The sequence below is a fragment of the Durio zibethinus genome, chromosome 7 (assembly GCF_047325235.1).
Source record: "Durio zibethinus cultivar Kanyao isolate XHJ-2024 chromosome 7, ASM4732523v1, whole genome shotgun sequence".
Taxonomy (NCBI): Eukaryota; Viridiplantae; Streptophyta; class Magnoliopsida; order Malvales; family Malvaceae; genus Durio; species Durio zibethinus.
Window position 1 is genome coordinate 24,084,374 of NC_143168.1, and position 72,089 is coordinate 24,156,462.

The following is a 72,089-nucleotide window of genomic DNA, read 5'->3' on the forward strand; positions in this document are numbered from 1 at the left end:
TTTGAATCCTTACTAACAAATAAGTAGAGCATATTATTTCATTGTAATTGAATTGAAGTTGTAATTTGGTTGAGATTTTATGACTTGGTTAAGTCAATTCCGTGTTCTATAGGGACTCAATTTTGGACAATGTTGCATAATCCTACTTCAAACACTAATCCTTTTACATGAGAGATGCCTTCCTATTGTTGCAACATGTATTATATCAAATAATTTACTCAAAGCAGTTGGTTTGAGACCTTCAACATGGTTCCAAACTCATCATTCATGACTCATGAGAATTCTTGAATCAATTTTCTTCATTTTTTAACAAAGAAAACAATTTTTTGGGTAAAGAAAAATGCTTCTTTTCCCCACATATTTTCGCATATAATAGTAATTAAACCAGTTTCCTTCCGCCCCCCCAGTAGCTCTTGTTAGAACAAATTTATGAATAAACCCGTGTAAAGTAGAAACTACAGGCACGTTGGAATGGAGATTAATTTCATATTAGGTACCTAATATCAGTACCAAACCTGTCTTAAGCAATTTCTGGTGACCATTTAAAACAAAGGGAGGAAATGGTCTTAGAAGTAGCAGTCTTATGTGCCTTTACTTACCACGGGAAAGATTTGTTGTGCTTAATGTCAATATTGTCACCTACCAATCTTTTATCAACTTTTCTTTATTTTTCTTTGATCAAGTAGTGCAAGAAATCTGACAATTTTCTTTTACCAATGTGCTTTGCTGATTACTTCGTTGCACACTTAAAGAACCAAGTTTCCTTCCAAAGTTCTCAAGCCTGTGTTTGATATTCAATATTTATGTTCAATTTAGAAGAGTTCCAACAGATTCATCCACAATTTTCAGACTATATTGCTTCCAGAATCTTTTCCAAACTATTCCGGTCATGCCAACTAAACCGTGGAAATGATCAAAGAAACGTTTCAGTAAAGCAAGATTAAGTAATCTTGCAAAAAAATCAATGCTTTCAATGTAATACGCATTAATATCATATCTTAAGTATCTATGAACATGTCAGAATTGACTTTTCAAACTGAAATTTTTCAGAGATAAAACAAAAGCTCCAAGCTTAACATAAATTTATTGTATTTGTGCTCCGTGAAACATACTTTTTGGACATCAATTGATCAAGATCTACGTAAAAGTAGTTGGCCTGTTGCATCAAAATAACTGCGTAGAATGACTAAAACAAAGAAGGATAAAAGAGTGGAATTATTTGAAAATAATTCTTCTTGAAAAGTCTTTACCTGCTAGTTAAGAAAAATAGTGACCAGGTCATTGGTTTCCATCTATAAATAGGTCTGTCTTTCGAGCAAAGTTTCTCACTCTTCACCGAAGAAATTTAAACAACCAACTAATTTTGGAGTAAGCATTGCTATTTTGCAGGTCTATCATAATGAAAGGAAGTAACTCTTTCCTTGTTGCTTTTGCCCTCTTGGGCTTTGCTTGCTCATTAGCCTCAGCCTTTGACCCTGATCCTCTCCAGGACTTTTGTGTGGCTCTCAAGGACACTGAGAATGGTGGTACGTAGGCTGTCAGTTTATGTTTTCAGGTTTTTTTCATGATCATGAAGCTAATAATGCCAGTTCTGAGGAACACTCAGCTTGGGAGCAATATTTTAATAAAATAACATTGCTAAAAGTTACTCTACCTTTGCATGGGATGATATATATCAACTAACATTTCTTTCGTGCAGTGTTTGTAAATGGGAAGTTCTGCAAGGACCCAAAGCTCGCAGTAGCAGATGACTTCTTCTTTTCTGGCCTCAACAAGCCAGGAAACACATCAAATCTAGTTGGATCAAATGTCACTACTGTCAATGTTGACCAAATACCAGGACTTAACACTCTTGGCATATCTTTGGCAAGACTTGACTTTGCACCTTATGGTGGTCTTAACCCTCCTCACATTCACCCCCGAGGAACTGAGATCCTAGTTGTTGTAGAGGGCACACTTTATGTTGGCTTTGTTACATCCAACCCAGATAACCGTCTCTTCACTAAAATCCTTAATCCTGGAGATGTTTTTGTTTTCCCAATTGGTTTGATTCACTTCCAGTTCAATATAGGGCAAACTAATGCTGTTGCATTCGCCGGTCTCAGCAGCCAAAATGCTGGGGTTATCACTATTGCTAATGCAGTCTTTGGCTCAAACCCACCAATCAATCCGGATGTTCTCACAAAGGCTTTCCAGTTGGACAAGAATGTGGTTACCTATCTTCAGTCCCGGTTCTGGTCAGATTAAAATGTAACTTAAGAGCCAAAATAAAACCCCAGCAGTTTGTTGTTTGTTTTGAATAATGTTTTCATACTGTTTACTCATTAAAGTCGTATTATTATTCTTAGTATCATACAATAAACAGGTTGGTTGATAATGTAGCTTCCCAGAGTCCAGTCTCCTCTCTCCTTGTGATCATTCTGTATGTGCAAATTGGAATATATAGTGCAATTTTTACTCTCTCTCCTTCTCTTGTGCGAACATTTATGCTTATATGTGTATGCAAGGTCCAAAGCAGGACATCATTCTCACTCAAATGTGCAGAAATTGTACACAACTGCTTCATTTATGCTGCTTTTATAAAACAGATCAAGTAACTTTCAAGCATTAAACCTTTTGTTCATTTGCAAGTCTCAAAACATATAGCAAAAATAATAGGTTAATTATCAAATGGTATCTAAGGTGAGCAATGAATAGTGACAAACAATGCCCAGAGAGGTGGAGATTTGGACAACTTGATTGTTTATGATTCTAATCTCACAAATCAGTTTATACAGCATATAAAGACTTGAGATGAACTTGCTGACTTTTGGGTTTAGGTCAATTTCATATTCAATACTCCAGACACTGCCTTCCCCTGCATGGTACACGCAAAATCTACAATGATAATTCAGAAGGTGGAATTCTGTTAAATAGGTTTGCATGTAAGCCATGATTTTCAACTTAATTATAAAGCCATGCCAGCATGGTAATGCAAGCTATACCAGAAATTTATATTTGAACGAGGAGCGGCACAAGAAACCTGCCCAGGGCAGTTCAATGTTTAAACAGAGTCAGCAAGGACTATTGTCTAACTTTATTTTTAGGGTTAAATATAAAAATGTTCTCTAAATTATATATTTTCTTCAGTTTTATATGTAAAAAAATAAAATTTTCAGTTTAGTGTTCTAACTTTCATTCCGTTATCCACTTTCATATCTAAGATTAACATCGATAGAAAACATGATTACGTAGTATGAATATCAAATAAGATATTACTACGTGTTAAAAGTCTAGTTAGCATTATATCATCAATTGTCACATTAGCTTTAAAAAAAGTTTTAAAAATTTCAAAAAAAATTCTAAAAGATAATTTAAAAAAATCTGAATTATTTTAAAAAATTATAAAAAATTAAAAAGCTGAAAAATTTTTAAAAATATGAAAACTTAAAAATTCAAAAAATCTAAAAATTTTAAGAAAAAAATACGAAAAATTAAAAAAAGTTTGAAAATTTCAAAAAAAAAAATGAAAACTTTCATAAGAATAAAATTTTCTTAAAATTAACAAAAATCACAAAAACTTAAAAAATTGAAAATAATAAAAATCTAAATTTTTTTGAAAAAATCTTAAAATTTTTACAAAATTGTAAATTTTTTTTCTAATGTTACAATTTTAATTTTTATATATTTTAGAATTATTTAAAATTATTTTACAATGTTTATTAAAATTTTAGGATTTTTATTTTTAATTTTACAAATTTTTTTTAAAATTTTAAGAATTTTTTTTTATAAATTTTTTGATTTAAAAAATAGATTTCTTTTATTTTCAATTTTTTATGTTTTCGTGAATTTTTTAATTTTACTGAATTTTTAAAATTTTTATTTTTAAAAAAATTTTCAGATTTTTTTATTTTTTATTAAAAATTTGGGATTATTTTGATTTTGTTAAGTTTAATAATTTTTTAATTTTTATAATTTCTAAAACTATTTCATATTTTTAATTTTTATATCTTTTAAAAAAAATTTTGAAAAACTTTTAGAACTTTTAAAATTTTTTTGAATTTTCTATTAATGTTGACGTGACAATTGATAATGTAATATTGTCTAGATTTTTTTGACACGTATCAATATTTTATTAATTGTTTATGTCAAATTAATAAATTGAGTAACGACATTGGTTCAAAGTAATAGGTAATGAAATGAAAATTTGAGTATCAATTGATAATTTTATTTTTTTAAGTATTAACTGACAAATAAATATGTAACATAGATTATTTTTATAGTTAATCCTAATTTTTAATTGTATCTTACGTGACAATCTTGGATTTATGCTAAAGTCAACAAAATGGTTTCATTTGGAACAAAAGACATAATTTAATGACAGAAATGACTACTTCCATAACAAAACTATGTGTTGATGTAAGCATATGGATCAGGAATTCGCTGAGTACACTTGGTAGTGGTTGAAGGACATGTCATCGGAAATTTAGAAGGAAAAAAGATCGAAGCAGACTTGCTAAATCTTTCTTTTGCTTCTAGAAAATCAGAGATTATAAACTTGTTCAAAGACTCCAATTAATCTATAAATAGGCATGTTCTCAGGCAAAATTTCTCATCCCTTCCAAAGCAATCAGACTTTCAAGATTTTAAGCTAGAAATTACATTATCACAATGAAAGGTGCTCATTTCCTCTTAGCAATTTCTTTCTTGGCTCTGGCTTCCACATTTGCCTATGCATCTGATCCTAGCCCTCTCCAGGATTTCTGCGTCGCCATCAATGACACCAAGGATGGTGGTATGTTCTATTTTTCTCTGTTATTCTTAAACTTACATCAAATATGTTATTCTTAAACTTACTTCAAATATGTGCCTAAAACAAAGCAACTCAGTAGGAAGCAAAATTTCTGGGCAGGAAAACTATCTAAAACAATCTATAAACTTTGCATGGAATAATGAAAATAACATATTTTTGCTCTTCATATATACAGTGTTTGTTAATGGGAAGTTCTGCAAGGATCCAAAGCTTGCCAAAGCAGAAGACTTCTTCTTTTCAGGGCTCAACATCCCAAGAAACACATCAAATCCAGTGGGATCAACTGTGACTCCAGTCAATGTTGCCCAAATACTAGGACTTAACACTCTTGACATCTCATTGGCTCGACTTGACTTTGCACCCGACGGTGGCCTAAACCCCCCTCACACTCACCCTCGTGCCACGGAAATTCTAGTCGTTGTGGAGGGCACACTTTACGTTGGCTTTGTTACATCCAACCCAGATAATCGTCTCATCACCAAAGTCCTATACCCTGGAGATGTGTTTCTTTTCCCTGTTGGCCTCATTCACTTCCAGTTCAATGTGGGGAAAACCAATGCTGTTGCCTTTGCTGCTTTTGGCAGCCAGAATCCTGGTGTCATTACAATGGCCAATGCAGTGTTTGGATCAAACCCACCCATTAATCCTGATGTTCTTGTCAAGGCCTTCCAATTGGACAAATACGTGGTGAAAAATCTTCAGTCCAAATTCTGGTGGGCTAACAATTAAGGAGGATTTATTTAATCATACTTGAATTGCTGGATAATGTTTGACCTGTTTGCCTCGCTATAGTAATGATTTATATTTTGCAAAAGAAAAAAAATAAATGCTTATGTACCCATGCTTATGTAAGCCTCTATGCTAAGTATTGGATAGTAATATTATTAATTATTATTATATTACTTTTACTAAATGATTTGTTTTTCAAATTTTTAGTATATTTATAGCTTTGCGTACGCAAAATGATTAAAAATTAAAGACTGAAATGACAAGAAAAGAAAATTAATTGTAATAAATATTCAAAACTATTGGAGGCTGTTGTCTTAATTAGTTGAAAACTTTGACTTATTTTATACAAAATATATGGCGGTGTTTTTTTTTTTTTTTTCATTCATGTAAAATAGTTATTTTCGTAATTAATGTTACTTGTCTCTCTTCTTTTATGACATCATAATAATATATTTGTATGAATTTAATGAGATCTTCTAATCATTCATGGAGTAATGCTTTTTTGAGCAACCCATGTAAGCCAACTATTGAATCTAATGACATTCGTGGATTGGTCAATCAATTTATAAATAAAATTTTTGAACCAATAAATTATTTCAATGTTAGGAGAAATTAAAAAAAAAACTAAAACAACTTTTTTTTTTAATTTTTAAGATGTTTTTTTTAAATGACAAGAAAATTGTTCATCTTTGAGTGAAAAAGATAGTGAATCTTGAATTATTGATTCGAGGCAAAAAATAAAGAAAAAAGAAGCAAAGTCATTAAAAGAAAATTTCCTTTAATGTTCTAATCACATAGTTAAACAATTCCATACTTTAAATCGAGGAAAAACAATTGTTTTGTTTTTTTTTTTGTTTTTTCTTTGAGGAAGGGAAAAAGCAATTGCTATTGTTTCTTGGTGAGTCACTTTAATCATTAACCCAAGATTTTACTATTTTATATATCACAGCAAGAAGTATTGTAAATGAATCTCTCCTTCACAATTGCAAAATCATTGTTCTGCAATTTTGAAAGTTAATTTTTTTCTTCAACCATAGAAAATGAATAAACTTATTCAATTTTAATTATTCTTTTCAATGAAGGAAGGGACAGTAAATTTTGTTCATGTTTATTTTTAGCTATATTCTTTTCCTTTCCATGGTTGAAGCACTTGTGAGACTCATTGTTTTGCCTTCATATTTTCATAACACTTTTTCCAATCCTTCATGGCTCATTTTCTCCTTTTCTATTTGATGTCCTTATAAGTGTATTTATTAACTTTTTTGTTTGTTTGAAATGGATATCAAACCTTTCTTTCATGAACACTACTTGTTCTGTGATGAATAACAAAATCATAAGGCATGTTGTGATAGATGCAATTGACGAATTGATGGCTGGGCCTTTACATCCAACATACACTGAGCAATAGCTGCCTCGAAACATTTCATATCCTTTCTAGTCCAAACACCAACTTTCTTTGTATTGTCTTAAGTTTGACGATTGGAATTTCATTGAGATAAATGTTTCATTAATTTCATTTGAGATAAATGTTTCACTCTCTCATTGCTACAAATAGTATTGCATACATCGTAGTTTCACCCTTGATCTCTTATGTGCTTCTTCAACTGATGTTCAAAACTTTAAGAGACCAAAAACTCTAAAGGTTTAGGCCAAATGATTAAGCATTTTAGCCATATGCATTACTTGACCATTTTCAATTATAGCATGGTCATGAAGGAGTATGAGTATTGCTACAATTGGTATAAAAAGTTTCTGTTAGGGCTCTCCTATGGTTGTTGTCAATGCTTTGTTAAGTCTTTTGTACATGAATTGTGCTTGATTAAGATACCAAACAAAATCTTACAACATACTTTTCCATCCTTTACACACCATGGGTACAATTTCAATGGCAATTGTAATACCTTTTACCCTAAAATTTGGCTATAATGAAAGCATTTATTGTTGTCATAAATGCAATTTTCATCTTTAAGTTCTTTATGCCAAACTCAAACTTTTCTTAAAACATGAGTGCCACAAGCATGATCTTACTTATTCCAAAACAAATTTAAAAAATTAAGTTCAAATGCAACAATTGTTCATATTTTTTTTCCAGTCATGTTGAAGGGAACATTTTTAACTGTTGAGTGGAATCTAATTTCAACATTAATTTGATTGTTGAATACCATTTACTTTTACACATAAGTATCGTAAACATTCTCTCACAACTATGAAATCATTTTGAAAAGATGATTGCAAAACATATTATTATGATATTTGAGAGAAAGAGCAAAATCCAAATCATCATGTTTATTGTTGTAATGAATGTTCATTTATTGCTTATATTGAATACACACTTGACAAGGTAAGCACACTCTTTACACTCTTTCAAGGTAATTTAACAAAATGCTATACTAAACGTTTGCATATGGAGGAAAAATTGAACTAAAAAAAATGTTACCCTTAATCCTTAGTCAATTAACATAAAATTTGACTACATACCACGTTTTGGCTTGAAGCATGACGAAACACAACAGGTTAATGTAGCATGCCAAACCCATGCTTAGATAGGTGAATCAATATAAGAAGCAATCATTAGGAATAATATCATATTATAATTTTTGGTGAATTGCATTAATTGTGTTTATTTTGCTTCATTTATAAATTGAATATTTTATTCATCAACACCCTTCAACCTTCAAACAAATGATTGGAAAAGATGAAAAGCTTCTTTGCTGTGAGGAATGCTAGTGGAAAATTTCAGTTAAACTTGCTTATATCTACAAAAGATGCAAATATTACTTGTACAAAACATATACTTTAGCTACCTTTTGAATTACTACACCCTCTCTATGCCCAGTATGCTTTCACCCTCTTGAGTAAATGCTTTCATCTAGGTAAAATGATTTAGCATTTCAGTGACTAGCATCCCTTGATCTTCTTCAATTATAAAAAAGAAAGAAAGTATAAATACTGTTACAATTGGTGTGAGAAACCTTTGCCATGAATGCATTATGGCTATTATAAATATAATGTCAAGTCTTTTTTCCATGAATCATGATTAAATAAGATACTAAGCAAAATCTTTCAACACTCTTTTCATCTTTATTCCTTGTTTAAATACAATGACTTTATGTTCAATAGTAATAGCAATGTTTGTTACCTTAAATTATACTACAATAAATCATTTATTGTTGTTGTATCATAAATGCGTTTTGCAACTTCATGTCTTTTGCACTACACTCAAATCAACCTTAAAAGACAAGTGCCATAAGCATAATCTTACTTATTTTCACAGCATATCTAAAGAAAATAGGTTCAAATGCAACAAGTGTTCATATTTTTTTTCCACAAATGTGGAATAAAGTGTTTTCTACCATTGTGTGCTATGCAATTTCAACATTCATTTTGATTGTTTAATACCATCTACTTCTATGCATAAATATCATAGACATTCTCTCAAAATTATAAATGCATTTTAAGAAGATGATAATGAAGTATATTATTGTGATATTTGCAAGGAACAAAGAAATCCAAAACATCTAGTTTATTATTGTAAAGAATGCACTTATGTTGCTCAAATTGAATGCGTACTTCACAAGGTAAGCACACTATTACTCAAAGTTTAAACACCTTTTATTGAAAAACTTTTATTATAGTAACTTCTAAAATGAGTTATCAACCACATTGAAAAAATTAAATCATTTAAATTTTCTATTTTTTAGTAGGTTGACAATTTAATTTCAATTTAATTTTTAATGATTTATCAAACATGTACCTAGGCATAAAAAGTTTTGCCCTCGATTCTCCATTGTATTGATATAAAAAGAGATTTCGAATCACATTGCAAGCATGAGCATTTCAAGCTTCTAGGCTAAGTTAGACTGAGAGATAGAGTTACTCCATTTCATCTGTCCTATGAATAAGCTAGTCCTTGGAAATTTTAGCCCAACTATAAAAACATAAGATGGTGTCATACATGCCACCTAAAAATCTCAGGTCTAGCCTATTGTCAGTTTCACTATTGATTTTATCTTCATGAATTTTGTTTTAAAAGAGTACCATGAGAGATCAACCTATCGTTCCACCCACTCTACACCCTAGCTCTACACACATATATCTTGGGAGAATTAGTTATTGGTAGTGACTGTCTTGGTTGCAAATCCCTAAGAGTGCTGCTATAGTTGTTTTCAATGCAATATCTATCTTCATTTCTCATGCGCTAATTCCTTAAGGCGTTTTCTAAGATCAAAGTCTCACTTCCACAATCTATCTTTTTCAAATGGATAAACTCGTATTCTCCTATGTAAGTAAATTTTTATTTCTTTGTCTTTTCTATGACAAATGCTATAAAATTTTAGGAGAAAAGTCTATGTATTGCTATATTAAGTGTGATATGAATTTTCATTTAAAATTTGTTAATATTTATATAAAATTAATTCCAAGCATCATAGTTATCCTTTCATTTTTAAAGATTGTTTTGTTGAAAAATGATTCAAAAAAGTATTATTGTGAAGAATGTGAAAAAAAAAAAAAGAGATGTAAGAAAAGATGTTTATTATTATAAAAAATGTCATGGACTATTTGTTGCTTACACAAAATGTGCAATTAAAGATGGTATGTTACCTTGTGGCTTGAAAATTTGTCATGCATTTAATTAATACATGTAGGTATTGATAATGCGTTGATTTGGTGCATGCAAATCTATGTTTTAGCAACTTTTTATGCATAGTTCAATTCACATACACCAAATTAATCACTTATTTGTTATGTATTTTTGTTAAACATGAATTTATTGAATAATTTGAAGCTTTTTTAAGTTGATTATTAAAAGATTTTAGTAGTGCATGTGTTTCTGATAAATTGTATAGTATTTAAGATATGAATGTTATCAGGAATAAGAAAATGTGGTAACGATAAAGGCTGAAAATGGTAGTTGGACAATTGTTCAAATTATGCAGTTGCTCTTTCATGCAACTAATAGCATAATATCAATAGTGAAAAAATTGGATATCTTTTTGCCAACTAGAAAAGGACAACAAAAACAAAGGTTAAATGTTGAAGATGACAAAAACAAAGGTTAAATGTTAAATTTAAGATTTAACTTTTGAGTGTTTTCTTAATTAAGGTTATCATTTTAAATTTGGTTTAATTTAGAATTAAATATTTTCGGATATGTTCAAATAAAGACTACGTAACGAGAGTGTTGTACATGCGCCATTAAGTCCAATATTAATTGTTAAGTTTTTTTATCAGTGAAATACTAATTTCTTCATAATTTTTAGTGAAAAAAGAAAAAACTTATACCTGAATATTTTAGAATTAAATATTTTTGGATATGTTCAAATAAAGACTATGTAACGAGAGTGTTGTACATGCGCCATTAAGTCCAATATTAATTGTTAAGTTTTTTTATCAATGAAATACTAATTTTTTCATAATTTTTAGTGAAAAAAGAAAAAACTTATACCTGAATATTAAAAAAAGCCTAAAAAAAAATCAAATTTGTTCTTCAAGCATTTCTTGAAGATTGTCTACTTTTGCAGTTGTTTTTCTTCTAAGCTCACAATTTTTGTGGTATCTTGATGATATTATTAAGAGAACAAAGGCAAGCAAAGACAAACAAAGCAAAAGTTTTGGTCAAAAAGGTTTCTCGTAATTGGTAGTCAGGGAAAAAAATTTTGGGAGAAAGAATTTGATAGGCACAAAACTCAACAAATTCGAACTATCAAGAAACTAAACAACAATCCTAGCATCTAAAGAAAACAAAGGCAATCACAAACACATAATCATCTAGACTTAAGTACAATCAACAATTACCTAGAAGCAAACAACATAAGAAGAATCAAAGCAAGACAATCACAATAACACAAAAACACAATTATACTTATAAGCATTCAAAGCAAATATATATATATATATATGCCAAGTGTGTTTTTGTTGAGGGTTGTGAGCTTAATTATTTTGGAATGAGGTTTACTTTTAGGCTTATATTAAAGAGGTGAAGGAGGACATTTTCAATTATTTTTTATTTATTTCAGCAATGGTAAATGGTGAAGATAATAGCGACATTATTTGTTTTTTGATTTAGATCTAGGTGATCCTAGAGAGTTTTTATGGAATTTAATCCAACTAAAGGAATGAAGAGACTAAGAAGAACAAAAATGTTTTTTTTTTTGGCACCAATCACCAACTGCAGAAGGTGGTGTACAACAACTGGCACAGTAGAGCCTAGTTGATTTCTAGGTTGAAGCAATTGAGGTTCATGATTTTTTTTTAAATTATAAGAACTTAGAGAATTCTATTTTAGAGAGAGAGAGAAAAGAATAAAAATTAGGTCTTAAAGAATATTTTTAGCTTGTATATTCCTTACCAAATGGTGAGTTTTGAATATATTATAGCCATTATTCAGACCACAAAATAACAACTGCAACATCCACAACAAAGCCATTATTTGAATCCTTATCAGCAAATAAGTAGAGCATATTATTTCATTGTACTTGAATTGAAATGGTTATTTGGTTGAGACTTAAGATACCATTTTTCTCATTTTATAACAACGATTCATATTGGAAAAGAAAAAAATTAAAGTTAGGAATAATTTGCTTATGTATCAATATAATAATATTGCTATGTAAGCTTTTCTGTTAAGTATTGATTATTATTTCTTTTTGTTAAAATCTTTTTTTGTGTATTCTCTTCATTTGGTGCATAATCTCTTATGACTAATTAGGATTTGATTGTTCTTAATACTTTTTAAAAAACATTGATAAATTGTAAATTTTAGTTCAAAAAGTAAAGTAAAAAATTAATATAAAATATCTCTTAGATGTTCAATAAAAGGAAATAGATATAATTTTGTAATGGCTAAAAAAAAAGAATGAAAAAAATCTAAAAAAGGGGATAATAACATTTTCCTTTTTTTTTTTGAAAAGCAAGAAAAATATTATATTCCCTGTATAAAAGGTTAATAAATCTTGAATTATGGGTTTGAGGAAAGAAAACAAAATCAATAAAGCACTATTTGCTTTCTTGATGAGTCACCATTATGGTTAACCCAAGGTTCTTTTATATATAACAACAAGAAGTATTGTATATTTATGTCTCCTTCACACATGCAAAATCATTGTTCTGCAACTATTTATAATTAGATGGATTTTTTTATACTATTCTAATAATTAATATATATACCTACATATAATTTGTCAAATTTTTTTATCCAATTCTAAATTTATTTTATTCCATTTCTAAAAGTTTTGTTGGAAAATAAGCATATATATATATTTATATATATACACACACAAAAGATAGCAAATCGTGTGTTGTTATGATTTATCATTTTATTATCTAATATATACTAAAAAAGTAAAATATATAATTCAAAAGATTAAATAAACATAAACACCCTTTTGATACATTTTAAAAATCTCATAGATTTTAAAAGTGAAAAAGTCATGATGTGTAGAAATAAAAAATTTCATATTTTTCACAATCAAAAGAGGCAAATGAATTTCAGCTAAGTTATGAACAAACCCAAAATCTCAAATAAAATCCTTTACTCATTTTATCTTAAAAAAAAAAACAAAATTAAGAAAAAAATAAAGTCAATAATAAGTAGTTGTGATTTATTTCACTTTTTTAATTAAAATTTTCATTGTTAAACCAAAATTATAATGCAATGATAATACAATAAAAATACAACTTTTAAAATTCAAAAAGAAGAAAATTACCTGTATTGTAAGAGAGATTGCAAATAACTTGAATGAAAAATAGGTGGTTAGATAATTGTTAAACAAATTCTAAATTTGGTGATTATTTCTAAGATAGAGGATTTTTTTTGTTCAATTGGATTCTTCAAATCAGGAAAAAATTGTTCTGTCTTTTGGTTTTAACAAAAGGAGAGATCCTTTTTTTTTTTTTTTCAAAAACAAATGTAAGAAACTAGAAGAAATTTGTGTGAAGAAGGTGATAAAGAGTTATTACTTAGAATTTGACAACCAATATCCATTTAAGAGATTACCTTAGAGTTTGACAACCAATATCCATTTAAGAGATTACTTGTATGAATTAATTTATCCACAAACCTTCCAATATAAAGAATGAATTTTTAAAAAAATTAAGAGCAAACTATTTATACTTAAAATCAATGATTAGATGAATGGGTTTTTTTAGAATGAAAATTGAAAGCAATAAATAGATAGTAATGAGTATGGGAGATAATTGACTACTTACATGAAGAATTTGAATAGTATTACATGAAGAATTTAAATAGTACAAATTCATCTCTTCTCAAACTGTATAAAGAAGATTCATTATCTCTTGAATAAGAAAATTGGATAAATTTTTTAAAAAATAAATGAAAGAGGAATTGGATACTATGAAGGCAATAGATCAAGAATGGAAGATGACGAGGGATAATTAAGGTTGAATAACTCGACAACTTAAAATGATATGCTAGCTCAATCATCTTAATGTTAGAGATGGCAATAGTTCGAGTCAGGGAGGGTTTTTACTTGCTCTGAACACGACCCGACCTAAAATTAATAAAATATTTTTTAAAATATAAAAAAATATAAATATAAAATTAAATAAGTAATAAAAAATTGTTATTTATATATATACCAGGTAGGGTCAGGATGAATTTACCTAAAATCCAACTTCCATCCAACCCTAAGTTTTTTTGACTAAAACTTGACCTAACTTGACTTGAAACTTGATTTTTCAAAAAAAAAAAAGACTATAGGGTCGGATAGGGTCAAAACCCAACAGGTACAGGTTGGATTGCCAACTCTTCCATATGTGGTAGTCCATATGTCACAATTTTAAGCAACAGAGGGTGAAAATATATGAATGTTGAATCATTTTTGGAGAATGAAAATTGAAAGGAATAAATAGATAATAATGAGTAGGGAAGACAATTGGTTACTTACATGAGGAATTTGAATAGTGCAAATTTATCTCCTCTCAAACTATAAAGCCTCTTTCAAAGATTCATTGTCTTTTTAATAAGGAAATAGAATAATTTTTTTTAAAAGTAAATGAAAGAAGAATACAAATATTGAGGAGGTAGTAAACTAGGAATGGAAAATGAAGCATTTTTGGTTCTAAACCCTAAGAATGAAAGACATAGAAGGGGAATAATTAAGCTTGAATGACTTCACAACTTAAAAATGAATATATGACAATTTAATGATCATACATGGCAAATGAAGGCAACTTATGTGGCAGTCCACATGTGACAATTCTAGGCAACAGGGGATGAAAGTATATGTATGTTAGATGGCAAATGAAGGCTGCATACGTGACAATCCATTTGTCACAATTCTAAACAATAGCGGATAAAAATATATGTATATTAGATGTGGTAGTCCACATATCATAGTTCTAGGCAATAGGAGTGGATATATATATATATATATATATGGTTTATTTTTAATACATTGATAATGAATTAAATAATTTCTATGTATATATAAATTAGCATGGAAATATATCTTCTGTTAGGGGAAGACTTCACTTATCTGACCACTTTTATTTTTTCAATATTTACTGACCTATGTTTTACATATAAAATATTAAAAATTGCACATTAATAAATATTGTGGCATGCAATAGTAAATAAAACAGTTTCTTTTCCCCATACTTGCCCATAGCTCTTCTTAGAACAAATTATGAATAAACCTGTGTAAAGTAGAAACTGCAGGCACATTGGAATGGAGATTAATTTCAGATTAGAGACCTAATATCAGTACCAAACTTGCCTTAAACAATTTCTGGTGAGCATTTAAAACAAAGGGAGGTAATGGTCTTAGAAGTAGCAGTCTTATGTACCTTTACTTGCCACGGGAAAGATTTGTTGTGCTTCATCTGGATTGTTGGTGGCTTAGTGTCAATATTATCACCTACCAATCTTTTAACAACTCTTGTTTATTTTTCTTTGATCAAGTAGTGCAAGAAATCTGGCAATTTTCTTTTACCAATGTGCTGTGCTGATTAGTTCAATGAACACAGAAAGCACCAAGTTTCAAAGTTCTCACTGTAAGCCTGAGTAATGATATTCAATACTTTTGTTCAATTTAGAAAAGTTATATTCCAATTCATCCCCAATTCTATTGCTTCTAGAATCTATTCTAAACTACTACGGTCATGCTAAACCAAACGGTGGAAATGATCAAAGAAACGTTTCCAGTAAAGCAAGATTAAGTAATCTTACAAAAAATCAATGCTTTCAATGTAATAAGCATTAATGTCATATCTTAAGTATCTATGAACATGTCCGATTAGACTTTTCAAACAGAGATTTTTCAGAGATAGAACAGAAGCTCCAAGCCTAACATAAATTTATTGTATTTGTCCTCCGTGAAACATGCTATTTGGACATCAATTGATCAAGTTCTACGTAAAATTTGTTGGCCCGTTGCACCAAAATAATAAAGAATAAATGAACATGTATTACCTTAATTGAATTAGAGAGAAATAGGTCACCAAGAGAAACAACAAGTCTTTCCATCATTATAAAATTAGTACTATATTGTTAAATTAGCATGGTAAGATGGAAACTCATATTCAATTTTAAGATCTTGAACTGTTAAATAACTAACAATATTCAACTTGGATGGTGAAAAGTCAGGAATATGACATATGTTTTTAGACTGAATCATGACTACTTCCAAGACCATTTTTCAGTAATTTAAACATATAATAACTGCATAGAATGAGTAAAATAAAGAAGGATAAAAGAGTGGAATTATTTGAAAATAATTCTTCTTGAAAAGTCTTTTACCTGCTAGTTAAGGAAAATAGTGACCAGGTCATTGGTTTCCATCTGTAAATAGGTCAGTCTATCATGCAAAGCGTCTCACTTTTCTCCAAAAAAAATTAAACAACGAGCTAATTTTCGAGTAAACATTGCTATTTTGCTTGTATATCATAATGAAACGAGCAAGGACTATTGTCAACTTTATTTTTAAGGTTAAATATAAAAATAGCATCTAAACTATATATTTTTTGTTAGTTTTGTATGTAAAAAAATAATATTTTTAATTTAATATTTTAATTTTCATTTTGACACCTATTTTTGTATATACAATTAACAGCGATTACATGGCATGAATGTTTAATAAAATGTTGACACATATCAAAAAGTTCAATTAGCACCACATCATCGATTGCCACATCAGCATTTAAAGAAATCTTTTAAAAATTTCACAAAAAACTTTTACGTTTTAGTGAATTTTTTTTTAATTTGAAGGAATTTTTATTTTTAGTAAAAGTTTTTCTTTTAAAAAATTTTATATTTTTTTGGATGATTTATCAAAATTTTGAGATTTTTTGAATTTCTTAAGTTTTAATAAATTTTTAATTTTTATAATTTCAAAACTATTTGATATTTTTAATTTTTCATATTTTTAAAAATATTCCAAAATTTTTTAAAAATTTTTTAAAATTTTTTTTAAATTTTCTATTAGTGTTGATGTAACAATTGATATTATAGCATTGTTTATATTTCTTTTGACAGATATCAACATTTTATTAACTGTTTATGCTAAGTTAATAAATTAAGTAACGGCATTAGATTGAAATAATAAAGTGGATAAGGGAATAAAAAATTAAATACTTATTAATAATTTAATTTCTTCAAGCACCAATTGACAAAAAATATATAATACATAGGTTAATATTATATTTAACCCTAATTTTTAGCTGTATCTTATATGACCAGGAGTTGCGCCGGCAGTTTTAGTTAGCAACTTGGATTTATGCCAAAGTCAACAAGATGGCTTCATGTTGTATTTTAGTACTACAACAGATATAATATAATGACAGAAATGACTACTTCCGCGACAAAACTGTGTGTTGATGTAAGCATAGGGATATGGAATTCGATGGGTAGACATGGGTAGTGGTTGAAGAACAATTCATCAGAAATTTAGAAGGAAAAAAAAATCGAAGCAGACTTGGTAAATCTTTCTTTTGCTTCATGAAAATGAGAAATTATAGACTTGTTCAAAGACTCCAGTTAATCTATAAATAGGCATGTTCTTAAGCAAAGTTTCTCAGCCCTTCCAAAGCAATCAAACTTACAAGATATTAAGCCAGAAATTACATTATCACAATGAAAGGTGCTCATTTCCTCCTAGCAATTTCTCTCTTGGCTCTAGCTTCCTCATTTGCCTATGCATCTGATCCTAGCCCTCTCCAGGATTTCTGCGTCGCCATCAATGACACCAAGGATGGTGGTATGTTCTATTTTTCTCTGTTATTCTTAAACTTACTTCAAATATGTGCCTAAAACAAAGCAACTCAGCAGGAAGCAAAATTCCTGGGCAACAAAACTATCTAAAACAATCTAAAAGCTTTGCATGGAATACTGAAAATAACATATTTTTGCTCTTCATATATGCAGTGTTTGTTAATGGGAAGTTCTGCAAGGATCCAAAGCTTGCCAAAGCAGAAGACTTCTTCTTTTCAGGGCTCAACATCCCCAGAAACACATCAAATCCAGTAGGATCAACTGTGACTCCAGTCAATGTTGCCCAAATACTAGGACTTAACACTCTTGGCATCTCATTGGCTCGACTTGACTTTGCACCCGATGGTGGCCTAAACCCCCCTCACACTCACCCTCGTGCCACGGAAATTCTAGTCGTTGTGGAGGGCACACTTTACGTTGGCTTTGTTACATCCAACCCAGAAAATCGCCTCATCACCAAGGTCCTATACCCTGGAGATGTGTTTGTTTTCCCTGTTGGCCTCATTCACTTCCAGTTCAACGTGGGAAAAACCAATGCTGTTGCCTTTGCTGCTTTTAGCAGCCAGAATCCTGGTGTCATTACAATTGCCAATGCAGTGTTTGGATCAAACCCACCCATTAATCCTGATGTTCTTGTCAAGGCGTTCCAATTGGACAAGAACGTGGTGAAAAATCTGCAGTCCAAATTCTGGTGGGCTAACAATTAAGGAAAGCAGTTATTTAATCCACTTGAATTGATGGATAATGACCTGTTTGCCTCATTAAAGTAACGATTTATATTTTGCAAAAAAAAATAATAATAAATGCTTATGTACCCATGCTTATGTAAGCCTCTTTGTCAAGTATTGGATATTAATATTATTAATTATTATTATATTACTTTTACTAAATGGTTGTTTTTCAAATTTTCAGTATATTTAAAGTTTTGCAAATACAAAATAATTAAAAATTAAAGATTGAAATGACAATAAAAAGAATATTAATTGTAATAAATATTTGAAGTTATTTGACGTTGTTGTCTTAAATACTAGAAAACTTTGACCTTTGTTATGCAAAATATATGGCGGTTTTTTTTTTTATTTTTCATTCAAGTCAAATAGTCATTTTCATGATTAATGTTACATGCCTCTCTTCTTTTATGACGTCATAATAATATATTTGTATGAATTTAATGATATCTACTAATTATTCATTCATGGAGTAATGCTTTTTGGATCAACTCATGTAAGCCAACTATTGAATCCAATGGCATTCCTGGATTGTTCAATCAATTTATAAAGAAAATTTTTTAATTTGAACCATTAAATTATTTCGATATTAAGAGAAAATAAAGTAAAATAACATTTTTTATTTTATTTTTAAGATTGTTTTCTTTTTTAAAGGACAAAAAGATAGTGAATCTTGTATTATTGATTTTAGGCAAAAAAAAAAAAAAAAAAAAAGGTAAAGTCATTAAAACAAAATTTCTTTTAATGTTCTCATCACATAGTTAAACAATTCCATGCTTTAAGTGGAGGGAAAACAAATGTTTTCGTTTTTTTCTTTGAAAAAGGGAAAAAGCAATTTCTATTATTTCTTGATGAGTCACTTTAATTGTTAACCCAAGATTTTAGTCTTTTATATATGACAACAAGAAGTATTGTATATGCATCTCTCCTTCACAATTGCAAAATCATTGTTATGCAACTTTGAAAGTTAATTCTTTTCTTCAACCATAGAAAATGCATAAACTTATACGATTTTCATTATTTTTTCCAATGTGGTAAGGGAAAATTAAATTTGTTCCTATTTATTTTTAACTATATTTTTTTCCTCTTCATGGTTCAAGCACTTGAGAGACTCATTGTTTTGCCTTCATATTTTCGTAACACCCTTTCCATCCCCTCATAGTTCCCACTCTACCTCTCTCTTCAACCTCCACCTAAATGTATTTTCTTTGTTTGTTTAAAATGGATATCAAAACATTCCTTTATAAACACTACTTGTTTATGATGAATACCAAAATCATGAGGTATTGTAGATATCCTAATTTGTCTAGGGTTGTAATTGGCTTTTGTTAAAAAATATAAAAAAAAGAAAGAAAAATTAGGAAAAGTTTGGGGTGGTTGAGTTGGTATGATATTATTTCTTTGGGATTATAAAATTTGGGTTAAAATCAGAGTTGAAGTTAGAATTGAAGTGAAATTAAAATCTTTTCTAGTTTAGGGTTCTCATAATTTAAACCCTATAAATATGAACTTCGATTCAACGAAAAAAAAAAAGAAAAAATGAGTAGAGATATACAAAGCAAAAAAAGGGAGAGAGAGAGTAAAAAAAAATTAGGAGTTTTTTTTTTAATAGAGTTTTTTCTTGTGTTTTGGGTTTAGATAATTAGGATTTTCTTTTGAAAATTTTGTGTTAGAGAAAGTAGTTGAGAAGAAACACAAAAAGGAGATATTCAACAAAAGGTTTTGGCAACAAAATATTTTAGGGTTTTGGAGAAATAAGAAAGAAGACAAGGTAAGTGCTATTTTTTTCTTCAATATTTGTATATTTATTTATGTTACTTAGTAAATTCTCTTTTTTTATTTAAAATAAATTTTTATAATAAATTTTCAGCCTTACCAATATATTGGAGGGCTCAAATTTGTTAAAATAATTGTTTAAATAAAATGCCTTACCAACATATTAGAAGGCAATAAGATCTTTGAAATAAGGTTTTATTAACATATTGGAAAACCTTATTAATTTATGAAAAACAAATTTTAAAAAAAAGTTTTAATAAAGTCTTATCAATATATTGGAGAGCAATTTGATTTTTTTTTTTAAGATAAGGTTTTACCAACATATTGGAGAACCTTATAATTGTTAAATAAACATTAATTTTTTGAAAAGAAATAATTGCCATAAAATCCTACCAATATATCGAAGGATAATTTCTACCAAAAAATCTTACTAACATATCGGAGGATTTTTCTAAAAATAAAGAGTTTTTTTTATCCATAAAAATTAGATTTTACAAAAATGAATCCGACAATGGAACATCTTTAAAGTGTGACAAATAGTCTCCTTGAATACTCCTTAGCTGAGGGGATGTTCTTGAATTATTACCAAAATATTTGAATAATTTAGGGATAATTTTTTATATTAAATTATTTGGTGGGATAACACGAAATTAACTGGTACCATCATTTGGATAGGGGATGTGGGGGTGCTATAATAGGGATATAATTGAGCGAATATGATCCAATACAGTATTAAGTTAAAGCTTGAGTTCGACTTAAAATTTTTAACTTAAAACTCAACTTGAGCTCGATCGAGTTCATTTTTTTTTTTTTAACTTGAGCTCGACTTGAGATAAAAATCAAGCCACTCGAACTCGCTCGATTCGGCTTGATTAACTTGTAAAAATAAGCTCGATTTTTATACTCTATAAAAATTTGATTATTTGTAATTGAGCTCGAACTTGAGTTTGAGATATTTTATTAATTAAAATAATTAAAATATAGTAAAATATAAAAGCTTAATTAGGCTCGCGAACTACTCAAGTCGAATATAAAAATGCTCAAATTCTGCCCAATCGATAAGTCGAGCTATTTGAACTTGAGCTTGACTCAATAATAATCGAGTCAAATTTTGCTTTTATTTGAGTCAAACTTAAATAACTCGCGAGTACTAATGTATCATTTCTACCCTTATTCTATAATCTTTCTCACATGTAACCGTACACCTAAACCTAATTTTGGTTTCTTAGATATGAATCAATTAGGTGGTCAATCACACCTTAATAAAAGATTGATGGCAACTTCTTCGGTTGTATCTAGCTATGGATTTACGAATTTATACGTTATGACAAACATGTTATGATAGATGCAACAGGCGAATTCTTGGTTAGGCCTTTACTTGTGATTGTTGCAAGTTTCGGTTAGATCCATCTTATGTTGAGCAATAACTACCTTGAAACACATTTTTTCCATTTCGAACACCAACTTTCTTTGTACTTAGGGTTGGCAATGGGTCGGGTTGGGATGAATTTTTGCTCACCTTAAACCTTCCCTGAAATTTTTTTATTATTTTTTATACCCGAATCTGACCCAATCCGACAGTATATAAACCATACCCGACCTGAAATTAATAAAATATTATTTTTTTAAATATAAATATATAATTATATAATTATATATAAAATAAAAAATAATTTTTAATATAATATCAGGTCGAGTTTGCCTAAAACCAAAACCTAACCCGACCCTAATTTTTTGCTAATAATACCAAACTCGAAACCCGATTTTCAAAAAAAAAAAATTGATCTTATGAGATTGGGTCGGGTTGAAACCCATCGGGCTCGAGTTGGGCTGCCAACCCTATTTGTACTATCCCAAGTTTGATGGTTACAATTTCATTTATGATAAATGTTTTGCTTTTTTGTTGTAGTTTTAACCCTGATCTTATATGTGCGTCTTTAACTAATGGTCAAAACCTCAATAGACCAAAAGTTTTAAAGGCTTAGACAAAATGATTAAGTATTTCTGCCAAATGCATTCCTTGACCCTTTTCAACTATAGCATGGTCATGAAGGAGTATGAGTATTGCTGTAATTGATATGAAAAGCCTCTATCAAGACTGTCTTATAGTTGTCGTCAATGTCTTGTTATGTTTTTTGTACATCAATCATGCTTGATTAAGATACCAAACAAAATCCTACAACACCCTTTCCATCCCTCACACCCTTTTTGGATACATGACAGCTACAATTTCAATGTCAATTGCAATGCTTTTAACTTAAAATTTGGCTACAGTGAAAACATCTACATTTTTCATATGTGCAGTTTTCATCTTCATGTTCTTTACAATAAACTCAAACCCTCCCTAAAACATGAATGCCACAAGCATGACCTTATTTATTTCCAAAGCACATATAAAAAAATTAAGTTCAAATGCAACAAGTGTTCATATTTTTTTACCAAGCATGTTGAGGGGAGCATTTTATACCATTGTGTGGAATGCAATTTCAATATTCATTTCGACTATTTAATACTTTCTACTTTTATACATAAGTATCATAAACTTTTTCTCATAGCTATTAAATCATTTCAAGAAGATGATTACAAAAAATACTATTGTGATATTTGTAAAGAAAAATGAAATCCAAATCATCATGTTTATTGTTGTAAAGAATGTTTAGTTATTACTCATATTGATGTACACTTGAAAAGGTAAGCACACTAATTACTCTTTTTTAAGGTAATTTAACTATATGATATACTAAACGTTTGCATATAGAGGGAAAATAAAAAGAAAAATTGAACTTAAAAGTGTTACGCTCAATGTTCTTAGTCACTGGACATAAAATTTAACTATGGACCGCATTTTGGCTTGGAGCATGAAGGAACAAAAATAGAGGCGAAGCCAAATGTGCAAGCAGAGGCCATATTCCCCAAAAAATTTTTCACCTCTCTTATGCTACAGTGCCTAGTCCCACCAAAGTACTACTTTGGCCCCTTTCCCTTTTGAAAATACTATTTAGCACCCTTTTTACCCAATTCCTACATTTGCCCTTGAACACAACAGGGTGATACAACATCATAAACCCATGCTTAGGTAGGTGAATCAACATGAGAAGTAATTATTATGAGTTATATCATATTATTTTTTTGGGTGAATTCTCTTAATTGTGTCTATTTTGGTTTGTCTAAATATTGAATATTTTAATCATTAATAATCCTAGACCTCCAAATAGGTACAAATGTAACAAATGTTCATATTTTTTTGCCAGAAATATGAAATGGCGCACTTTCTATTGTAGTATGCTAAGCAATTTCAACCTTCATTTTAACTATTTAATACCATCTATTTTTATATATAAATACCATAGACATTCTCTCACAATTATGAATTCATTTTAAGAAGATGATATCAAAATATATTATTGTGATATTTGAGAGAAACAAAGAAATCCAAAACATCCATTTCATTATTGTAAAGAATGCACATAAGTTGCTCATGTTGAATGCATACTTGACAAGGTAAATGCATTATTACTCAAACTGTAAACACCTTTCATTGAAAAACTTTCATTTTTGTAATTTCTAAAATGAGTTATCCACAACATTGAAAAAAATTAAGTCATTTAAATTTTCAATTTTTTTAATAGGTTGAAAAATTCAATTTCAATTTTATTTTTAATGATTATGAAACATGTACCTTGGTAAAAAAAGTTCTATCCTCAATTCTCCAGTGCATTGATATAAAATTGGACTATGGATTGCATTATGAGTAGAAAGAAACATAGCAGAGTGGTGTAGCATTTCAAGCTTCTAGGCTAATTGAGATTGAAAGACATAATTGTCATAAAGATTCTGGGACAACCAGACGTAAAGAATTTTAGAGTCGAAAAAAAAAAGGAGTCTTCACCAATCTTTTTTAGGGTATGATTGGCCACCCAAAAGTTTATCTTTTTAAGTAAACTATAAAAATGCGTTTAAAGTTTATCAAAAAAATAAATTTTGATTTACAAAAATCAGGTTTTGAATTTGGGAGTCAGTTACGTGTGGGGAAGGATTAGCACCCCTACAATGCCCATAAATTGGTACCAATTAATCATGTGCTATTTTTGATGTTGGATGAAACGGTTTTGATTTAAAATTTAATAATAATCCCCTTTTATTATTTTAAAAAAAGAAAATTAATTTATCAAAATTCTTTATTTAGGAGTATTGATGAAATCTTTAAGTTAAAGAATTATCTTAAAATTCTCTAACTTCTAGGCAAAACTTTAAAGATAATGTTTTTAATTGATATTTACCATGACAACCCTTGAAAATGAAAACAACATTTTTTGGGAAAGATAATTATTGATAACTTTCTAACATCTAGGTTGAGTACCAAGAATTGTTTCCCTCGAGATGTTATTTTTATTTTATTTTATAACTTCGTATTTTTAAAATAAAAATATTTGTGCAAAAAAAGTAAATGAGGGTATTATCAGATAGCAAGTAAAAATTAAAGATAAAGAAATGCAAACGAGTGTAAACAATAACAAATAAATACCTGTAAGCCAATAAGCGTTGTGTATGATGATGAAATGCAAATTTGAAATTAGATTCTTAAATATAATGAGACAACATTGACTCTTCAATATCTAGGTAGAGCTTAGGTGTGACTATTCATATTTAAGATCCTATTTTATTATTATATTATATTTATTCCATTATTAAAGCAAATTAAGGACTCGCATTAAAAACTTAATGAAATAAAGTTTCTTAAATACCCCATCATCTAGGCGGCATTTGAGAATAAATTATTTTAAGTGGGATTTTTGCATGTATCCTTAGAGTTTCAGAATGGTTTGAACATAGGTATGGGATGAGTTTTAAAAGTTTGGTAACTTTTGGGTGATGATTCAGGATTGCGTACCAAATTTAGGGTTTTAGGTTTTGAATTTTAGGAAATAAAGTTTTAAGTTTTGGATTTTGGATTTTAGAGTTTTGGTTTGCGTTTTAAGGCTTTGAGGGTTTGGTTTTTAGGGTTTAAAGAAAACGAAAACATCTCTAAAAATCTCCAATATCTAATTAGCTTTTCAAAGCAAGTTCGATTTTAGAATTTTTAAAAATTAATTAAATTTTTTCATATATTTCTTTTTTATGAAAAATTATTATTATTATTATTATTATTATTATTATTATTATTATTATTGTTATTATTATTATTAATTTTAATATTGTTTTATTATTTATTACTTTTTTATACTTTTTAAAATTTTTTTTATAATTTCCCAATATTTGGGTGAAATTATTATTTAAAACACAATTATATTCCCTCCAACATTTAGGTAGGAAAATTTTTTTTATAATTCTAATTTATAAGCATTTTATATATTTATTATTATTATTATTATTATTATTTATTTTATAAGGTTTATTTTTAAAATTAGAAAATTATCAAAAATTTTAGCTTTATACTCATTGTTTATTTTTGTCTTTATTATTTATTATTATAAAACAACAAAAATTTATTTTAGCAAATTTAAACATTTTGATATGCATAAATAATAATAATAATCTTTAAAATAAGAAAAATATTTAAAAATATTTTAAAAAAAAAAACATGAATCAGATTGGTTAATGGTCCAATCAATGCCAGTTCGTTCAGTTCATGGTTGACCTGGTTGAACCAGCTGAGGGGTGGTTTGACGAACGGTTTAGTTGAACCAGTTTAGAGCTAGCTAAAGGACGTGTCACCAGGTCAGGCCGTGCGGATCCCTAGTTGGGTCCGGGTTCACGCACGAATCCTTCTTGGCCTTAAACGTCATCATTTTGGGCTTTACTCTTCTATATAAAACCAAAATTTTTTTTAACTCATTTTATCCTTTATGCTAAAAAGAAAATTTAGAGCTCTAAATAGAACTCAACGGGTTATGCCAGTGTCTCACCTCCGGTCATGGTGCTGTGGTGCCGTGGTGCCGATTGTTGTCTAGTATCATCACCGGTGGTCATCGCCAATGGTTGAAAAGTGCCAAAAACTTTCAAAAATTCTCCTTAATGAACTCTTTCCATATCTAGTATTCTTTTTGGCAAGAATAGTCTTGGTCGACGTAGATCAGGGTTTAAAGCTTCAATTTTTCCTTTCTTTTTTTTTTTAAAACCATAACTGATAATGTAGCTTGGTGCTGGGTTCCTTTCTATGGGAAGGGCTATTTTTTTTTGTTTTGTTTTTTTATGGATTTTTGATTGTTTCGTGGTGGGTGCTGGGTCTTTAGGTATGGTTAAGATCGATGGTGCCTGGTGAAAGGTCTTATGGGGTGTTTGGAGATTGGGACTTTAAAAGTTGGGGCATGTGAAGGGCTAGGTCATTTGGGTGTGAGAGGTTGGGTTTTTTTTTTTTTTTTTGGGCATTGGAGAGCTTACGATTTTTGGGTGTCCCAAAGTTGGGGGTTTCTCCTTTTGGTCCAGGGATGGAGCTAGGTGTTTTAAATGGCTGGGTGTTTAGGAGATGGGTGGAGTAGGTAGTGGCTGGTGAGGGTTCTAGCAGTGCAGGGTATGACCAAGGACTGGCTTAGAAGAGTGGGTATGATGGGGGCTAGGAATGGTGGTGGCGGAAGTAGGTGGATAGGATGGTGTCGTACACGGCAGCATCCCTATCCCTGTCCCATCTTTTTCTTTTTTTCTTTTCTTTTCTTTTTTTTTAAACAATATTAAACCAATATTAATATTTTATTATTAATTTTTTTTCTATTACTATTTTTTTCTGTTATAATTATTAATAATTTTAATATAAATAAATAAAAACAACAAACGTGATTTAAAGCTTCGATAGACACAAACAAAATTCAATGTCTACAATAATTACTCCATTTCATTCATCTATGCGTAATCTAGTCCTTGAGAATTTTATGCCCACTTACAAAAACATAAAATGTAGCCATGCATGCCACTCAAAAACCTCAGGTCCAGCCTATTATTGATTTCAATGTCGACTTTATCTTCATGAATCTTGCCTTGGAAAAGTACCATGAGAGATTAACCTTCCATTCCACCCACTCCACGCCCTAGCTCTACACTTATATATCTTGGGGGAATTAATTGTAGATAGCGACTATCTTGCCTGCAAATACCCAATCTTTGAAAAGTGCTGCTATAGTTGCTATGCAATATCTACCTCAATTTCTCATGTGCTAATTCCTTAAAGTGTCCTCTAAGATCAAAGTCTCACTCCCACAATTTCACCTTTTTCAAATGGATAAACTTATATTCTCCTATGTAAGTAAATTTTTTTTTTTTTGTCTTATCTATAACAAATGTTATAAATTTTTGGGAGAAAAGTCTATGCACCATTGCATTGAGTGTGATCTAAATTTTTATTTGAAATGTGTCAATGTTCTATATAAAGTTAATTTCAGATGTCACAGTTATCCTCTTGTTCTTAATGATCTTTTGTGAATGATGATTCAAGAGAATATTATTGCAACGTATGTGAAGAAAAAAAAAGATGCCAGAGAAGATGTCTAGGATTGTAAAAAATGTCACGAACTACTTGTTGCTCACACAAAATGTGTGGTTAAAGATAATATGTTAGCTTGTGGCTTGAAAATTTATCATGCACTTAATTGGTACTTGCAGATATTGGTGATGTACTGATTTGGTGCAAATCTATGTTTTAGCAACTTTCGATGCATAGTTCGATTCACATGCACCAAATTAATCACTTATTTGTTATGTATTTTTGTTAAACATAAATTTGTTAAATGATTTACAGCCTATTTAAGCTGATTATTGAAAGATTTTAATAATGCATGTGTTTTTGGACCAATTTTATAGTACTTGAGATATGAATGTTATAAAAAAGAAGAAAGTGTAGCAGCGAAAAAGGCTAGGAATGGAAGTTGGGGATCTGTTCGAATCATGCAGCTGCTCTTTCGTGCAATCAGTAGTAGCATAATATCAAGAGCGAGAGAGCTGGATATCTTTTTGCCAACAAGAAGAGAATGACAAAAACAAACGCTAAATGCTTACGATCACAATAACAAAGGCAAATTTTCAATTTAACAATTAACTCTTGAGTGTTTTCTGAATTAAAGTTATTATTTTTAATTTGATTTAATTTAAAATTAAACATTTTTAGATATGTTCAAATAAAAACTTCTTAATGGGAGTGTTGTACATGCGCCGTTAAGTCCAACATCAACCGTTAAGTTTTTTATCAATGAAATACTAATTTCTTCATAATTTCAGCTAAAAAAGAAAAAGTAAACTATACCTAAGTATTAAAAAAAAAAACCAAACAAAATCAAATTAGTTCTTCAAGCATTTCCTCAAAATTAGTCAACTTTTGCAGTTATTTTTCTTCTAAACTCACAATTTTGGTGACATCTTGATGATATTATTAAGAGAACAAAGGCAAACAAAGCTAAAGTTTTGGTCAGAAAGATTTCTTGTAATCAGTAGTCAAGGAGAAGGATTGGGAGAAAGAATTCGACAGCTACAAAACCTAGCAAATTTTAACAATCAAGGAACTAAATAGCAATCTATAGAAAACAAATGGAGTCACAAACACATAATCATCTAGTGGCAAATACAATCAGCAATTACCCAAAAGCAAACAATATAAGAAGAATCAAAACAAGACAATCACAATAATACAATAACACAATCATACTTAGAAAGCATTCAAAGCAAAAAAAAAAAAAAAAAAACTACCAAGTGAGTTTTTGTTGAGGGTTTGGAGCATAGTGGGTTTACTTCTAAGTTTATGTCAAAGAGGTGAAAATGGAAATTTTCTAGTATTTTTAGTTTGTTTCGACAGTGGTAAGTGGTGGAGATAGTGGCGGCATTATTTGATTTTTGGTTTAGATTTAAGTGATCCTGGAGAGTTTTTGTAGAATTTAATCCAACTAAAGGAGAGGGGAGACTAAAGAGAACAATTTTTTTTTTTTGTTTGTGCCACTGGTCACCGGCGATAAGAGGTGATGTATGCCAACTGACACGATGGAGTCTAGTTGGTTTCTGGGTTGAGGTAATTGAGGTTCTTCATTTTCTTTGAGGTTAAAGAGAAGTTAAAGAATTTCATTTTAGAGAGAGAAAAATATAAAAATGAGGTCTTAAAGAATTTCTTTTTGCTTGTATATTTCTTACCAAATGGTGAGTTTAGAATGTATCATAGCCATTATTTAAATTGCAAAATAACAACCGCAATGCCTGCCACAAAGCCATTATTTGAATCCTTATTAACAAATAAGTAGAGCATATTATTTCGTTGTACTTGAATTGAAGTTGTAATTTGGTTGAGATTTTATGACTTGGTTAAGTCAATTCCGTGTTCTATAAGGACTCAATTTTGGACAATGTTGCATAATCCTACTTCAAACACTAATCCTTTTACATGAGAGATGCCTTCCTATTGTTGCAACATGTATTATATCAAATAATTTATTCAAAGCAGTTGGTTTGAGACCTTCAACGTGGTTCCAAACTCATCATTCATGACTCGTGAGAATTCTTGAATCAATTTTCTTCATTTTTTTAACAAAGAAAACAATTTTTTGGGTAAAGAAAAATGCTTCTTTTCCCCACATCTTTTCACATATAATAGTAATTAAACCAGTTTCCTTCCCCCCTAGCTCTTGTTAGAACAAATTTATGAATAAACCCGTGTAAAGTAGAAACTACAGGCACGTTGGAATGGAGATTAATTTCATATTAGGTACCTAATATCAGTACCAAACCTGTCTTAAACAATTTCTGGTGACCATTTAAAACAAAGGGAGGAAATGGTCTTAGAAGTAGCAGTCTTATGTACCTTTACTTGCCACGGGAAAGATTTGTTGTGCTTTATCTGGATTGTTGGCGGCTTAATGTCAATATTGTCACCTACCAATCTTTTATCAACTTTTCTTTATTTTTCTTTGATCAAGTAGGGCAAGAAATCTGACAATTTTCTTTTACCAATGTACTTTGCTGATTACTTCATTGCACACTTAAAGAACCAAGTTTCCTTTCAAAGTTCTCAAGCCTGTGTTTGATATTCAATATTTATATTCAATTTAGAAGAGTTCCAACAGATTCACCCACAATTCTCAGATTATATTGCTTCCAGAATCTTTTCTAAACTATTCCGGTCATGCCAACTAAACGGTGGAAATGATCAAACAAACGTTTCAGTAAAGCAAGATTAAGTAATCTTGCAAAAAAATCAATGCTTTCAATGTAATACGCATTAATGTCATATCTTAAGTATCTATGAACATGTCAGAATAGACTTTTCAAACTGAGATTTTTCAGAGATAAAACAGAAGCTCCAAGCTTAACATAAATTTATTGTATTTGTGCTCCGTGAAACATACTTTTTGGACATCAATTGATCAAGTTCTACGTAAAATTAGTTGGCCTGTTGCATCAAAATAATAAAGAATAAGTGAACATGTAGAGAAAAAATTCGCCACCAAGAGAAACAAGTCTTTCCATGATCATTAATTAGTATTATATTGAGAAATTAGCATGATGAGATGAAAATAATATGCAATTTTAAGATGATTTACTGTTAAATAAATAACAATATTCAACTTGGATGGTGAAAAGTCAGGAATATGATATATGTTTTTAGACTGAATCATGACTACTTCCAAGACCAATTTTCAGTACTTTAAGCATATAATAACTGCGTAGAATGAGTAAAACAAAGAAGGATAAAAGAGTGGAATTATTTGAAAATAATTCTTCTTGAAAAGTCTTTACCTGCTAGTTAAGAAAAATAGTGACCAGGTCATTGGTTTCCATCTATAAATAGGTCTGTCTGTCGTGCAAAGTTTTTCACTCTTCACCGAAGAAATATTAAACAACCAACTAATTTTGGAGTAAACATTGCCATTTTGCTGGTATATCATAATGAAAGGAAGTAACTCTTTCCTTGTTGCTTTTACCCTCTTGGTCTTTGCTTGCTCATTAGCCTCAGCCTTTGACCCTGATCCTCTCCAGGACTTTTGTGTGGCTCTCAAGGACACCGAGAATGGTGGTACGTAGGCATTCAATTTATGTTTTCAGGTTTTTTTCATGATCATGAAGCTAATAATGGCAGTTCTGAGGAACACTCAGCTTGGGAGCAATATTTTAATAAAATAACATTGCTAAAAGTTACTCTACCTTTGCATGGGATGATATATATCAACTAACATTTCTTTCGTGCAGTGTTTATAAATGGGAAGTTCTGCAAGGACCCAAAGCTCGCAGTAGCAGATGACTTCTTCTTTTCTGGCCTCAACAAGCCAGGAAACACATCAAATCTAGTTGGATCAAATGTCACTACTGTCAATGTTGACCAAATACCAGGACTTAACACTCTTGGCATATCTTTGGCAAGACTTGACTTTGCACCTTATGGTGGTCTTAACCCTCCTCACATTCACCCCCGAGGAACTGAGATCCTAGTTGTTGTAGAGGGCACACTTTATGTTGGCTTTGTTACATCCAACCCAGATAACCGTCTCTTCACTAAAATCCTTAATCCTGGAGATGTTTTTGTTTTCCCAATTGGTTTGATTCACTTCCAGTTCAATATAGGGCAAACTAAGGCGGTTGCATTTGCTGGTCTCAGCAGCCAAAATGCTGGGGTTATCACTATTGCTAATGCAGTCTTTGGCTCAAACCCACCAATCAATCCGGATGTTCTCACAAAGGCTTTCCAGTTGGACAAGAATGTGGTTACCTATCTTCAGTCCCGGTTCTGGTCAGACTAAAAAGTAACTTAAGAGCCAAAATAAAACCTCAGCAGTTTGTTGTTTGTTTTGAATAATGTTTTCATACTTTTTCCTCATTAAAGTCGTATTATTATTCTTAGTATCATACAATAAACAGGTTGGTTGGTAATGTACCTTCCCAGAGTCCAGTCTCCTCTCTCCTTGTGATCATTCTGTATGTGCAAATTGGAATATACAGTGCAATTTTCACTCTCTCTCCTTCTCTTGTGCGAACATGTATGCTTATATGTGTATGCAAGGTCCAAAGCAGGACATCATTCTCACTCAAATGTGCAGAAATTGTACACAACTGCTTCATTTATGCTGCTTTTAGAAAACAGATCAAGTAACTTTCAAGCATTAAACCTTTTGTTCATTTGCAAGTCTCAAAACATATAGCAAAAATAAGAGGTTAATTATCAAATGGTATCTAAGGTAAGCAATGAATAGTGACAAACAATGCCCAAAGAGGTGGAGATTTGGACAACTTGATTGTTTATGATTATAATCTCACAAATCAGTTTATACAGCATATAAAGACTTGAGATGAATTTTCTGATTTTTGGGGTTAGGTTAATTTCATATTCAATACTCCAGACACTGCCTTCCCCTGCAAGGTAAACACAAAATCTAAAATGATAATTCTGAAGGTGGAATTCTGTTAAATAGGTTTGCATGCAAGCCATGATTTTCAACTTAATTATAAAGCCATGCCAGTATGGTAATGCAAGCTATACCAGAAATTTATATTTGAACGAGAAGCGGCACAAGAAACGTGCCCAGGGCAGTTCAATGTTAAGACAGAGTCAAATGGCAAAGATTTTCAGCAAGGACTATTGTCTAACTTTATTTTTAGGGTTAAATATAAAACTGTTCTCTAAATTATATACTTTCTTTCAGTTTTATATATAAAGAAATAAAATTTTTAGTTTAGTGCTCTAACTTTCATTCCATCTTCTACTTTCGCACCTAAGATTAAAATCGTTAGAAAATATGATTACGTAGCATTAATATCAAATAAGTAGTTAATACATGTCAAAAGTCTAGTTAGCATTATATCATCAATTGTCACATTTACATTGAAAAGAATTTTAGAAATTTCAAAAAAATTTCTACAAAATAATTTTAAAAAAATCTGAATTATTTTAAAAAATTATAAAAAAATAAAAAAGCTGAAAATTTTTTTAAAATATGAAAACTTAAAAATTCAAAAAATCTAAAAATTTTTAAAAAAAATCTGAAAAATTAAAAAAAGTTTGAAAATTTCAAAAAAAAAAAGAAAACTTTAATAAGAATAAAATTTTCTTAAAATTAACAAAAATCACAAAAGCTTAAAAAATTGAAAATAATAAAAATCTAAATTTTTTTGAAAAAATCATAAAATTTTTACAAAATTGTAAAAAAAATTTCTTTTTTTTTTCGAATGTTATAATTTTAAAATTTATATGTTGTAGAATTATTTAGAATTATTTTACAATGTTTATTAAAATTTTTAGGATTTTTATTTTTAATTTTCCAAATTTTTTTTAAAATTTAAGAATTTTTTTATAAATTTTCTGATTTAAAAAATAGATTTCTTTTATTTTAAATTTTTTATGTTTTTGTAAATTTTTTAGTTTTACTGAATTTTTAAAATTTTTTTTTTTAAAAAAATTTTCAGATTTTTTTTATTTTTTATTAAAAATTTGAGATTATTTTGATTTTGTTAATTTAATAATTTTTAATTTTTATAATTTCTAAAACTATTTGATATTTTTAATTTTTATATCTTTTAAAAAAAATTTTGAAAAACTTTTAAAACTTTTAAAAATTTTAATTTTTTTTTTAATTTTCTATAAATGTTGATGCGGCAATTGATAATGCTATATTATCTAGATTTTTTTGACATATATCAATATTTTATTAATTATTTATGTCAAATTAACAAATCGAGTAAAGAAATTGGTTCAAAGTAATAGATAATGAAATCAAAATTTGAGTATCAATTGATAATTTTATTTTTTTAAGTGCTAACTGACAAATAAATATGTAACACATAGATTATTTTTATATTTAATCCTAATTTTTAATTGTAACTTACATGACCAGGAGTAGGGCACGCAGCCTTAGTTAGCAATCTTGGATTTATGCTAAAGTCGACAAAATGGTTTCATTTGGAACAAAAGACATAATTTAATGACATAAATGACTACTTCCATAACAAAACTATGTGTTGATGTAAGCATAGGGATCAGGAATTCGCTGAGTAGACATGGGTAGTGGTTGAAGAACATGTCATGGGAAATTTAGAAGGAAAAAAGATCGAAGCAGACTTGGTAAATCTTTCTTTTGCTTGTTGAAAATCAGAAATTATAGACTTGTTCAAAGGCTCCAATTAATCTATAAATAGGCATGTTCTGAGGCAAAGTTTCTCATCCCTTCCAAAGCAATCAAACTTACAAGATTTTAAGCTAGAAATTACATTATCACAATGAAAGGTGCTCATTTCCTTTTAGCAATTTCTCTCTTGGCTCTGGCTTCCTCATTTGCCTATGCATCTGATCCTAGCCCTCTCCAGGATTTCTGCGTCGCCATCAATGACACCAAGGATGGTGGTATGTTCTATTTTTCTCTGTTATTCTTAAACTTACTTCAAATATGTGCCTAAAACAAAGCAACTTAGTAGGAAGCAAAATTTCTGGGCAGAAAAACTATCTAAAACAATCTATAAGCGTTGCATGGAATAATGAAAATAACATATTTTTGCTCTTCATATATGCAGTGTTTGTTAATGGGAAGTTCTGCAAGGATCCAAAGCTTGCCAAAGCAGAAGACTTCTTCTTTTCAGGGCTCAACATCCCAAGAAACACATCAAATCCAGTGGGATCAACTGTGACTCCAGTCAATGTTGCCCAAATACTAGGACTTAACACTCTTGGCATCTCATTGGCTCGACTTGACTTTGCACCCGACGGTGGCCTAAACCCCCCTCACACTCACCCTCGTGCCACGGAAATTCTAGTCGTTGTGGAGGGCACACTTTACGTTGGCTTTGTTACATCCAACCCAGATAATCGTCTCATCACCAAAGTCCTATACCCTGGAGATGTGTTTGTTTTCCCTATTGGCCTCATTCACTTCCAGTTCAATGTGGGGAAAACCAATGCTGTTGCCTTTGCTGCTTTTGGCAGCCAGAATCCTGGTGTCATTACAATAGCCAATGCAGTGTTTGGAGCAAACCCACCCATTAATCCCGATGTTCTTGTCAAGGCCTTCCAATTGGACAAGAACGTGGTGAAAAATCTTCGGTCCAAATTCTGGTGGGCTAACAATTAAGGAGAGGATTTATTTAATCATACTTGAATTGGTGGATAATGTTTGACCTGTTTGCCTCATTATAGTAACGATTTATATTTTGCAAAAGAAAAAAAATAAATGCTTATGCAAGCCTCTTTGTCAAGTATTGGATATTAATATTATTAATTATTATTATATTACTTTTACTAAATGGTTTGTTTTCAAATTTTTAGTATATTTATAGCTTTGCGTATGCAAAATAATTAAAAATTAAAGACTGAAACGACAAGAAAAGAAAATTAATTGTAATAAATATTTGAAACTATTGGAGGCTGTTGTCTTAATTGGTTGAAAACTTTGACTTATTTTATACAAAATATATGGCGGTGTTTTTTTTTTTTTTTTCATTCATGCAAAATAGTTATTTTCGTAATTAATGTTACTTGTCTCTCTTCTTTTATGACATCATAATAATATATTTGTATGAATTTAATGAGATCTTCTAATCATTCATGAAGTAATGCTTTTTTGAGCAACCCATGTAAGCCAACTATTAATCTAATGACATTCATGGATTGATCAATCAATTTATAAATAAAATTTTTGAACCAATAAATTATTTCAATGTTAGGAGAAATTGAAAAAAAAAAGTAAAACAACTTTTTTTAAAAAAATTTTTAAGATCTTTTTTTTTTAAATGACAAGAAAATTGTTCATCCTTGAGTAAAAAAGATAGTGAATCTTGAATTATTGATTCGAGGCAAAAAATAAAGAAAAAAGAAGCAAAGTCATTAAAAGAAAATTTCCTTTAATGTTCTCATCACATAGTTAAACAATTCCATACTTTAAATCGAGGAAAAACAAATGTTTTTGTTTTTTCTTTGAGGAAGGGAAAAAGCAATTGCTATTGTTTCTTGGTGAGTCACTTTAATCATTAACCCAAGATTCTAGTATTTTATATATCACAGCAAGAAATGTTGTATATGAATCTCTCCTTCACAATTGCAAAATCATTGTTTTGCAATTTTGAAAGTTAATTTTTTCTTCAACCATAGAAAATGAATAAACTTATTCGATTTTAATTATTCTTTTCAATGAAGGAAAGGATAGTAAATTTTGTTCATGTTTATTTTTAGCTATATTCTTTTCCTTTCCATGGTTGAAGCACTTGGGAGACTCATTATTTTGCCTTCATATTTTCATAACACCCTTTCCTATCCCTCATGGCTCCTTTTCTCCTTTTCTCTTTGATGTCCTTATAAGTGTATTTATTAACTTTTTTGTTTATTTGAAATGGACATCAAACTTTTCTTTCATGAACACTACTTGTTCTACGATGAATAACAAAATCATAAGGCATGTTGTGATAGATGCAATTGACGAATTGATGGTTGGGCCTTTACATCCAACATACGCTAAGCAATAGCTGCCTCAAAACATTTCATATCCTCTCTAGTCCAAACACCAACTTTCTTTGTATTGTCTTAAGTTTGACGATTGGAATTTCATTTGAGATAAATGTTTCACTCTTTCTCATTGCTACAAATAGTATTGCATACATCGTAGTTTCAACCTTGATCTCTTATGTGCTTCTTCAACTAATGGTCAAAACTTTAAGAGACCAAAAACTCTAAAGGCTTAGGCAAAATGATTAAGCATTTTAGCCATATGCATTACTTGACCATTTTCAATTATAGCATGGTCATTAAAGAGTATGAGTATTGCTACAATTAGTGTAAAAAGTTTTTGTTACGACTATCCTATGATTGTTGTCAATGCCTTGTTAAGTCTTTTGTACATGAATTATGCTTGATTAAGATACCAAACAAAATCTTACAACATACTTTTCCATCCTTTACACACTTTTTGGATACACATGGGTACAATTTCAATGGCAATTGTAATACCTTTTACCTTAAAATTTGGCTACAATGAAAGCATTTACTGTTGTCATAAATGCAATTTTCATCCTTATGTTCTTTATGCCAAACTCAAACTTTTCTTAAAACATGAGTGCCACAAAGCATGATCTTACTTATTTCCAAAGCACATTTAAAAAATTAAGTTCAAATGCAACAATTGTTCATATTTTTTTTCCAGTCATGTTGAAAGGAACATTTTTAACTGTTGAGTGGAATCTAATTCCAACATTAATTTGATTGTTGAATACCATTTACTTTTACATATAAGTATCGTAAACATTCTCTCACAACTATGAAATCATTTTTAAAAGATGATTGTGAAACATATTATTATGATATTTGAGAAAAAGAGAGAAATCCAAATCATCATGTTTATTGTTGTAATGAATGTTCATGTATTGCTCATATTGAATACACACTTGACAAGGTAAGCACACTCTTTACACTCTTTCAAGGTAATTTAACAAAATGCTATACTAAACGTTTGCATATGGAGGAAAAATTGAACTAAAAAAAATGTTACCCTTTTGACTACATACTACATACTACATACTACATTTTGGCTTGAAGCATGATGAAACACAACAGGTTAATGCAGCATTTCAAACCCATGCTTAGGTAGGTGAATCAATATAAGAAGCAATCATTAGCAATAATATCATATTATATTTTTTGGTGAATTCCATTAATTGTGTTTATTTTGCTTCATTTATAAATTGAATATTTTATTCATCAACACCCTTCAACCTTCAAACAAATGATTAGAAAAGATGAAAAGCTTCTCTGCTATGAGGAATGCTAGTGGGAAATTTCAGTTAAACCTGCTTATATCTACAAAAGATGCAAATATTACTTGTACAAAACATACACTTTAGCTGCCTTTTGAGTTACTACACCCTCTCTATGCCCAGTATGCTTTCACCCTCCTGGATAAATGCTTTCATCTAGGTAAAATGATTCAGCATTTCAGTGACTAGCATCCCTTGATCTTCTTCAATTATAAAAAGGAAAGAAAGTATAAATATTGTGACAATTGGTGTGAGAAACCTTTGCCATGAATGGATTATGGCCATTATAATTGTAGTGTCAAGTCTTTTTTCCAATGAATCATGATTAAACAAGATACTAAGCAAAATCTTTCAACACTTTTTTCATCTTTATTCCTTGTTTAACTACACAATGACTTTATGTTCAATAGTAATTGCAATGTTTGTTACCTTAAATTATACTACAATAAACCATTTATTGTTGTCGTATCATAAATGCATTTTCCAACTTCATGTCTTCTGCACCACACTCAAATCAACCTTAAAACATAAGTGCCATAAGCATAATCTTACTTATTTTCACAACATATCTAAAGAAAATAGGTTCAAATGCAACAAGTGTTCATATTTTTTTTCCACAAATGTGGAATGAAGTGTTTTGTACCATTGTGTGCTATGCAATTTCAACATTCATTTTGATTGTTTAATACCATCTACTTCTATACATAAATATCATAGACATTCTCTCAAAATTATAAATTCATTTTAAGAAGATGATAATGAAGTGTATTATTGTGATATTTGCAAGGAATAAAAAAATCCAAAACATCTAGTTTATTATTGTAAAGAATGCACTTATGTTGCTCAAATTGAATGTGTACTTCACAAGGTAAGCACACTACTACTCAAACTTTAAACACCTTTTATTGAAAAACTTTTATTATAGTAACTTCTAAAATGAGTTATCAACCACATTGAAAAAATTAAATCATTTAAATTTTCTATTTTTTAGTAGGTTGACAATTTAATTTCAATTTAATTTTTAATGATTCATCAAACATGTACCTAGGCATAAAAAGTTTTGCCTTCAATTCTCCATTGTATTGATATAAAAAGAGATTACAAATCGCATTGCAAGCATGTGCATTTCAAGCTTCTAGGCTAAGTTAGACTGAAAGACAGAGTTACTCCATTTAATCTATCCTATGAATAAGCTAGTCCTTGAGAATTTTATGCCCAGCTATAAAAACATAAGATGGTGTCATACATACCACCCAAAAACCTCAAGTCTAGCCTATTGTCGATTCCAATACTGATTTTATCTTCATGAATTTTGTCTTAGAAAAGTACCATGAGAGATCAACGTATCGTTCCACCCACTCCACACCCTAGCTCTACACACATATATCTTGAGAGAATTAGTTATTGATAGTGACCGTCTTGGTTGCAAATCCCTAAGAGTGCTGCTATAGTTGTTTTCAATGCAATATCTATCTTTATTTCTCATGTGCTAATTCCTTGAGGCATTTTTTAAGATCAAAGTCTCACTCCCACAATCTATCTTTTTCAAATGGATAAACTCGTATTCTCCTATGTAAGTAAATTTTTATTTGTTTGTCTTTTCTATGACAAATGCTATAAAATTTTAGGAGAAAAGTCTATGTATTGCTATATTAAGTGTGATATGAATTTTCATTTTCATTTGTTAATATTTATATAAAATTAATTCCAAGCATCATGGTTATCCTTTCATTTTTAAAGATTGTTTTGTGGAAAATGATTCGAAAAAGTATTATTGTGATGAATGTGAAAAAAAAAAAGAGATGTAAGAAAAGATGTTTATTATTATAAAAAAATTTCATGGACTATTTGTTGCTTACACAAAATGTGCAGTTAAAGATGGTATGTTAACTTGTGGTTTGAAAATTTGTCATGCATTTAATTAATACATGTAGATATTGATAATGCCTTGATTTGGTGCATGCAAATCTATGTTTTAGCAACTTTTTATGCATAGTTCAATTCACATGCACCAAATTAATCACTTATTTGTTATGTATTTTTGTTAAACATTAATTTATTGAATAATTTGAAGCTTTTTTAAGTTGATTATTAAAAGATTTTAGTAGTGCATGTGTTTTTGACCAATTGTATAGTATTTAAGATATGAAAGTTATCAGGAAGAAGAAAATGTGGTAATGATAAAGGTTAAAAATGGTAGTTGGAAATTTGTTCAAATTATGCAGTTGCTCTTTCATGCAACTAGTAGCATAATATCAATAGGGAAAAAACTGGATATCTTTTTGCCAACTAGAAAAAGACAACAAAAACAAAGGTTAAATGCTAAAGATGAAAAAACAAAGGTTAACTGTTAAATTTAAGATTTAACTTTTGAGTGTTTTCTTAATTAAGGTTATCATTTTAAATTTGGTTTAATTTAGAATTAACATTTTCGGATATGTTCAAATAAAGACTACATAACGAGAGTGTTGTATATGTGCCATTAAGTCCAATATTAATTGTTAAGTTTTTTTATCAGTGAAATACTAATTTTTTCATAATTTTTAGTGAAAAAAGAAAAAAATTATACTTGAATATTTAAAAAAAGCCTAAAACGAAATTGAATTTGTTCTTCAAGCATTTCTTGAAGATTGTCTACTTTTGCAGTTGTTTTTCTTCTAAACTCACAGTTTTGGTGGTATCTTGATGATATTATTAAGAGAACAAAGGCAAGCAAAGACAAACAAAGCAAAAGTTTTGGTCAAAAAGGTTTCTAGTAATTGGTAGTCAGGGAAAAAATTTTGTGAGAAAGAATTTGATAGGCACAAAACTCAACCAATTCGAACAATCAAGAAACTAAACAACAATCCTAGCATCTAAAGAAAACAAAGGCAATCACAAACACATCTAAACTTAAGTACAATTAACAATTACCTAGAAGCAAACAACACAAGAAGAATCAAAGCAAGACAATCACAATAACACAAAAACACAATCATACTTATAAGCATTCAAAGCAAATATATATATATATATATATATGCCAAGTGTGTTTTTGTTGAGGGTTGTGAGCTTAATTATTTTGGAAGGAGGTTTACCTTTAGGCTTATATTAAGGAGGTGAAGGAGGACATTTTCAATTATTTTTGGTTTATTTCGGCAATGGTAAATGGTGAAGATAATAGCGACATTATTTGTTTTTTTATTTAGATCTAGGTGATCCTAGAGAGTTTTTTTAGAATTTAATCCAACTAAAGGAATGAGGAGACTAAGAAGAGCAAAAATGTTTTTTTTTTTGGCACCAATCACCAGCTGCAGAAGGTGGTGTATGGCAATTGGCACAGTATAGCCTAGTTGATTTCTAGGTTGAAGCAACTGAGGTTCTTGATTTTTTTTAGATTATAGGAACTTAGAGAATTCTATTTTGGAGAGAGAGAGAAAAGAATAAAAATTAGGTCTTAAAGAATATTTTTAGCTTGTATATTCCTTACCAAATGGTGAGTTTTGAATATATTACAACCATTATTCAAACCTAAAATAACAACCGCAACACCCATAACAAAGCCATTATTTGAATCCTTATCAGCAAATAAGTAGAGCATATTATTTCATTGTACTTGAATTGAAATGGTTATTTGGTTTAGACTTAAGATACTATTTGACATATGTTTTCTCATTTTATAATAACGATTCATATTGGAAAAGAAAAAAAATTAAAGTGAGGAATAATTTGCTTGTATCAATACAATAATATTGCTATGTAAGCTTTTCTGTTAAGCATTGATTATTATTTCTTTTCTTTTAATCTTTTTTTGTGTATTCTCTTCATTTGGCGCATAATCTCTTATGACTAATTTGGATTTGATTGTTCTTAATACTTTTTAAAAGACATTGATAAATTGTAATTTTTAGTTCAAAAAGTAAAGTAAAAAATTAATATAAAATATCTGTTAAATGTTCAATAAAGGGAAATAGATATAATTTTCTAATGGCTAAAAAAAAAAGGTTAATAAATCTTGAATTATGGGTTTGAGGAAAAAAAACAAAATCAATAAAGCAATATTTGCTTTCTTGATGAATCACCATTATGGCTAACCCAAGGTTCTTTTATATATAACAACAAGAAGTATTGTATATTTATCTTCCCTTCGCACATGCAAAATCATTGATCTGCAACTATTTATAATTGGATGGGTTTTTTTGGTACCATTCTAATGATTAATATATATATACCTACATATAATTTGCCAAATTTTTTTATCCAATTCTAAATTTATTTTATTCCATTTCTAAAAGTTTTGTTGGAAAATAAGCATATATATATATATATACACACACAAAAGATAGCAAACTGCGCGTTATTATGATTTATCATTTTATTATCTAATATATACTAAAAAAGTAAAATATATAATTCAAAAGGTAAAATAAACATAAACATCCTTTTTGATACATTTTAAATATCTCATAGATTTTAAAAGTGAAAAAGTCATGATGTGTAGAAATAAAAAATTTCATAATTTCCACAATCAAAAGAGGTAAATGAATTTCAGCTAAGTTATGAACAAACTCAAAATCTCAAATAAAATCCTTTACTTATTTTATCTTAAAAAAATAAACAAAATTAAGAAAAAAAATAAAGTCAATAATAAGTAGTTGTGATTTATTTCATTTTTTTAATTAAAATTTTCATTGTTAAACCAAAATTATAATGCAATGATAATACAATAAAAATACAATTTTTAAAATTGAAAAAGAAGAAAAATACTTGTTTTGTAAGAGAGATTACAAATAACTTGAATAAAAAATAGGTGGTCAGATAATCGTTAAACAAATTCTAAATTTGGTGATTCTTTCTAAGATAAAGGATTTTTTTTTGTTCAATTGGATTCTTCAAATCAGGAAAAAATTGTTCTGTTTTTTGGTTTTAACAAAAGGAGAGACCCTTTTTTTTCTTTTTTCAAAAACAAATGTAAGAAACTGGAAGAAATTTGTGAGAAGAAGGTGATAAAGAGTTATTACTTAGAATTTGACAACCAATATCCATTTAAGAGATTACCTTAGAGTTTGACAACCAATATCCATTTAAGAGATTACTTGTATGAATTAATGTACCCACAAACCTTCCAATATAAAGAATGAATTTTTTAAAGAGTTAAGAGAAAAAAATATTTATACTTAAAATCAATGATTAGATGAATGGGTGTTTTTAGAATGAAAATTGAAAGCAATAAAATAGATAATAATGAGTATGGGAGATAATCGATTACTTACATGAAGAATTTGAATAGTATTACATGAAGAATTTAAATAGTACAAATTCATCTCTTCTCAAACTGTATAAAGAAGATTCTTTATCTCTTGAATGAGAAAGTTGAATAATTTAAAAAAATAAATAAATAAAAGAGGAATATAGATACTGCAAAGGTAATAGATCAAGAATGGAAGATGAAGAGGGATAATTAAGATTGAATAACTGGACAACTTAAAATGATATGCCAGCTCAATTGTCTTAATGTTAGAGATGGCAATAGGTCGAGTCGGGGAGGGTTTTTACTTGCGCTGAACCCGACCCGACCTAAAATTAATAAAATAATTTTTAAAATATAAAAAATATATAAATATAAAATTAAATAAATAATAAAAAATTATTATTTTATATATATATATATATATATACCATGTAAGGTCAGGATGGATTTACCTAAAATCCAACTTCCATCCAACCCTAACTTTTTTTTACTAAAACTTGACCTAACTTGCCTTGAAACTCGATTTTTCAGAAAAAAGAAAAAGACTCTATAGGGTCGGGTAGGGTCAGAACCCAGCGGGTATGGGTTGGATTGCCAACTCCATATATGGCAAATGGAAGTTGCATATGTGGTAGTCCATATGTCAACATTCTAGGCAACGAAAGATGAAAATATATGAATGTTGAATTGTTTTTGGAGAAAGAAAATTGAAAGGAATAAATAGGTAATAATGAGTAGGGACGACAATTGGTTACTTACATGAGGAATTTGAATAGTGCAAATTTATCTCCTCTCAAATTGTAAATACTCTTTCAAAGATTCATTGTCTTTTTAATAAGAAAATAGAATAATTTTTTTTTTTAAGTAAATGAAAGAGGAATACAAATATTGAGGAGGTAGTAAACTAGGAATGGAAAATGAAGCATTTTTGGTTCTAAACCCTAAGAACGAAAGACATAGAAGGGGAATAATTAAGCTTGAATGACTTCACAACTTAAAATGAATATATGACAATTTAATGATCATACATGGCAAATGAAGGCAACTTATGTTGCAGTCCACATGTCACAATTCTAGGCAACAGGGGATGAAAGTATATGTATGTTAGATGGCAAATGAAGGCTGCATATGTGACAATCCATTTGTCACAATTCTAAACTATAGGGGATAAAAATATATGTATATTAGAATGGCAGTCCACATATCATAGTTCTAGGAAATAGGAGTGGATATATATATATATATGGTTTATTTTTAATACATTGATAATGAATTAAATAATTTCTATGTATATATAAATTAGCATGGAAATATATCTTCTGTTAGGGGAAAACTTTACTTATCTGACCACTTTTATTTTTTCAATATTTACTGACCTATGTTTTACATATAAAATATTAAAAATTGCACATTAATAAATTTTATATCGTGGCATGCAATAGTAATTAAACCAGATTCTTTTCCCCATACTTGCCCATAGCTCTTCTTAGAACAAATTATGAATAAACCTGTGTAAAGTAGAAACTGCAGGCACATTGGAATGGAGATTAATTTCATATTAGAGACCTAATATCAGTACCAAACTTGTCTTAAACAATTTCTGGTGACCATTTAAAACAAAGGGAGGTAATGGTCTTAGAAGTAGCAGTCTTATGTACCTTTACTTGTCACGGGAAAGATTTGTTGTGCTTTATCTGGATTGTTGGTGGCTTAATGTCAATATTATCACCTACCAATCTTTTAACAACTCTTGTTTATTTTTCTTTGATCAAGTAGTGCAAGAAATCTGGCAATTTTCTTTTACCAACGTGCTTTGCTGATTAATTCAATGAACACAGAATGCACCAAGTTTCAAAGTTCTCACTGTAAGCCTGAGTAATGATATTCAATACTTTTGTTCAATTTAGAAAAGTTAAATTCCAATTCATCCCCAATTCTCAGACTATATTGCTTCTAGAATCCATTCTAAACTACTCCCGTCATGCTAACCAAACGGTGGAAATGATCAAAGAAACGTTTCCAGCAAAGCAAGATTAAGTAATCTTACAAAAAATCAATGCTTTCAATGTAATAAGCATTAATGTCATATCTTAAGTATCTATGAACACGTCAGAATAGACTTTTCAAACAGAGATTTTGCAGAGATAGAACAGAACCTCCAAGCCTAACATAAATTTATTGTATTTGTCCTCAGTGAAACATGCTATTTGGACATCAATTGATCAAGTTCTACGTAAAATTTGTTGGCCCGTTGCACCAAAATAATAAAGAATAAATGAACATGTATTACCTTAATTGAATTGGAGAGAAATAGGTCACCAAGAGAAACAACAAGTCTTTCCATCATTATAAAATTAGTACTATATTGTTAAATTAGCATGGTAAGATGGAAACTCATATTCAATTTTAAGATCTTGAACTGTTAAATAACTAACAATATTCAACTTGGATGGTGAAAAGTCAGGAATATGATATATGCTTTTAGACTGAATCATGACTACTTCCAAGACCATTTTTCAGTAATTTAAGCATATAATAACTGCGTAGAATGAGTAAAATAAAGAAGGATAAAAGAGTGGAATTATTTGAAAATAATTCTTCTTGAAAAGTCTTTTACCTGCTAGTTAAGGAAAATAGTGACCAGGTCATTGGTTTCCATCTGTAAATGGGTCTGTCTTTCATGCAAAGCTTCTCACTCTTCTCCAAAAAAATATTAAACAACGAGCTAATTTTGGAGTAAACATTGCTATTTTGCTTGTATATCACAATGAAACGAGCAAGGATTATTGTCAACTTTATTTTTAAGGTTAAATATAAAAATAGCATCTAAACTATATATTTTTTGTTAGTTTTGTATGTAAAAAAAATAATATTTTTAATTTAATATTTTAATTTTCATTTTGTCATCTATTTTTGTATATACAATTAACAGCGATTACATGGCATGGATATTTAATAAAATGTTGACACATATCAAAAAGTTTAGTTAGCACCACATCATCGATTGCCACATCAGCATTTAAAGAAAATTTTTAAAAATTTCACAAAAAACTTTTACGTTTTAGTGATTTTTTTTTTAATTTGAAGGAATTTTTATTTTTAGTAAAAGTTTTATCCTTTAAAAAATTTTAGATTTTTTTGGATGATTTATCAAAATTTTGAGATTTTTTGAATTTCTTAAGTTTTAATAAATTTTTCATTTTTATAATTTCTAAAACTATTTGATATTTTTAATTTTTCATATTTTTTAAAATATTCCAAAATTTTTTAAAAAGTTTTTTAGAATTTTTAAAAACCTGTTTTAATTTTCTATTAGTGTTGATGTAACAATTGATATTATAGCATTGTTTAGATTTCTTTTGACAGATATCAACATTTTATTAGCTGTTTATGCTAAGTCAATAAATTAAGTAACAGCATTAAATCAAAATAATAAAGTGGATAACGGAATAAAAAATTGAATACTTATTAATAATTTAATTTCTTTAAGCACCAATTGACAAAAAATATATAATACATAGGTTAATTTTATATTTAACCCTAATTTTTAACTGTATCTTATATGACCAGGAGTTGCGGCGGCAGGTTTAGTTAGCAACTTGGATTTATGCCAAAGTCAACAAGATGGCTTCATGTTGTATTTTAGTACTACAACAGACATAATATAATGACAGAAATGACTACTTCCACGACAAAACTGTGTGTTGATGTAAGCATAGGGATAGGGAATTCGATGGGTAGACATGGGTAGTAGTTGAAGAACAATTCATCAGAAATTTAGAAGGAAAAAAAAAATCGAAGCAGACTTGGTAAATCTCTCTTTTGCTTCATGAAAATGAGAAATTATAGACTTGTTCAAAGACTCCAGTTAATCTATAAATAGGCATGTTCTTACGCAAAGTTTCTCATCCCTTCCAAAGCAATCAAACTTACAAGATTTTAAGCTAGAAATTACATTATCACAATGAAAGGTGCTCATTTCCTCTTAGCAATTTCTCTCTTGGCTCTGGCTTCCTCATTTGCCTATGCATCTGATCCTAGCCCTCTCCAGGATTTCTGTGTCGCCATCAATGACACCAAGGATGGTGGTATGTTCTATTTTTCTCTGTTATTCTTAAACTTACTTCAAATATGTGCCTAAAACAAAGCAACTCAGTAGGAAGCAAAATTTCTGGGCAGAAAAACTATCTAAAACAGTCTATAAGCGTTGCATGGAATAATGAAAATAACATTTTTGCTCTTCATATATGCAGTGTTTGTTAATGGGAAGTTCTGCAAGGATCCAAAGCTTGCCAAAGATGAAGACTTCTTCTTTTCAGGGCTCAACATCCCAAGAAACACATCAAATCCAGTGGGATCAACTGTGACTCCAGTCAATGTTGCCCAAATACTAGGACTTAACACTCTTGGCATCTCATTGGCTCGACTTGACTTTGCACCCGACGGTGGCCTAAACCCCCCTCACACTCACCCTCGTGCCACGGAAATTCTAGTCGTTGTGGAGGGCACACTTTACGTTGGCTTTGTTACATCCAACCCAGATAATCGTCTCATCACCAAAGTCCTATACCCTGGAGATGTGTTTGTTTTCCCTATTGGCCTCATTCACTTCCAGTTCAATGTGGGGAAAACCAATGCTGTTGCCTTTGCTGCTTTTGGCAGCCAGAATCCTGGTGTCATTACAATAGCCAATGCAGTGTTTGGAGCAAACCCACCCATTAATCCCGATGTTCTTGTCAAGGCCTTCCAATTGGACAAGAACGTGGTGAAAAATCTTCAGTCCAAATTCTGGTGGGCTAACAATTAAGGAGAGGATTTATTGAATCATACTTGAATTGGTGGATAATGTTTGACCTGTTTGCCTCATTATAGTAACGATTTATATTTTGCAAAAGAAAAAAAATAAATGCTTATGTAAGCCTCTTTGTCAAGTATTGGATATTAATATTATTAATTATTATTATATTACTTTTACTAAATGGTTTGTTTTTCAAATTTTTAGTATATTTAAAGTTTTGCAAATATAAAATAATTAAAAATTAAAGATTGAAATGACAACAAAAAGAATATTAATTGTAATAAATATTTGAAGTTATTGGACGTCGTTGTCTTAAATACTAGAAAACTTTGACCTTTTTTATGCAAAATATATGGCGGTTTTTTTTTATTTTTCATTCAAGTCAAATAGTCATTTTCATGATTAATGTTACATGCCTCCCTTCTTTTATGACGTCATAATAATATATTTGTATGAATTTAATGATATCTACTAATTATTCATGCATGGAGTAATGCTTTTTGGATCAACTCATGTAAGCCAACTATTGAATCCAATGGCATTCATGGATTGTTCAATCAATTTATAAATAAATTTTTTTAATTTGAACCATTAAATTATTTCAATATTAAGAGAAAATAAAGTAAAATAACATTTTTTTTTTTATTTTTAGGATTGTTTTCCTTTTTAAAGGACAAAAAGGTAGTGAATCTTGTATTATTGATTTTAGGCAAAAAAAAAAAAAAAGAAGGTAAAGTCATTGAAACAATTCTTTTAATGTTCTCATCACATAGTTAAACAATTACATGCTTTAAGTGGAGGAAAAACAAATGTTTTTGTTTTTTTCTTTGAAAAAGGGAAAAAGCAATTTCTATTATTTCTTGATGAGTCACTTTAATTGTTAGCCCAATATTTTAGTCTTTTATATATCACAACAGGAAGTATTGTATACGCATCTCTCCCTCACAATTGCAAAATCATTGTTATGCAACTTTGAAAGTTAATTCTTTTCTTCAACCATAGAAAATGCATAAACTTATACGATTTTCGTTATTCTTTCCAATGTGGGAAGGGAAAATTAAATTTGTTCCTATTTATTTTAACTATATTTTTTTCCTCTTCATGGTTGAAGCACTTGAGAGACTCGTTGTTTTGCCTTCATATTTTCGTAACACCCTTTCTATCCCCTCATAGTTCCCACTCTACCTCTCTCTTCAATCTCCACCTAAATGTATTTTCTTTGCTTGTTTAAAATGGATATCAAACCATTCCTTTATAAACACTACTTGTTTATGATGAATACCAAAATCATGAGGTATTGTAGATATCCTAATTTGTCTAGGGTTGTAATGGTGTTAAAAAATATATAAAAAAAAAAAGAAAGAAAAATTAGGAAAAGTTTGGGGTGGTTGAGTTGGTATAAAATTATTTCTTTGGGATTATAAAATTTGGGTTAAAATTAGAGTTGAAGTGAAATTAAAACCTTTTTTGGTTTAAGGTTCTCATAATTTAAACCCTATAAATATGAACCTTGATTCAAGGAAAAAAATAGTAAAAATGAGTAGAGATATACAAAGCAAAAAAGAAGAGAGAGAGAGTCAAAAAAATTAAGAGTTTTTTTTTAATATAGTTTTTTCTTGTGTTTTGGGTTTAGATAATTAGGATTTTCTTTTGAAAATTTTGTGTTAGAGAAAGGAGTTGAGAAGAAACACAAAAAGGAGATATTCAACGAAAAGTTTTGGCAACAAAATTTTTTAGGGTTTCAGAGAAATAAGAAAAAAGACAAGGTAAGTGCTATTTTTTTCTTCTTTATTTGTATATTTATTTATGTTACTTAGTAGATTCTCTTTTTTTATTTAAAATAAACTTTTATAATAAATTTTCAACCTTACCAATATATTGGAGGGTTCAAATTTGTTAAAATAAATGTTTAAATAAAATGCCTTACCAACATATTAGAAGGCAATAAGATCTTTGAAATAAGATTTTATTAACATATTGGAGAACCTTATTAATTTATGAAAAATAATTTTTAAAAAAAGTTTTAATAAAGTCTTATCAATATATTGGAGAGCAATTTGATTTTTTTTAAGATAAGGTTTTACTAACATATTGGAGAACCTTATGATTGTTAAATAAAGATTAATTTTTAGAAAAGAAATAATTGCCATAAAATCCTACTAATATATCGAAGGATAATTTCTACCAAAAAATCTTACCAACATATCAGAGGATATTTCTAAAAATAAAGAGTTTTTTTATCCATAAAAATTAGATTTTACAAAAATGAATCCGATGATGGAACATCTTTAAAGTGTGACAAATAGTCTCCTTAAATACTCATTAGCTGAGGGGATGTTCTTGAATTATTTCCAACATATTGGAGTAATTTAACGATAATTTTCGATATTAAATTATTTGGTAGGATAACACGAAATTAAATTGGTACCATCATTTGGATGGGGGATGTGGGGGTGCTGTAATAGGGATATAATTGAGCGAATTTGATCCAATATAGTATTAAGTTAAAGCTCGAGCTCGACTCAAAATTTTAAGCTCAAAACTCAACTTGAGCTTGATGGAGTTTTTTTTTTTTTTAACTTGAGCTTGACTTGAGATAAAAATCAAGCCACTCGAACTCGCTCGATTGGGCTTGATTGACTTGTAAAAATAAGCTCGATTTTTATACTCTACAAAAATTTAATTATTTGTAATTAAGCTCAAACTTGAGTTTGAGATATTTTATTAATTAAAATAAGTAAAATATAGTAAAATATAAAAGCTTAATTAGACTTGCAAGCTATTCAAGTCGAATATAAAAATGTTCAAATTCGGCCCGATCGATAAGTCAAGCTATTTGAACTTGAGCTCGACTCAATAATGATCGAGTCAAATTCATTTTTTATTTGAGTCAAACTTGAATAACTTGCGAGTACTAATGTATCATTTCTACCTATATTCTATAATCTTGCTCACATGTAACCATACTCCTAAACCTAATTTTGGTTTCTTAGATATGAATCAATTAGGTGGTCAATCACACCTTAATAAAAGATTGATGGCAACTTCTTCGGTTGTATCTAGCTATGGATTTACGAATTTATAGATTATGACAAACATGTTATGATAGATGCAACCGACGACTTCATGGTTAGGCCTTTACTTGTGATTGTTGCAAGTTTTGGTTAGATCCATCTTATGTTGAGCAATAACTGCCTCGAAACAGATTCTCTCCATTTCAAACACCAACTTTTTTTGTAATTAGGGTTGGCAATGGGTCGGGTCGAGATGATTTTTTGCTCACCCTAAACCTGACCTGAAAATTTTTTATTAGTTTTTATACCCAAATCTGACTCGATCCGACAGTATATAAACCATACTCGACCTAAAGTTAATAAAATATTATTTTTTAAAATATAAAATATTATTTTTTTATATATAAATTTATAATTATATAATTATATATAAATAAAAAATTAAAAAAGTAATTAAAAAATAATTTTTAATATAATTTCGGGTTGGGTTTGCCTAAAACCCAAACCTGACCCGACCCTAAGTTTTTGTTAATAATACCTGACCCAACCCGAAACTTGATTTTCAAAAAAAGAAAAAAATCGACCTTATGAGGTCACGTCGAGTCGAAACTCGTCGGGCTCGGGTTGGGCTGCCAACCCTATTTCTACAATCCCAAGTTTGATGGTTACAATTTCATTTATGATAAATGTTTTGCTTTTTTGTTGTAGTTTTAACCCTGATCTTATATGTGCGTCTTTAACTAATAGTCAAAACCTCAATAGACCAAAAGTTCTAAAGGCTTAGGCAAAATGATTAAGCATTTCTGCCAAATGCATTTCTTGACCATTTTCAACTATAGCATGGTCATGAAGGAGTATGAATATTGTTGTAATTGATATGAAAAGCCTCTATCAAGACTGTCCTATAGTTGTCATCAATGTCTTGTTAAGTTTTTTATACATTAATCATGCTTGATTAAGATACCAAACAAAATCTTACAACACCCTTTCCATCCTCACACCCTTTATGGATACATGACAGCTACAATTTCAATGTCAATTGCAATGCCTTTAACTTAAAATTTGGCTACAGTGAAAACATCTACATTTTTCATATGTGCAATTTTCATCTTCATGTTCTTTACAATAAACTCAAACCCTCCCTAAAACATGAATGCCACAAGCACAACCTTACTTATTTCCAAAGCACATATAAAAAAATTAAGTTCAAATGCAACAAGTGTTCATATTTTTTTACCAAGCATGTTGAAAGGAGCTTTTTTTACCATTGTGTGGAATGCAATTTCAATATTCATTTTGACTATTTAATACCATCTACTTTTATACATAAGTATCATAAACATTTTCTCATAGCTATGAAATCATTTCAAGAAGATGATTGCAAAAAATACTATTGTGATATTTGTAAGGAAAAATGAAATCCAAATCATCATGTTTATTATTGTAAAGAATGTTTAGTTATTACTCATATTGATGTACACTCGAAAAGGTAAGCACACTGATTAGTCTCTTTTAAGGTAATTTAACTATATGATATACTAAACGTTTGCATATAGAGGGAAAATAAAAAGAAACACTGAACTTAAAAGTGTTACGCTCAATGTTCTTAGTTATTGGACATAAAATTTAACTATGGACCACATTTTGGCTTGGAGCATGAAGGAACACAACCAGGGGTGAAGCCAAATGGGCAAGCAGAGGCCACATTCCCTAAAAAAATTTTCTCCTCTCTTATGCTACAGTGTCCAATCCCACCAAAGTACTTACTTTGGCCCCCTTCCCTTTTGAAAATACTATTTAGCACCATTTTTACCCAATTCCTACATTCGCCCTTGAACATAACATGGTGATACAACATCATAAACCCATGCTTAGGTAGGTGAATCAACATGAGAAGCAATTATTATGAGTAATATCATATTATTTTTTTGGGTGAATTCTCTTAATTGTGTCTATTTTGGTTTGTCTAAAGATTGAATATTTTAATCATTAATAACCCTAGACCTTCAAATAGGTACAAATGTTACAAATGTTTATATTTTTTTGCCAGAAATATGAAAGAGGGCACTTTCTACTATAGTATGCTATGATATTTCAACATTCATTTTAACTATTTAATATCATCTATTTTTATATATAAATACCATAGACATTCTCTCACAATTATGAATTCATTTCAAGAAGATGATAGCTAAATATATTATTGTGATATTTGCGAGAAACAAAGAAATCCAAAACATCCATTTCATTATTGTAAAGAATGCACATATGTTGCTCATGTTGAATGCATACTTGACAAGGTAAATGCATTATTACTCAAATTATAAACACCTTTCATTGAAAAACTTTCATTTTTGTAATTTCTAAAACGAGTTATCCACAACATTGAAAAAAATTAAGTCATTTAAATTTTCAATTTTTTTAATAGGTTGAAAAATTCAATTTTAATTTTATTTTTAATGATTATGAAACATGTAACTCGGTAGAAAAAGTTCTATCCTCAATTCTCCAGTGCATTGATATAAAATTGGACTATGGATCACATTATGAGCACAAAGAAACATAGCAGAATGGTGTAGCATTTCAAGCTTCTAGGCTAATTGAGATTGATAGACATAATTGTTGTAAAGATTCTGGGACAACCAGACGTAAAGAATTTTTAAAGTCGAAAAAAAAAAGAGTTGCCACCAATCTTTTTTAGGGTGTGAGTGGCCACCCAAAAGTTTATCTTTTTAGATAAACAATAAAAAAAACGTTTAAAGTTTATCAAAAAAATAAATTTTGATTTACAAAAATCAGGTTTTGAATTTGGGAATCAGTTACGTGTGGGGAAGGATTAGCACCTCTACAATGCCCATAAATTAGTACCAATTAATCATGTGCTATTTTTGGTGTTGGATGAAACGGTTTTGATTTGAAATTTAATAATAATCCCCTTTTATTATTTTAGAAAAAGAAAATTAATTTATCAAAATTCTTTATTTAGGAGTATCGAGAAAATCTTTAAGTTAAAGAATTATCTTAAAATTGTCTAACATTTCGGCAAAACTTTAAAGATAATGCTTTTAACTGATATATACCACGGCAACCCTTGAAAATGAAAACAACATTCTTTGGGAAAGATAATTGTTGATAACTCTCTAACATCTAGGCTGAGTACCAAGAATTGTTTCCCTCGAGATATTATTTTTATTTTATTTTATAACTTCGCATTTTTAAAATAAAAATATTTTATGCGAAAAAAATAAATGAGGGTGTTATCAGATAGCAAGTAAAAATTAAAGATAAAGAAATGCAAACGACTGTAAACAATAACAAATAAATGCCTGTAAGCCAATAAGTGTTGTGTATGATGATGAAATGCAAATTTGAAATTGGATTCTTAAATATAATGAGACAACCTTGACTCTCCAATATCTAGGCGGAGCTTAGGTGTGACTATTCATATTTAAGATCCTATTTTATTATTATATTATATTTATTCCATTATTAAAGCAAATTAAGGACTCACATGAAAATTTTAATGAAATAAAGTTTCTTAAATACCCTATCATCTAGGCGGCATTTGAGAACAAATTATTTTAAGTGAGATTTTTGCATGTATCCTTAGAGTTTCAGAATGGTTTGAACATACATATGGGATGAGTTTTAAAAGTTTTGTAACTTTTGGGTGATGATTCAGGATTGCATACCAAATTTAGGGTTTTAGGTTTTGAATTTTAAGAAATAAAGTTTTAAGTTTTGGATTTTGGATTTTAAAGTTTTGGTTTGAGTTTTAAGGGTTTGAGGGTTTGGTTTTTAGGGTTTAAAAAAAACGAAGACATCTCTAAAAATCTCTAATATCTAAGTGGATTTTCGAAGCAAGTTCGATTTTATAATTTTTAAAAATTAATTAAATTTTTTCATATATTTCTTTTTTATGAAAACTTATTATTATTATTATTATTATTATTATTATTATTATTATTATTAATTTTACTATTGTTTTATTATTTATTACTTTTTTATACTTTTAAAAATTTTTTTTATAATTCCCCAATATCTGGGTGAAATTATTATTTAAAACACAATTATATTCCCTCCAACATTTAGGTAGGGAAAATTTTTTTTATAATTCATTTTATAGGCATTTTATATATTTATTATTATTATTATTATTATTATTTATTTTGTAAGGTTTATTTTTAAAATTAGCAAAATTATAAAAAATTTTAGCTTTATACTCATTGTTTATTTTTATCTTTATTATTTATTATTATAAAACAACAAAAATTTATTTTTACAAATTTAAACATTTTGATATGCATAAATAATAATAATAAATTTTAAAATAAGAAAAATAATATTAAAAAATTTCAAAAAATTCAAAAAAAAAACTTGAATCAGACTGGTTAATGGTCCGATCAATGCTGGTTCGTTCAATTCACGATTCGACCTAGTTGAACCAGCTGAAGGGTGGTTTGGTGAATGGTTTAGTTGAACAGTTTAGAGCTAGCTGAAGGATGTGTTACCAGGTCAGGTCATACGGATCCCTAGTTGGGTCCGGGTTCATGCACGAATCCTCATTGGCCTTAAACGGCGTCATTTTGGGCTTTACTCTTCTATATAAAACCAAAAAATTTTTTAACTCATTTTATCCTTTATGGTAAAAAAAATTTTAGAGCTCTAGATAGAGATCAACGGGTTGTGCCGGTGTCTCACCTCCGGTCATGGTGTTGTGGTGCCGGTTGTTGTCCAGTATCATCGCCGGTGGACATCGCCAATGGTTGAAAAGTGCCAAAAACTTTCAAAAAATCTCCTTAATGCACTATTTCCATATCTAGTATTCTTTTTGGCAGGAACAATCTCGGTCGATGTAGATCGGGGTTTGAAGCTTCAAATTTTCCTTTCTTTTCTTTTTTTTTTCTTTTTTTTTAAATATAACTGATAATGATTTTTGTTTTTATAGGTGGCTTGGTGCTGGGTTCCTTCCTATGAGGAGGGCTATTTGTTTTTTTTTTGTTTTTTTTATGGATTTTTTATTGTTTCCTGGAGGGTGCTGGGTTTTTGGGTAGGCTAAGATCGAGGGTGCCTGGTGAAAGGTCTTATGGGGTGTTTGGAGATTGGGACTTTAAGAGTTTGGGCATGTGAAGGGCTGGGTCGTTTGGGTGTGAGAGCTTGGGTTTTTTTTTTTTTTTTAGGCATTGGAGAGCTTAGGATTTTTGGGTGTCCCAAAGTTGGGGGTTTCTCCTTTTGGTCCAAGAATGAAGCTAGGTTTTTTAAAGGGCTGGGTGTTTAGGAGATGGGTGGAGTAGGTGGTGGCTGGTGATGGTTCTAGCAGTGCAGGGTATGACCAAGGATTGGCTTAGAAGAGTGGGTATGATGGGGGTTGGGAATGGTGGTGGCAAAAGCAAGTGGATAGGATGGTGTCGTGCAAGGCACCATCCTTATCCCTGTCCCATCTTTTTCTATTTTTCTTTTCTTTTCTTTTTTTTAACAACATTAAACCAATATTAATATTTTATTATTAATTTTTTTCTATTATTAATTTTTTGTTATAATTATTAATAATTTTAATATTAATAAGCAAAAACAACAAACGTGATTTAAAGCTTCGATAGACACGAACAAAATTCAATGTCTACAACAATTACTCCATTTCATCCATCTATGCATAATCTAGTCCTTGAGAATTTTATGCCCACTTACAAAAACATAAAATGTAGCCATGCATGCCACTCAAAAACCTCAGGTCCAGCCTATTATTGATTTCAATGTCGACTTTATCTTCATGAATCTTGCCTTGGAAAAGTACCATGAGAGATTAACCTTCCATTCCACCCACTCCACGCCCTAGCTCTACACTTATATATCTTGGGGGAATTAATTGTAGATAGCGACTATCTTGCCTGCAAATACCCAATCTTTGAAAAGTGCTGCTATAGTTGATTACAATGCAATATCTACCTCAATTTCTCATGTGCTAATTCCTTAAAGCGTCCTCTAAGATCAAAGTCTCACTCCCACAATTTTACCTTTTTCAAATGGATAAACTTATATTCTCCTATGTAAGTAAATTTTTATTTCTTTGTCTTATCTATAACAAATGTTATAAATTTTTGGGAGAAAAGTCTATGTACCATTGCACTGAGTGTGATCTAAATTTTTATTTGAAATGTGTCAATGTTCTATATAAAGCTAATTTTAGATGTCACAGTTATCCTCTAGTTCTTAATGATCTTTTGTGAAAGATGATTCAAGAGAATATTATTGCAACGTATGTGAAGAAAAAAAAAGATGCAAGAGAAGGTGTCTAGGATTGTAAAAAATGTCATGAACTACTTGTTGCTCACACAGAATGTGGGGTTAAAGATAATATGTTAGCTTGTGGCTTGAAAATTTATCATGCATTTAATTGGTACTTGCAGTTATTGGTAATGTACTGATTTGGTGCATGCAAATCAATGTTTTAGCAACTTTCGATGCATAGTTCGATTCACATGCACCAAATTAATCACTTATTTGTTATGTATTTTTGTTAAACATAAATTTATTGAATGATTTTATAGCCTATTTAAGCTGATTATTGAAAGATTTTAATAGTGCATGTGTTTTTGGACCAATTTTATAGTACTTGAGATATGAATGTTATAAAAAAGAAGAAAGTGTAGCAGCGATAAAGGCTAGGAATGGAAGTTGGGGATCCGTTCGAATCATGCAGCTGCTCTTTTGTGCAATCAGTAGTAGCATAATATCAAGAGCGAGAGAGCTGGATATCTTTTTGCCAACAAGAAGAAGATGACAAAAACAAACGCTAAATGCTTACGATCATAATAACAAAGGCAAATTTTCAATTTAACAATTAACTCTTGAGTGTTTTCTGAATTAAAGTTATTATTTTTAATGTGATTTAATTTAAAATTAAACAGTTTTAGATATGTTCAAATAAAAACTTCTTAATGGGAGTGTTTTACATGCGCCGTTAGGTTTTTTATCAATGAAATACTAATTTCTTCATAATTTCAGCGAAAAAAAAGAAAGTAAACTATACCTAAGTATTAAAAAAAAAACCAAACAAAATCAAATTAGTTCTTCAAGCATTTCGTCAAAATTAGTCAACTTTTGCAGTTATTTTTCTTCTAAACTCATAATTTTGGTGACATCTTGTAACGCCCCCATTCACACATCAGGAGGATGTATGGATAAGGAATGATATATATGTAGAGACTTAATCTCAAACTTGCGAGGTGCCTTTTGTGGGATAAAACCGTGAGACTTTCAGGTCAAAGCGGAAAATACCTCGCAGGTTGGGTGCGGGTCTCTACACATCTTGATGATATTATTAAGAGAACAAAGGCAAACAAAGCTAAAGTTTTGGTCAGAAAGATTTCTTGTAATCAGTAGTCAAGGAGAAGGATTGGGAGAAAGAATTCGACAGCCACAAAACCTAGCAAATTTTAACAATCAAGGAACTAAATAGCAATCTATAGAAAACAAAGGGAGTCACAAACACATAATCATCTAGTGGCAAATACAATCAGCAATTACCCAAAAGCAAACAATATAAGAAGAATCAAAACAAGACAATCACAATAATACAATAACACAATCATACTTAGAAAGCATTCAAAGCAAAAAAACAAAAAAAAAAAAAAACTACCAAGGGAGTTTTTGTTGAGTGTTTGGAGCATAGTGGGCTTACTTCTAGGTTTATATCAAAGAGGTGAAAGAGGAAATTTTCTAGTATTTTTAGTTTGTTTCGACAGTGTTAAGTGGTGGAGATAGTGGCGGCATTATTTGATTTTTGGTTTAGATTGAAGTGATCCTAGAGAGTTTTTGTAGAATATAATCCAACTAAAGGAGAGGGGAGACTAAAGAGAACAAATTTTTTTTTTTTTTTGTGCCACCAGTCACCGGCGATAGGAGGTGATGTATGCCAACTGACACAATGGAGTCTAGTTGGTTTCTGGGTTGAGGTAATTGAGATTCTTCATTTTCTTTGAGGCTAAAGAGAAGTTAGAGAATTCCATTTTAGAGAGAAAAAAAATATAAAAATGAGGTCTTGAAGAATTTTTTTTAGCTTGTGTATTTCTTACTAAACGGTGAGTTTGGAATGTAACATAGCCATTATTTAAATTGCGAAATAACAACCGTAATGCCTGCCACAGAGCCATTATTTGAATCCTTAGTAACAAATAAGTAGAGCATATTATTTCATTGTACTTGAATTGAAGTTGTAATTTGGTTGAGATTTTATCGCTTGGTTAAGCCAATTCCGTGTTCTATAGGACTCAATTTTGGACAATGTTGCGTAATCCTACTTCAAACACTAATCCTTTTCCATGAGAGATGCCTTCCTATTGTTGCAACATGTATTATATCAAATAATTTACTCAAAGCAGTTGGTTTGAGACATTCAACGTGGTTCCAAACTCATCATTCATGACTCATGAGAATTCTTGAATCAATTTTCTTCATTTTTTAACAAAGAAAACAATTTTTTGGGTAAAGAAAAATGCTTCTTTTCCCCACATATTTTGGCATATAATAGTAATTAAACCAGTTTCCTTTCCCCCCCATAGCTCTTCTTAGAACAAATTTATGAATAAACCCGTGCAAAGTAGAAACTACAGGCACGTTGGAATGGAGATTAATTTCATATTAGGTACCTAATATCAGTTCCAAACCTGTCTTAAACAATTTCTGGTGACCATTTAAAACAAAGGGAGGAAATGGTCTTAGAAGTAGCAGTCTTATGTACCTTTACTTGCCACGGGAAAGATTTGTTGTGCTTTATCTGGATTGTTGGTGGCTTAATGTCAATATTGTCACCTACCAATCTTTTATCGACTTTTCTTTATTTTTCTTTGATCAAGTAGTGCAAGAAATCTGACAATTTTCTTTTACCAATGTGCTTTGCTGATTAGTTCATTGCACACTTAAAGAACCAAGTTTCCTTTCAAAGTTCTCAAGCATGTGTTCGATATTCAATATTTATGTTAAATTTAGAAGAGTTCCAACAGATTCATCCACAATTCTCTGACTATATTGCTTCCAGAATCTTTTCTGAACTATTCTGGTCATGCTAACTAAACGGTGGAAATGATCAAAGAAACGTTTCAGTAAAGCAAGATTAAGTAATCTTACAAAAAAATCAATGCTTTCAATGTAATAAGCATTAATGTCATATCTTAAGTATCTATGAACATGTCAGAATAGACTTTTCAAACTGAGATTTTTCAGAGATAAAACAGAAGCTCCAAGCTTAACATAAATTTATTATATTTGTGCTCCGTGAAACATACTTTTTGGACATCAATTGATCAAGTTCTACGTAAAATTAGTTTGCCTGTTGCACCAAAATAATAAAGAATAAGTGAACGTGTAGAGAAAAAATTCGCCACCAAGAGAAACAAGTCTTTCCATGATCATTAATTAGTATTATATTTAGAAATTAGCATGATGAGATGAAAACAATATGCAATTTTAAGATGTTTTACTGTTAAATAAATAACAATATTCCACTTGGATGGTGAAAATTCAGGAATATGATATATGTTTTTAGACTGAATCATGACTACTTCCAAGACCAATTTTCAGTACTTTAAGCATATAATAACTGCGTAAAATGAGTAAAACCAAGAAGGATAAAAGAGTGGAATTATTTGAAAATAATTTTTCTTGAAAAGTTTTTACCTGCTAGTTAAGAAAAATAGTGACCAGGTCATTGGTTTCCATCTATAAATAGGTCTGTCTGTCATGCAAAGTTTCTCACTCTTCACCGAAGAAATATTAAACAACCAGCTAATTTTGGAATAAACATTGCTATTTCGCTGGTATATCATATTGAAAGGAAGTAACTATTTCTTTGTTGCTTTTGCCCTCTTGGGCTTTGCCTGCTCATTAGCCTCAGCCTTTGACCCTGATCCTCTCCAGGACTTTTGTGTGGCTCTCAAGGACACCGAGAATGGTGGTACGTAGGCAGTCAGTTTATGTTTTCAGGTTTTTTTCATGATCATGAAGCTAATAATGCCAGTTCTGAGGAACACTCAGCTTGGGAGCAATATTTTAATAAAATAACATTGCTAAAAGTTACTCTACCTTTGCATGGGATGATATATATCAACTAACATTTCTTTCGTGCAGTGTTTGTAAATGGGAAGTTCTGCAAGGACCCAAAGCTCGCAGTAGCAGATGACTTCTTCTTTTCTGGCCTCAACAAGCCAGGAAACACATCAAATCTAGTTGGATCAAATGTCACTACCGTCAATGTTGACCAAATACCAGGACTTAACACTCTTGGCATATCTTTGGCAAGACTTGACTTTGCACCTTATGGTGGTCTTAACCCTCCTCACATTCACCCCCGAGGAACTGAGATCCTAGTTGTTGTAGAGGGCACACTTTATGTTGGCTTTGTTACATCCAACCCAGACAACCGTCTCTTCACTAAAATTCTTAATCCTGGAGATGTTTTTGTTTTCCCAATTGGTTTGATTCACTTCCAGTTCAATATAGGGCAATCTAAGGCTGTTGCATTTGCTGGTCTCAGCAGCCAAAATGCTGGGGTTATCACTATTGCTAATGCAGTCTTTGGCTCAAACCCACCAATCAACCCGGATGTTCTCACAAAGGCTTTCCAGTTGGAGAAGAAACTGGTTACCTATCTTCAGTCCCGGTTCTAGTCAGATTAAAAAGTAACTTAAGAGCCAAAATAAAACCCCAGCAGTTTGTCGTTTGTTTTGAATAATGTTTTCATACTTTTTCCTCATTAAAGTCGTATTATTATTCTTAGTATCATACAATAAACAGGTTGGTTGATAATGTACCTCCCCAGAGTCCAGTCTCCTCTCTCCCTGTGATCATTCTGTGTGTGCAAATTGTAATATATAGTGCAATTTTCACTCTCTCTCCTGCTCTTGTGCGAACATGTATGCTTATATGCGTATGCAAGGTCCAAAGCAGGACAGAATTCTCACTCAAATGTGCATAAATTATACACAACCGCTTCATTTATGCCGCTTTTAGAAAATAGATCAAGTAACTTTCAAGCATTAAACCCTTTGTTCATTTGCAAGTCTCAAAACTTATAGCAAAAATAGGAGGTTAATTATCAAATGGTATCTAAGGTAAGCAATGAATAGTGACAAACAATGTCCAAAGAGGTGGAGATTTGGACAACTTGATTGTTTATGATTATAATCTCACAAATCAGTTTATACAGCATATAAAGACTTGAGATGAATTTGCTGATTTTTGGGGTTAGGTCAATTTCATATTCAATACTCCAGACACTGCCGTCCTCTGCAAGGTACACACAAAATCTACAATGATAATTCTGAAGGTGGAATTCCGTTAAATAAGTTTGCATGAAAGCCATGATTTTCAACTTAATTATAAAGCCATGCCAGCATGGCAATGTAAGCTATACCAGAAATTTATATTTGAACGAGGAGTGGCATAAGAAACCTGCCCAGGGCAGTTCAATGTTTAAACAGAGTCAAATGGCAAAGATTTTCAAGGACTTTTATCAACTTTATTTTTAGGGTTAAATATAAAAATGTTCTCTAAACTATATACTTTCTTTCAATTCTATATGTAAAAAAATAAAATTTTCAGTTTGGTGCTCTAGCTTTCATTTTGTCATCCACTTTCATACCTAAGATTAACACCGTTAGAAAATTTGATTACGTAGCATGAATATCAAATAAGATGTTAATACGTGTCAAAAATCTAGTTAGCATCATATCATCAATTGTCACATTAGCATTGAAAAAAATTATAAAATTTTCAAAAAAAAATTTTAAAATATAAATTAAAAAAATATGAAATATTTTAAAAAATTATAAAAAATTTTAAAACTGAAAATTTTTAAAAATATATGAAAAATTCAAAAATCAAAAAATATAAAAAATTTTAAGAAAAAAATTGGAAAAATTAAAAAAGTTTGAAATTTTCAAAAAAAAAAATGAAAACTTTAATAAGAATAAATTTTTCTTAAAATTAACAAAAATAAAAAAAAACTTAAAAAATTGAAAATAATAAAAATCTAAAATGTTTTGAAAAAATCTTAAAATTTTTACAAAATTGTAAAATTTTTTTCTTTTTTATGAATGTTACAATTTTAATTTTCATATATTTTAGAATTATTTAGAATTATTTTTAAATGTTTATTAAAAGTTTTAGGATTTTTATGTTTGATTTTACCAAATTTTTTAAAATTTTTAAGAATTTTTTTATAAATTTTTTGATAAAAAAAACTAGATTTCTTTTATTTTCAATTTTTTATGCTTTTGTGAATTTTCTAATTTTACTGAATTTTTAAAATTTTTATTTTTAAAACATTTTCTATTTTTTTGGATTTTTTTATTAAAAATTTGAGATTATTTTGAATTTTTTAAATTTAATAATTTTTTAATTTTTATAATTTCTAAAAGTATTTCATATTTTTAATTTTTATATCTTTTAAATTTTTTTTGAAAAATTTTTAGAACTTTATGAATTTTTTAAAATTTTTGAATTTTCTATTAACGTTGATGTGGCAATTGATAATGCAATATTGTTTAAATTTTTTTGACACGTATCAATATTTTATTAATTATTTATGTCAAGTTAACAAATCGATTAATGACATTGGTTCGAAGTAACAGATAATGAAATGAAATTTTAAATACCAATTGATAATTTTATTTTTTCAAGTATTAACTGACAAATAAATATGTAACACAGATTATTTTTATATTTAATTCTAATTTTTAATTGTATCTTACATGACCAGGAGTAGCGCCCGCGGCCTTAGTTATCAATCTTGGATTTATGCTAAAGTCAACAAAATGGTTTCATTCGGAACAAAAGATATAATTTAATGACAGAAATGACTACTTCCATAACAAAACTATGTGTTGATGTAAGCATGGGGATAAGCAATTCGCTGAGTAGACATGGGTAGTGGTTGAAGAACATGTCATCGGAAATTTAGAAGGAAAAAAGATCCACGCAGACTTGGTAAATCTTTCTTTTGCTTCCTGAAAATCAGAAATTATAGACTTGTTCAAAGACTCCAATTAATCTATAAATAGGCATGTTCTCGGGCAAAGCTTCTCATCCCTTCCAAAGCAATCAAACTTACAAGATTTTAAGCTAGAAATTACATTATCACAATGAAAGGTGCTCATTTCCTCCTAGCAATTTCTCTCTTGGCTCTGGCTTCCTCATTTGCCTATGCATTTGATCCTAGCCCTCTCCAGGACTTCTACGTCGCCATCAATGACGTCGCCATCAATGACTCCAAGGATGGTGGTATGTTCTATTTTTCTCTGTTATTCTCAAACTTACTTCAAATATGTGCCTAAAACAAAGCAACTCAGTAGGAAGCAAAATTTCTGGGCAGGAAAACTATCTAAAACAATCTATAAGCTTTGCATGGAATAATGAAATAACATATTTTTGCCCTTCATATATGCAGTGTTTGTTAATGGGAAGTTCTGCAAGGATCCAAAGCTTGCCAAAGCAGAAGACTTCTTCTTTTCAGGGATCAACATCCCAAGAAACAGATCAAATCCAGTGGGATCAACTGTGACTCCAGTCAATGTTGCCCAAATACTAGGACTTTAACACTCTTGGCATCTCATTGGCTCGACTTGACTTTGGACGGGACGGTGGCCTAAACCCCCCTCACACTCACCCTCGTGCCACGGAAATTCTAGTCGTTGTGGAGGGCACACTTTACGTTGGCTTTGTTACATCCAACCCAGATAATCGTCTCATCACCAAAGTCTTATACCCTGGAGATGTGTTCGTTTTCCCTGTTGGCCTCATTCACTTCCAGTTCAATGTGGGGAAAACCAATGCCGTTGCCTTTGCTGGTTTTAGCAGCCAGAATCCTGGTGTCATTACAATTGCCAATGCAGTGTTTGGATCAAACCCACCCATTAATCCTGATGTTCTTGTCAAGGCCTTCCAATTGGACAAGAACATGGTCAAAAATCTTTAGTCCAAATTCTGGTGGGCTAACAATTAAGGAGAGGATTTATTTAATCATACTTGAATTGATGGATAATGTTTGAGCTGTTTCGCTCATTATAGTAACGAATTATATTTTGCAAAAGAAAAATAAATGCTTATGTGCCCGTGCTTATGTTAGCCTCTATGCCAAGTATTGGATATCAATATTTTTAATTATTATTATATTACTTTTACTAAATGATTTGCTTTTCAAATTTTTAGTATATTTATGGCTTTGCGTATGCAAAATAATTAAAAATTAAAGTTTGAAATGGCAATAAAAGAAAATTAATTGTAATATTGGAGGCTGTTGTCTTAATTAGTTGAAAGTTTGGACTTATTTTATACAAAATATATGGTGGTGTTTTTTTTTTTTGTTTTCATTTATGTCAAATAGTTATTTTCAATGCTACTTGTCTCTCTACTTTTATGACATCATAATAATATATTTGTATGAATTTAATGAGATCTACTAATCATTCATGGAGTAATGCTTTTTGGAGCAACTCATGTAAGCCTACTATTGAATCTAATGACATTCATGGATTGGTCAATCAATTTATAAACAAAATTTTTGAAACAATAAATTATTTCAATGTTAGGAGAAATAAAAAAATGTAAAATAACTTTTTTAAAATTTTTAAGATTTTTTTAAAGGACAAGAAAATTGTTCATCCTCAAGTAAAAAAGATAGTGAATCTTGAATTATTGATTCGAGGCAAAAAAAAAAAAAAGCAAAGTCATTAAAAGAGATTTTCTTTTAATGTTCTCATCACATAGTTAAACAATTTCATACTTTAAATGGAGGAAAAACAAATGTTTTTGTTTTTTCTTTGAGGAAGGGAAAAAGCAATTACTGTTTTTTCTTGATGAGTCACTTTAATCGTTAACCCAAGATTCTAGTATTTTATATATCACAACAAGAAGTATTGTATATGCATCTCTCCTTCACAATTGCAAAATCATTGTTATGCAACTTTGAAAGTTAATTCTTTTCTTCAAACGTAGAAAAGGAATAGACTTATAGGATTTTCGTTATTCTTTCCAATGTGGGAAGGGAAAGTTAATTTTGTGCCTATTTATTTTTAGCTATATTCTTTTCCTCTTCATGGTTCAAGAACTTGAGAGGCTCATTGTTTTGCCTTCATATTTTCATAACACCCTCTCTATCCCCTTACAGTTCCCACTCAACCTCTCTTTTCAATCTCCATATAAGTGTATTTCTTAATTTCTTTGTTTGTTTGGAATGGATATCAAACATTTCCTTTATGAACACTAATTGTTCTATGATGAATACCAAAATCATGAGGCATGTCGTGATAGATGCAACCGGCGAATTGATGGTTAGGCCTCTACTTGTGAACATTGCAAGTTTAGATTACATCCATCTTATGCTAAGCAATAATTGTCTCAAAACATTTCACATATTTTTCACTCCAAAAACCAACTTTCTCTGTACTATCCTAAGTTTGATAGTAAGAATTTCATTTGTGATAAATGTTTTACTCTTTTGTTGTAGTTTCAACCTTGATCTCATATATGTTTCTTCGACTAATGGTGAAAACCTCAATAGACCAAAAGCTTTAAAGGCTTAGGCAAAACCATTAAGCTTTTCTACCACATGCATTCCTAGACCCTCTTCAATGATAGCATGGTAATGGGGGAGTATTAGTATTTCTACAAAAAGCCTCTGTTAAGATTGTCCTATGGTTGTTGTTAATGTCTTGTTAAGTCCTTTGTACATCAATCATGCTGGATTAAGGTACCAAACAAAATCTTATAACATCCTTTGCATCTCTCACACTTTCTTTGGATATATCATAGCTACAATTTCAATAGCAATTGCAATGCCTTTAACTTAGAATTTTGCTATAGTGAAAACATTTACATTTGTCATGAGTGCAATTTTCATCTTCATGTTCTTTACGCTAAACTCAAACCTTCCTTAAAATATATGTGACACAAGCACGATCTTACTTATTTACAAAGCACATCTAAAACAATTAAATTCAAATGCAACAAATGTTCATTTTTTTGTCAAGCATGTTGAAGAGAGCATTTTTAACTGTTGTGTGGAATGCAATATCAACATTCATTTTGACTGTTTAATACCTTTTACTTTTACACATAAGTATCACAAACATTCACTTACAGCTATGAAATCATTTTGAGAAGATGATTGTGAAAAATATTATTGTGATATTTGTGAAGAAGAACAAAATCCAAATCATCATGTTTATTGTTGTAATGAATGTTCATTTATTGGTCATATTGAATGCATACTTGATAAAGTAAGCATACTAATTTACACTCTTTCAGGGTAATTTAACTAAATGATATACTAAACGTTTGCGTATGGAAAAAAAATTGAACTAAAAAATGTAACATTTGATCTTCTCAGTCAGTGGATGTAAAATTTGAATACGGATCACACTTTGGCTTAGAGCATGAAAGAACACAACAGGGAAATGCAACATCTTAAACCAGGTAAGTGAATCAACATAAGAAGCAATCAATAGAAGTAATATCATATAATTTTTGGGTGAATTACATTAGTTGTGTTTGTTTTGCTTTGTCTAAAGATTGAATATTTTAATCATCAACACACTCTTAACCTTCAAACGATGATTAGAAAATATGAAAATCTTCTCTATTACAAGGCATGCTAATGAGAAATTTTAGCTGGAGCTACTTATGTCTATGAAATATACAAATATTACTTGCACAAAACATGCACTGAGTTGCCTTTTGAGTTGCTACACCCTCTCCATACACAACATCTTTTCACCTAGGTAAAATAATTCAGCATTTAAGTGACAAGCATCCCTTGATCTTATTTAACTATAGGAAGGAGAGGAAATATGAGTATTGTTAAAATTGGTGTGAAAAGCCTCTGTCAGGAATGCATTATGGTTGTTATAAATGCAGTGTCAAAGTCCTTATTCTATGAGTCATGCTTAAGTAAAATACTAAACAAAAGTTTTCAACACGCTTTCCATCCGTTACACCCTCTTTAAATTCATAATGGTCTCATGCTTGTCATAACAATTTTTCGTCCGGGGGGACTCGATCGCTATCACTTGGTGAAAATTTTTCGAAGTCGCCACCAATCTTATTATAGGGTGTGATTGACCACCCAAAATGTCACCTTTTAGTAAAAAAATTTAAAATTAATTAAAACTTACTAAAAGAAGTTTAGGTCTGCGAAATCAAGACTAGGTTCGAGAGTTCAGTTATGAGTGAGGAAGGTATTAGCACCCTCACATCGTCCATTCGAAGAACAGTACCATTTAAACATACGTAATCCTATAATTTTGATAACAGGGTCTTTTTTTTATTTAAGTTTAATTTCCTAAAATTTATTTTAAAACATTTTTCTCTATTAGGAAATTACATTATTATTATTATTTCGTATTTTATAAATTCTCTAACGCTTTGGTGGAATTTATAAGAAATCATTATTTAGAAAATATTTCAGAAAATTCACCATTCATAAAATTCTTGAAACTTCATCATAAGATATTTTAATTATTTGTTTTTAAAAAACTTTAGGAACATCCCGACTCTTCGGTGAGTTCTCAAAATTTATTAAATAAATTTTAAGATTATCTTAACTCTTCGGTGAAATCTTAAAAATTTTAAACAAGTTTTAAGATTATCTCAATTTTGGCAAGATCCTAAATAAAATCATTTTTTTATAGTTAAAGGAATTAATTAATTAGTCTTTATTATGATTATTTTTTAAAATTTTATTATTTATTCTTTAATTATATTTTTTTATAAAAAAAAATTAGATTATCCCGACTTATCGATGAAATCTAAATATTAATATATTGTTTAAAGAAAATCAAACTCTTTCGATTTTTTGTATTTAAAAAAAAATCAAGATATCAATTACTATTAATTTCATTCTTTATTATTTTTTATTATTGTTTTACATTGTTTAAATCAACTAGTAAAAATAATTTTGGATTATCCCAACTTTATGGTGAAATCAAAAAAATTATTTTTACTTGCAATAATTAAAGAGAACTAAACTCTTTTAGCTTTCTCTAACAATTACATTTAAAAGATTCATTTAAACAATTTATTCTTTTATTTATAATTTTTTATAATTTTTATTTTTTTAGCAGAAATTATTTTTTTAAAATTATCCCAATACTTTGGTGAAATTTAAATAATATTTTTTCTTGTAATAAAATTTTATTTTCCTTAAATAGTTATTATTATTATTATTATTATTATTATTATTATTATTATTTGCATATTATATTTTTTTAGGTCTTTATTTTATTTCAGTTTTATTTTTTTCTATTAATTTATTTGTTTCCAAAAAATTATTAGTAGTAATAATATAAAATAACAATAATAATAATGGCATCATAAAAAAATAACATAAAAATCAACAAAAAAAATCAAAATCAAAATCAAAATAGAAAATAACAAGAAAAGGGAAAACTTACGAAACAAGTCAAGTTGGCCCGCAGGTCGGCGCGTGATCCTGCGCGGGTTAGGTTCAGTCCAGACGCCTAAAACAACATCGTTTTAGGGAGCTTATAAAAAACTTGTTTTAACTTTTTTTATTTTTTCTTTCCCCTCTCTCTTTCTACCCCAGAGCCTCTCTCTCTAAAATCTCAGCACCCTTCGTCGACTGCCGTAAAACCCAGTTTTTGGTCGATTGCCACCATGCACCAATGGCCGAAAACTTCTACCGGTGTCAAAAAATTCAAAATTTTCTAGATTCCAATGATGAACCCAGATTCTGATTGCTGAAAAATTCAAATTTTCCCAGATTTCGGTGACCTAAAAAAATCTTAAAAATTTAAAAAACTTCCCCAATGATCCTTTTCACTTTCTAAACACCTTTCCAAGCCCAGATTTTTCAAAAAACATCTACAACTTCCTAGATCGAGAATTTCATTCTCAGGAAAAAAATTTTTTTTGTGTGTTTGCTGTTGTTTTTTTTTATTATGTATGTTCCCTTTTTTTTTCTGTTCGGTCTTCTTACAAAACTTAGCTCTATTTATAGAGCTTCTAGGATTTCAAATCCCAGATCTCCTTGGATATTTTTTTGTGAAAATTTGGAAGTCTATTCGGTGACTTTTGGCCATCGGATTTTATGCTACCAAGTTAAGCAGTGTTAGGAAGAAATTCAGACCACTCTGGCAGCTTGATTTCGGCTGCCAGAGTTGAAATCAAAGATTTTTTTTTATTTTTTTTCCTTTTTTTTAAAGATTAATAATAATAATAATAATAATATAAAAGAAGAACAAATTGGTGCCTACAATGCTTAATAGCGATTGCAATGCCTTGACCCTTAAATTATGCTGTCATGAAACATCTATTGTTGCCATATCATAAATGCAAGTTCCAACTTCATGTTTTTTGCGTTGTACTCAAACCAACCCTAAAACATGAGTGCTATAAGCATAATCTTACTTATTTTCACGACACATCTAAAGAAAATTGGTTAAAATGCAATAAGTGTTCATATTTTTTTTGCTAGAAATATGAAAGGGAACGTGTTCTACCATTATGTGCAACATTTATTTTGACGGTGTAATACCATATACTTTTATACATAAATATCACAGACATTCTCTAACAATTATGAATTAATTTCAAGAAGATGATAGTGAAGTACATTATTATGATATTTACGAGGAATAAAAAAATCCAAAACATCAAATTTATTGTTGTAAAGAATGCACATATGTTGCTCATGTTGAATGCGTGCTTCATAAGGTAAGCACACTACTACTCAAATTTTAAACACCTTTTATTGAAATACTTTTATTTTAGTAATTTCTAAAATGAGTTATCAATCACATTGAAAAAAAATTAAATCATTTAATTTTTTTAATAGGTTGAAAATTTCAATTTCAATTTAACTTTTAATGATTTATCAAACATGTACCTTGACATAAAAAGTTCTACCCTCAATTCTCTAGTGCATTGATATAAAATTGGACTACGAATTACACTGCGAGCATGAAGAAACACAATCGAGTGGTGTAGCATTTCAAGCTTCTAGGCTTAGTGAGACTGAGAGACAGAGTTACTTTATTTCATCCATCCTATGAATAAGCTAGTCTTTGGGAATTTTATGCCCGCTTACAAAAATATAAAGTGGGTGTCATGTATGCCGCTCAAAAACCTCAGGTCCAACCTACTGTTGCTTTCAATGTCGATTTTATCTTCATGAATCTTATTTTGGAAAAATATCATAAGAGATTAATCTCATGTTCCACACACTCCACACCCTAACTCTACACCCCTATATCTTAGGAGAATTATTATTGATAGTGAATGTCTTGTTTGTAAATCCCCAATCTTTGAAAAGTGTTGCTATAGTTGTTTGCAATGCAATATCTATCTTCATTTCTCATGTGCTAGTTTCTTAAGGCATCCTCAAGATCAAAGTCCCACTCTCACATTCGTTACCTTTTTTAAATGGATAAACTTGTATTCTTCTATGTAAGTAAAATTTTATTTTTTCATTTTTTCTATAACAAAAGCTATAATTTTTTAAGAGAAAGGTCTATGTACTACTGCACTAAGTGTGATATGAATTTTCATTTATAATTTGTCAATACTTCATATAAAATTAATTTAAGGTGTTACAGTTATCCTATCATTCTTAAAGATCATTTTGTGGAAGATGATTTGGGAAAGTATTATTACAATGAATGTGAAGAAAAAAGAAATGCAAGAAAAGATATCTATTATTGTAAAAAATTATCATGGACTATTTGTTACTCACATAGAATGTACGATTAAAGATGGTATGTTAACTTGTCGCTTGAAAATTTATCATATATTTAATTGGTACATGCAGGTATTGATAATGCACTATTTTGGTGCATGCAAATCAATGTTCTAGCAACTTTTGATGCAGAGTTTGATTCACATGCACCAAAGTAGTCACTTATTTGTTATGTATTTTTGTTAAACATAAATTTATTGAATAATTTACAGCCTATTTAAGCTTATTATTAAAAGATTTTAAAAGTGCATGTGTTTTTAGACTAATTGTATAGTACTTTAGATATGAATGTTATTAGGAAGAAGAAAGTGTAGCAGCGACAAAGGCTAAGAATGATAGTTAGAGATCTGTTCGAA

General features: G+C 29.7%; 6 protein-coding genes and 2 pseudogenes across 7 annotated transcripts; all 8 read left to right on the forward strand.

Moving 5' to 3' along the window:
- Positions 1-1,349: 1,349 nt before the first annotated feature.
- LOC111277837 (germin-like protein subfamily 1 member 14) lies at positions 1,350-2,440 on the forward strand. Its single transcript, XM_022864259.2, has 2 exons — positions 1,350-1,526; positions 1,700-2,440. The coding sequence occupies exons 1-2, from the start codon at positions 1,400-1,402 to the stop codon at positions 2,245-2,247; spliced, it is 675 nt and encodes a 224-aa protein (XP_022719994.1). The 5' UTR covers positions 1,350-1,399; the 3' UTR covers positions 2,248-2,440.
- A 2,019-nt stretch (positions 2,441-4,459) lies between these two features.
- On the forward strand, positions 4,460-5,560 carry LOC111277838 (germin-like protein subfamily 1 member 13). The gene is made up of 2 exons (XM_089763950.1): positions 4,460-4,774; positions 4,968-5,560. Exons 1-2 carry the CDS (start codon positions 4,651-4,653, stop codon positions 5,519-5,521), a joined length of 678 nt encoding a protein of 225 aa, XP_089620076.1. The 5' UTR covers positions 4,460-4,650; the 3' UTR covers positions 5,522-5,560.
- A 12,027-nt stretch (positions 5,561-17,587) lies between these two features.
- On the forward strand, positions 17,588-18,460 carry LOC149518213 (germin-like protein subfamily 1 member 13). Its single transcript, XM_089764366.1, has 2 exons — positions 17,588-17,736; positions 17,904-18,460. The coding sequence occupies exons 1-2, from the start codon at positions 17,613-17,615 to the stop codon at positions 18,455-18,457; spliced, it is 678 nt and encodes a 225-aa protein (XP_089620492.1). The 5' UTR covers positions 17,588-17,612; the 3' UTR covers positions 18,458-18,460.
- Positions 18,461-30,972: 12,512 nt separating this feature from the next.
- On the forward strand, positions 30,973-32,173 carry LOC149518214 (germin-like protein subfamily 1 member 14). The gene is made up of 2 exons (XM_089764367.1): positions 30,973-31,235; positions 31,409-32,173. Exons 1-2 carry the CDS (start codon positions 31,109-31,111, stop codon positions 31,954-31,956), a joined length of 675 nt encoding a protein of 224 aa, XP_089620493.1. The 5' UTR covers positions 30,973-31,108; the 3' UTR covers positions 31,957-32,173.
- Positions 32,174-34,177: 2,004 nt separating this feature from the next.
- Positions 34,178-35,378, forward strand: LOC149518215 (germin-like protein subfamily 1 member 13). Its single transcript, XM_089764368.1, has 2 exons — positions 34,178-34,550; positions 34,718-35,378. The coding sequence occupies exons 1-2, from the start codon at positions 34,427-34,429 to the stop codon at positions 35,269-35,271; spliced, it is 678 nt and encodes a 225-aa protein (XP_089620494.1). The 5' UTR covers positions 34,178-34,426; the 3' UTR covers positions 35,272-35,378.
- Positions 35,379-47,102: 11,724 nt separating this feature from the next.
- Positions 47,103-48,103, forward strand: LOC149518216 (germin-like protein subfamily 1 member 13). Its single transcript, XM_089764369.1, has 2 exons — positions 47,103-47,260; positions 47,426-48,103. The coding sequence occupies exons 1-2, from the start codon at positions 47,137-47,139 to the stop codon at positions 47,977-47,979; spliced, it is 678 nt and encodes a 225-aa protein (XP_089620495.1). The 5' UTR covers positions 47,103-47,136; the 3' UTR covers positions 47,980-48,103.
- A 12,679-nt stretch (positions 48,104-60,782) lies between these two features.
- Positions 60,783-61,865, forward strand: LOC111277526 (germin-like protein subfamily 1 member 13 pseudogene; annotated as a pseudogene). The gene is made up of 2 exons (XR_016343434.1): positions 60,783-60,936; positions 61,110-61,865. The product of XR_016343434.1 is annotated as a germin-like protein subfamily 1 member 13 pseudogene (transcript).
- Positions 61,866-64,123: 2,258 nt separating this feature from the next.
- LOC111277840 (germin-like protein subfamily 1 member 13) lies at positions 64,124-64,983 on the forward strand (annotated as a pseudogene).
- Positions 64,984-72,089: the final 7,106 nt, after the last annotated feature.

Bases quoted from the DNA above. Each gene is read 5' to 3' on its own strand.
- LOC111277837 (XM_022864259.2), top strand. From the start codon at position 1,400: ATGAAAGGAAGTAACTCTTTCCTTGTTGCTTTTGCCCTCTTGGGCTTT. The intron at 1,527-1,699 runs GTACGTAGGCTG...TCTTTCGTGCAG, and splicing joins CAAGGACACTGAGAATGGTG to TGTTTGTAAATGGGAAGTTC.
- LOC111277838 (XM_089763950.1), top strand. From the start codon at position 4,651: ATGAAAGGTGCTCATTTCCTCTTAGCAATTTCTTTCTTGGCTCTGGCT. The intron at 4,775-4,967 runs GTATGTTCTATT...TCATATATACAG, and splicing joins CAATGACACCAAGGATGGTG to TGTTTGTTAATGGGAAGTTC.
- LOC149518213 (XM_089764366.1), top strand. From the start codon at position 17,613: ATGAAAGGTGCTCATTTCCTCCTAGCAATTTCTCTCTTGGCTCTAGCT. The intron at 17,737-17,903 runs GTATGTTCTATT...TCATATATGCAG, and splicing joins CAATGACACCAAGGATGGTG to TGTTTGTTAATGGGAAGTTC.
- LOC149518214 (XM_089764367.1), top strand. From the start codon at position 31,109: ATGAAAGGAAGTAACTCTTTCCTTGTTGCTTTTACCCTCTTGGTCTTT. The intron at 31,236-31,408 runs GTACGTAGGCAT...TCTTTCGTGCAG, and splicing joins CAAGGACACCGAGAATGGTG to TGTTTATAAATGGGAAGTTC.
- LOC149518215 (XM_089764368.1), top strand. From the start codon at position 34,427: ATGAAAGGTGCTCATTTCCTTTTAGCAATTTCTCTCTTGGCTCTGGCT. The intron at 34,551-34,717 runs GTATGTTCTATT...TCATATATGCAG, and splicing joins CAATGACACCAAGGATGGTG to TGTTTGTTAATGGGAAGTTC.
- LOC149518216 (XM_089764369.1), top strand. From the start codon at position 47,137: ATGAAAGGTGCTCATTTCCTCTTAGCAATTTCTCTCTTGGCTCTGGCT. The intron at 47,261-47,425 runs GTATGTTCTATT...TCATATATGCAG, and splicing joins CAATGACACCAAGGATGGTG to TGTTTGTTAATGGGAAGTTC.